Below are 62329 nucleotides of genomic sequence, written 5' to 3'. Positions count from 1 at the left end.
GACCCGTCGAGAGGCGGGGACTCGGGTGGGCGGCCGGCACCCCTGCCCGCGCGCGGCTGGGCACCCCAGCCCCAGGGGGCAAGTCCCGGACTGTGGTGCGGGCCCGGGGGTGAGTTAATCAATCACCAGGGAAGCTGGGGTAAAAGCGGAGTCTGGCAAGCAGAGGAGGAGGAAAAGGAGAGAGACAGAGACAGAGGAGAAGAAAAAGGGGCCAAGAGCCAGGCGACAGGAGAGGAAGAGTGGCCGGGGGGGGGAAAAAAAATACAGACGAAAGGAAAAAAGCGGGAGAGAGGCGGTGGGCCTCTGCGGGGGTTTGCCAGGGGCCCTGATAACCTCCCCAAGCAGCTGCTGGGAGCCCTTTCTCTTTTCTTCCAAGGCTACCGAATTCTACCCCTAGACCCTAGGCTTCCTTCCGGTAGTGGATGGAGACAGGGTCCAAAGAACTAAGAATGTGTAAACCTTGGTGTGGCTCTCAGAAGCAGGGAAGGTATGGATAATGGGGGCGACGGGGAGGCTGTAACATCTCAGGGAACAGAGAAGATGCCCGAGAGGGACCCGGCAAGCCCAAGTCCTCCAGATCAAGGCACACAGCGGCATCTGGGATTCTGGGATCACAGCAGAAGGAGGCTGGCAGGGTCCACAGCTTATGCATCTTAAGCCTCAGTGGACTTCTGGGTCAGGGATCAGTGGCCATTTCATTCTCAGAACACCTGAATAAATACTTCCCCTCAGCACACCCCGACCCACATACCTGAACTGGTGGGGAAAGGACCGCTGTGACCAACTATATAGCCTTGGCTCAAGTCATTTCCTCCACCCCTCTCCTCCTTTGTCCAAGAAGTGTCTGGGGCAGGAGTGACCAAAGTCCTTCCAGTAGAAAGATGATCAGAGCCAGGAAGGAATGGGACCAACCCAGATTTGGTGGATCAGTCAATCTCATCCCAGCCTATTTTGGACTTCATCAGTAAATACATTGTGAGGCAACCTGAGAGAAAGCGGTCAGCTGTGCGGGTAGGGAGTGAGGGATGGCTGCCTTTGTGAGAGAAACCCAGGACACGGGGAACAAGAGGGCTTCCCAGGAGGGTCCCTGCGGTGAGGTGAATAACCAGACAGGGGGCTCTGGGCAGAGGATGACGGAAAGGCTGCACAGCTTGGTGGAGGGTGCAGGGTGTTGGGAAGAGCACGGTCTGCAATAGCAGCCCCATCACTTAACTGGCCATGTGACTCTAAGCCAGTAACCTAAACTCTCGGTATCTCCCTTCTGAACAGGTAAAATGATGGAGGAAAAGCCTGCTTCCCTGGGTTGTGAACGCAAGTGAATTAATATACCCATTGTGCTGGCTAGGCCCTTCATAGATAGTCAAAAAAATAGTAGCTGTCCTCCAATTCAGGATAGTTGTGTCAACTTTTTTATTTTCATATTTCTGGGTGGGGGGTGGCCAGTGGGGGGAGTAGGGAGTGGGGTTGGGAGGTGGGGAATGTCTGGAGCTTGCTGCCTCTCCACCCTGCCTTTCTATTTTAACCAGTCTACAAATCCCTCTGTCAGCCTCAAATTACCTCAAGTAAATACATGCATAAGAGTGTTATTCTTTTAAAAAATGATACTAAAATAAAACTAAACATACCTCAATTCATTGAAATAGCCTGAAATAAAATACTGTACAAGCAGAGTTCCTCCTGCAACCTCCACCAGTCACCTGCTTTATCTCTTACAGCTAAAGTTAATACACCCAAAAGTGTTGGAATTTCTATTTGGAAGTGAGTAATTTGTGCTGCCTTTCCATCTGCCCAATCCCCAACTTTCCTTATTTATGTATTTATTTTCAAAGAATTGTGGAGAGTCTGTGCATGGAAAAAATGCATATTTTAACTGTTCATGTTTTGGTTTTTAATTCTCCAAGTTAAATCTATACATTTGATACAGTTCCAATCAGATACTATTCAAGAATAGTTGTAACAATAAACTTGTGAAAATGACTTAATGTGAACAAACAAAATGTGAAGTAGTTAAAAGGAAAATTTAGACTTATATTTTTCAACATGAATAGATCTCATAGCATAATGAAGTCACATTTCAGTCCTGCCTCTTACTGAACTAGGTGACCCTCTCTAAACCTGCTTTCCATTTTCGAAAGCCCCCCTCACACAGTTATTAGGAGATCCAAATGACATTGACATTTTGCACATCAGTTTCTTTATAAACTGTGAAGGGCTATAAGGATGCAAGATATCACTCATACTGCAAGTAACTTATATGACTCAACTTACTGTACCACACCTCATACTGAATGGGTCTCCCATATGCCCCCAACTCAGCGGCCAGATTCTCCAGATGGAGGGGATCCTGGGCCTGGGGGCACTTGGGCTCTGGGGGCTGGAGGTGAGTTAAGAGGGTGGAAGGCTGAGCAGAGTGGTTCATTATCACCTTATCTCTCCTTTCACATTTCTACCCCCTTCCCAGTCCCTCCCCCAGTTGCAGAGTGCCCATTCCTCCTCCTCCTGTCTCCCTCTCTGCCTGGCTTTCCAGGCAATGGAGTGTGGAGGGGTCCTTAGGAGCTGTAGTGTTGGGAGTGGGAAATGACGGAGGTCCCAGTGGGAGGGATATAATTTGGTTTCTAAGAATTTTCTGACCTTCCAAGGCAGGAGACCCAATATCTTTCTCTCCTCAAAGAAGGGTCCCTGAAAACCCTGGGAGGGGAAAGGGTTGGGGGCAGGGGATGGTAGTGGAGATACCCCAGCACACTCAAAAGAGAGCAAGAAGGGAAAAGGAGGAAAAAATGAGGCTATGAGAGGGCCCGGGAGAATTCTTATTTCTGTGCTCTCTCAAGAGGAGAGGGGCTTGCATTGCGCAGCTAACGAACTTGTTCCGAAATTCTCTGTGCGGGATTTCGCTGCTCCCAGAGGGGGGTCCTTTCTAACAAGGTGCCCCTGGGCCCTGCCCCTCCCTCCCCAGGAGCTGAAGCCGCCAAAGGTTCGTGGAATATAATGGATCATTTTCCAATTTACCAGGGTCTTAGAGATTACGCCGCTAATCCCATCAAAGACCATCTGCTTACATTGTCCCTCCTGAGCCAAAATAAATAGATCCTTTACTCCCTCCACTTCAACTCCTCTAGGGTATTGTAGCGGGAGAAAGTCCGACAAGGCCCATCCCATTTCCCCCTCCCTCCCGCTGTGGGCTGGACAGAAAAGGAGAAAACAAACTTAGCTTGTCTGAGGTGTGAAAGGTCACTTATGCTCCTGACCTGCATTCTTCTCAGGAGCCTGCGACGATGGGAATCAGGGAGAGGGGCGGGCCAGGGGCTCGGGGGTCTCTGAGGATCAGCCCCCTGCGGAGGTGTGGGACAGGCTGTCTCAGCTCTGAGGCCACCTTAGCCCCAGTCCATTTTGGTCTCTTTCTCTCTAGTCTTTGAGTTTCTCCCACCTGTGATTGTTGGGAAATAAATAATTTCTGAAATCTAACTTTCATCTGTCCCTTGACAGAACTTGGGAAAAAGGACAGAAAAAGCCACTAGTCATGTGATCCCAACTAAAAGACATTCTATAGGCTTTTCACATTTATCCTCTTATTTGTTATTACTCTGTCACTAAAAGGGGCTTTATAAATGGAGGAGAGAGAGGCTCAGGAGGGATCTTTCAGGAAGTATATATGGCTAGAACCAGGAGGAATGTGTATGTGAAAATCAGGCTCCAGGAATTAGATCATGCAAGTTATATATTAAAAGGTGATAACTGCCATAGAAATAAAAGAAACATAAAACAGGGTAAGGGAGTGAGGGTGGAGCCTCATCTAGAAGGTGGCATTTGAGCAAAGACAAGAGGTGACAGAGTTATTTGAGACAAATCAGGAGAGTTTCACACACAAAGAATAACCAGGATCTTCTCACTGTTTCCTCTATCTTGGTCATTTCTGTCCCATTCAGCCCCTTGACCATCATTTTTAGCTGTTTCTGAACCTGCTCAAAAACCTAAAGGGGCTCCTGGCAGCCTGTCTTATTCTCTGCAGGTCTCCCCAACTCTGCCAAAGCTGCCTGTGTGGGGTGACTGCCCTAAACACATTTGGTTTCCAGAAGGGGCACATGTTTTGCTTTAGAAAAGAAGCTTAGCGACAGAAACAACACAGCCATTGGAATCAGGAAGATCAGTTTGAATCAACGTTCTGTGCTTAACAGCGAGGTGATACTGGATCTGGGTTCTCAACTCTGACTCTCCATTTCCTCATTTGTAAAGCAGAGATAATGCCTACTGCAGAGGACTGCTGTGAAAATCCAATGAGCAGGGATGGAGCCCCAGTGTAAAGCATTTACACATCTGGGGACAAAATATTAATCTCTCAGTTATAAAATTTCTTCATTTGGCAAGTGTTTGTGGGATGCCTCTTTCAAAGCACTAAGGACACAAAGGAGAATGAGGCATATACTTCAATTAAAGAGTGAAGACAAGGACACAAATTACTGGTGTACATAACAGGACATGATATGGACTCAGAAAATGAGATAGAAATTCTATGGAGAGAGAAAGAGATAACACTCAGTTGGGATAATGTGAGATCAGGAAAGTTGCATAAAGGTGGTGTCATGAGCTGGGTGGTCCTTGAAGGAAGGACAGGATCCAAACACGCAGAACATAGGAGAAAGCAGAGACGTGAGAGGCCATGCCTGCTGACAGTGCATATCCAAAAGACCCGAACATTTAGGTAACCACAAGCTCCTTATGATCCAAGAACATCATGGAACTGCTAAAGCTAACATCGTCTTTAACTCTCTGAGGGGAAGAATCACATGCAATCAAGAAAGATAAGAATGTTACTGTACTTTGAACGGGCTCCATCTGAAGTGAGATACTGACACACAAGAGAGCAGTGAGATTAGCCAAAAACAGTGAGGGGGCGCTGACATATACAAAGGGTGTGATCTTGGGTGGATTTTTCATCTTCAGTTTCCTTATCAGTAAAGTGAAAATGAGATTTACTGCCCGGTAAGTGATGGCTAAGTGAAATTATATGAAAACACCTGCTAGAGCACTTGGCACATGGGAAATATGTAAAGTGATCCTTGAAAAATAACTCCTTAGATGAGAAGCATTGTGAAAAAACTGATGCTGAGACATAATATCTGTCTTCAACTATAGAATGGACCATTATGTAGAAGAGGGGCAGATTTATTTAATGGTGTAGAGGAAGAATAAGTAAATGAAAATAAGGAAACAGATTAGGAATGGCATGAAAAATAATGTACAAATGGTTGGAAAAGACAAAATATAGTGTTAGGTCAAGAATGGCCACCCATTAAAGATATAAAGAAGGAACTTCTGTTCTTCATAAGTGACTGAACTAGCTAGTTTCTAACATTCTGTCCAAAGCCAAGATTCTAACACAAATCAATGGATGTGTCAACTAAGTTGAAAACCATGAGCTTCCTTTAAAAGTTCCATGAAAACAGGGGTCATGCCCATTGGTTCATTTCTTTCTTTTTTTTTTTATCTTGGTATCATTAATATACAATCACATGAGCAACATTGTGGTTACTAGATTCCCCCCATTATCAAGTCCCCACCACATACCCCATTACAGTCACTGTCCATCAGTGTAGTAAGATGCTATAGAGTCACTACTTGTCTTCTCTGTGCTATACTGCCTTTCCCGTGCCTGCCCTACATTATGTGTGCTAATCGCAATGCCCCTTATTTCCCTTCTCCCTCCCTTCCCACTCACCTTCCCTAGTCCCTTTCCCTTTGGTAACTGTTAGTCCATTCTTGGGTTCTGTGAGTCTGCTGCTGTTTTGTTCCTTCAGTTTTTGCTTTGTTCTTATGGTCCACAGATGAGTGAAATCATTTGGTACTTGTCTTTCTCTGCCTGGCTTATTTCACTGAGCATAATTCCCTCCATCCATGTTGTTGCAAATGGTAGGATTTGTTTTCCATTGGTTCATTTCTATCATGTGCCCAGAAGAATGGCAGGCATATATAACAGGCATCTGATAAAGTGTTTGTTGAATGAATGAATGAGACAACACAGTGAAAGTTTTTGTAAACTAAAATACTGCAGTAGTGAGAAGTAGCAATGGTAATCATGGCATTTATTATGCTTCAAGTGCTTTTTATGCATTATTATGAAGACAGTAGTGCTACAAAAGTTCAGACAAAGGAAAAGCATGGGAAGCAATGAGTTCTGGGGAAACAAGAAGCACCAGGGAGTCATAGCTCACAGACAAGAGGAGAAAGAATAAGATGGTGCTCTTGGTTCTACTGCACTAAAGGAAACCAGGAGTGGCATCACTGGGCTGCACATCAATGGACAGCTATTAAAATAGGATGCTGAACAGAGCAATAGGCGGAATGGAAATGATAGCAAAAGGGGACTTCATCTTAGAGTTACAAAACCCAGCAAGGGAAGCTAGGGAGAAGGCAGCGTCTTTCCAGTGGAACTATGTATGACCCAGAAGACTTGTATTATGGTGGCAAAAAGCTGGCATGATTAACTCCCTGCTTTGTACCACAGTAGCATTTCAGGATGACATGGCGGCTTACTCAGTGGATCCCAGCTTTTGGCAGAGGCTTCATTCCTGTAGCAAAACCCAAATCTTGATGGGAGGATAAAATGAAGTTTCCGTGAACTACATACCTGCTTTCTTATCTTCTTAAAGATTTGAGACTCTTCAGTATCTTCCCTTTTTGTGACTCTTCAGTATCTTCCCTTAGTTTGCTGAGAAAGGCTATGGGCTCTCTATCTATGGAGAAATTGGAGGAGAGACGTCTGAGGTGTCCTGAGGCAGAAACAGATGAGCAGTAACTTCTTCAGAGTACCATTATTTGATTAAAGGTAAAAATAAAGATTCCTGCCACCAGTTCTTTCCCCAGTCAGTCCAGATTGGGGAATCCTGCCTAAATGCTTCCTTACTCTCATCCAGACTTCTCAGGCTGTGTTCCAAATTTTCCTCTTTTCCTACCTTTTGAGAGATGGGAAAATTCCAATCCCAGGGGCTAATTGAAACCAAGCCTAGGTATTATGTTTTTGGCTCCCCCTGGGTTTTCTCTTGCCTGCCTGCCTCGGTGTCTTTACCATTAGTCATCATTTGAAAGCCTGTGTAGGGAAAGGAAAGAGGAGCTTAAAGTCAGGAGAACACAGAAGAGCAGTCTTCCCGGCTGCTCTAAAACGTAATGCCCTTTAAGAGCGTCCAGAAAGAGGCTCTTGTCATTCGGTTTGTTGCCCTGTGCTGCCACCTAGTGTCCAAAATCCTTAAAACAACTTGCCTTAGGGAGGGACCCTATTTCATTCATTCATTCATTCATTCACTCATTCAGATTCATTTATACATTCATATAGAGAGAGGTTGTGAATCATCAATGTAAGGGAGATCACTGAAGCCACATAAGTAGGTGAGAAAATCCAAAGAGAGAGGAGAGAGGGGAAAAGATGAGGGTTGGAGCACACAAACATTTAGAGGGCATGAGGAATAACAGATGCTGTTATGAGAGGAGAACAGGAGAGGGCAGAAACATGCAGCCAGAAGAGGGCCTCAGGATGTATGGCATCACAAGTAAAGGAGAGGACCATTCAAGATGGCTTTGAGGTTGCTTGGGACCTTGAAGACTGCAATTTCAGGAAAGGAGCTGGAACACAGGTAAATGAGAGTCAATGGACTCTTTGGAGAAGTTTAATGGTGAAGGAAGAAGAAAAGAAGGCAGTAGTTTGAGAGGGTAAAAGGGATAAGGGAACTCTTTCTTCTTCTCCTTCTCTCCCTCCTTCTCCTTCTTGTATAGGAGAGATTTAAGTATGTTTGTTGTCAAAGAGAAGGCATTAATACTCTAATAATGGGAGACAGTGCTGACATAAGACAAAGGCTCTAGGAGAGGAGGCTGGATAGGAGTGTTTGTTGGGGGATCAGCCTTAACAAGGAGGGAGAAAAAACAACCTCTCAGAGACAAGCATTTAGGAAAAGAGGAAGTTAAGGGAAGATACTGAAGAGTGACAAAAAAGAAAGCACTGTGCACAGGAGCAGCAAAAGCAGGACTAGAAGCTTAAGGAAAACACAGACTATTGAGAATTATCCCTTTGAGAAATCTGATGTCACCTTCCCCTCTGCCTTTCAAATGAGCTGTGTATTCCAAGGGTATTGTGGCAATACTCATTAAGGGAATGATGAAGGCTTTAAGAGAAAGGCAGGGGCTGAAAGCTTGAGGGACAGATATAATTTACTAAGTCAGCAAAAATTAAAAATAATAATATCCAATGTTGGCAAAGGTACAGGCAAACTAATACTGCCATACACTACTGGTACAGTTTTTCTGGAAGGCCATTTTGGCAATATGTATTAAAAGCTTTTCAAACGTGTGTACTTCCTGGCCCTCCATTTTCAGTTTTAAGTACTCAAACAAAGGAAATAAAATATAGGCACAGATGTGTTACTGCTATTTATAATAGAAAAAAGGAAACAGAATTTTCAACAAGGTGGTAGAATATAGTACATGTGTACTATAATACTACACTACTATAATAGATATACACTATACATACTATACATAATAATACACAGCCACTAAAAAAAATGTAGATAGGTATTGACATGACAAATGACCATGACGTAAGTAATAAAAAAAGAAACCAATATAAAAAAATACGTTCTTATTCTTCTAAATACCTACCTACCCACACACATTTGGAGAGAGAGAGGGAGAGATGAAAACATGTACCTGGCTTGGAAAAGTACTGTGACCATAGCTAAGATAAAGAACTTAGGAGAAATGAACAACTTCAGTAGGAGATACTGAGTTCCTGTTCAATTTAACCTGTTAAACACACTGTGGATATGTTATGTAAGTAGCTGGATACATAGATCTGAAGCCCAAAGAGGGATTTAAGCTACAGTCATAGTTTGAGAGTCATCAGCATTTGGATGGTTACTTAAACGTCAGTAGTAGATGACACTTCCATGAAAAGGAGTAAAGAAGAGGGGGCAGGCAAAGACAGAACCCCCAGGAAACAACAGGGAGTGAGCAAAAGCAGTCTGGCCAGCAAATAACAATGTCTCTGAGATTGCCAACATCTGTAGTTCTGCTCTACCCCCCCAGAACTGAAGACATAACCTTGCTTCCATCTTACTGATAAAATGCACAGGAGCTCTCGTGTATCACCAGTCCCCACCTCAAAAGTCTGTCTATAATTGACTTCTGCCTTTTACCCATCTGCCTACTTCAGAGGAGGTGACTTCTCAATTCCTCGCAAAGGCTAACCAAACCCTTCAATTGGCTGATTCAGTTCTCTCTTGTCACTTCTGATGGTGCACTCCCAAATGTTCCCTTTCTCAAGCATTTTCAACATCTCCTATGCCACTGGTTTTGTCCCCCTTACCTACAGATATGCCAGAACTTTCTCAACCTTAAGAACTCTAATTGGCACTGTTGTCTCTTGTACCTCCTGCTTGATTTTTCTTTCCATATTGCCAGACTTCGCCAATGCATGATCTACACCCTCTGTCTTCACTTCATGACCCTCTACCTTATAAAGTACAGCAGTATGTCTTCCAACTCCCTTTGATGAAACTGTCCTCTCAAAAGTTACCAATACTCTCCTAATCTTAAAATCCAATGGGTTTAATTTGGCCAACACAGTCTTTGATCTTTCCACAAGTTTGTTGATGCTGACCATCCTTCCTTTTTGAAAACACACTTCCCATTTGGTTCAATAAACACTGATGGAACATCTCTTAGGTGATAAAATAAAAAAAAGTTTAATACTTGATCTCTGAGTGTGAGGAAGTTTAGCCTAGTTGGAGCAGTTCAATGACTTTAACAACAGATACCTTTGACCTGGTCAGAAAGGCTTCAATGTAGTGGTGGAGGCTCACCTTAAACTACAGTGAGTTGAGGAATGAAACCAACTTATAATGGGAAAAGAAAGAGTAGAAATAGCAAATTGATGCTGTCAAGAAATTTGTTGGAGAAGGGAAAAAGAGAGAAAGAACTTTCTAGAAAGTCCCTAGGAGGAATTTTTAGGAGAACAGAGCAGTATTTTCAGGATGTGGAAAGACTTCAGCATATTTTTACAGTGAAGGGAAGATGCAAATAGAAAGGGAGAAACTGAAAACAGAGGAGAATGAGGGGATAATTAATGGTACAAAGTCTTGGAAGTACCAAGAAGGGCTGTGACTGATATCGCAGAACTGCTATCAACAGAAACAGGAGACTCTTCAACCAAAATTATACTTAAGCATGTATGAACTGAGGGTGGGAAAAGAGTTCCTCCTTGGTATTACACTAGAGAGGTTAAGACTGGTAGCCCAACAAATTTGGCCTATGTATGTGGGTTTTTTGTTTATTTTCTCTTTTTTACTTACTTAGAATTTTTAAATAATCTAATTTGACTGTCAACACTTCGAGATTTTTTTTTCCAGTTGTAAAATTCCAATCCTCTGCACAGTCAAAAATCTGTGTATAACTTTGGACTTCCCAAAAACTTAATTACTAATAGCTGGAAGTCTTATCGATAACATAAACAGTTGATTAACACATATATTTATGTATATATATATTATGTACTGTGTTCTTATATTAAAGTAAGCCAGAGAAAAGAAAAAAAATCATGAGATTTCAAATAAAAGTCTGGATCTCCAGTTTCATCTTAAAAACTGGAAGACATACCAAGACAGACACTGGTAACACAAGACCCCTGACTTCTTTAGATCGTCTCCAGTCTCCACCACTCCCTAATACTTACCACAGGGTGACTTCACTCATTTACCTTATCTGCCTGGCTCCTCTAGGCATCTGAATTTGTCACCCTTGCTATTATTATCTCTCCTACTTCTCAGACTGAGCTTCTATGTCACTTTTAATGGCTTCTCTTTCTTGTATGGGATAATGGTGTTGCTTCTGGTTGCAATCTTCTTCTACATGTTTCCCTTGGGGAACTTGATCAACTATCACTTCTGTGAGATTATTTGCAACTCAATATTATAAAATCATTGAATATTGGAGTTGGAAAGGACTTTAGAAATCAGAGAGTTCAATTTTCTTGATCCATAGAACATAGTTGGATAACAGAATTCTATAACTCAGAAGAACTTAGAAGATTAACCAGCTTACTTTAGAAATAAGGAAATTTAGGTCTCAGAGGCATTAAACAATGCTTTCTACTTCGCCACACAATTCTGTGCAATTCACACATCTATTGAGCTCCTGCTTTGTACAAGGTAGTGTGGAGGAATATAAACTTGAAGACAGGAACTTCTCTCAAGGAGCTCACTTCTAGCACATGCACACAAAGTAAAATGTGGTATAAGTCCCATAACCTTGAAAAAAACATGATTTATGGGACAACAGAGGAAAGTAAAGTTCCAATGGTGGATACATGTACATTTAACTATATGAGGAGATTTAACTAGATCTTGAGAAGGGGTTAGGGCACATTCTTTTTTTAGCTCTTGGGGCATATATATGTTTCTTAATATATGAGGAAATAGAGTAAGTGACTTGACCAATTTGACAGTTACAGAAATAAGATCTCCTAGGTCAAACTCCAGAGCTCATCTGTATTCAGCCCTTATTTACCCTGAGCACTACTCTAGTGTCAACTACCTGCCAGGCATTTCTAAATGAATGCTCACTACCACCTTGTTTTACTTAAGTCAGTAGTACAATCATTCTTCTAGTCGGGATGGATCAACATCTTATAGCCACAGACAACACATCTACAACACTCCTAGCATCTATTCTTCCAGTAAAGCCTATTTACTTGTTCTTCAAAATGTCTCTTTCATCCAGGCCTTTCTTTGGTGACTACATCTACCACCCTAGTAGAGAATCTTATTAATACGGTTTTGTCTGCAGCCTCTGATAAATGAATAGAAACTTAAGAGTTGAAAAGAATCTTAGAGGTTATCTATATCGAGCACTCACCCAGAGAGAGAATCGCTTCTATAGTGTTCCTGATCCTGACAATAGTCAGCCCGCTACTGTACAGGGTACTCTACTCTGAAGGCAGCTTGTTTCACCACTAGACACTCAAGTAATTAGAAACGTCAATCACTCACCCAACTCAAGTGTTTACTGAGCATGTTCTCTGTTCCAGGTAGAGCACTTGGTGCTCTGGAGATTAAGCTGCCCAGGACTCCCCACTGGCCTTCTGCATTCCCACCTTTCCTATCTTTGTTCACTGGCCTTAAATAATTTTCAGTGGTGTTTCTTCGTCTTTAATATGGAGATAATATCTTAAAGGGCTGTTCCTTAGGATCAACTGATAAAATGTGTAGAAATGCTCTGGAAACAAATATACTACAGGTAAGGCTTTCTCCCCTCTCTCCAACCATGTAAAACTTTTTTGGGGCGAAGGGGAGAGGTGACTCCACTATCATCTTATGAATTCTATTTTATATTTACAAAAGCATCATTGCTGTATGTGTGTATTATAAAGAAAATAGAATGAAATACCCATAAATCTACCATTTAACCCAGTACCTAGAACACTACCAATAGCATCCACCTGGGTCTTCCCATCCTATTCCCAGTCTCTCTCCAAGATAAACACTAATGAATTTTGCGTGTATCACTCTTCTGCTTTTTAAAACGTTTTATCATATATACTTAAACAATACTGTTTAATTCTGTATGTTTTTGAAACTTATAAAAATAGTTTCAAATGTCTGTAGCGTTCTGGGATTTCCTTTTTCATTCTATAATATGTTCCTACCATTTATCCAATCCAATCCAGTTATACTTTGAATGTTCATCTTATTCACGCCACCTTTTCAGATCACAAGGGCACAAAGGGATCTTTCCCGCTCAGAACGCCTCTAAGCACTCATCGTCTATATAACAAAATGGGTTGAAACTGTACCTTCACTTTTCCTGTATCTTAAGTGTCATCACCTCGCCTAGACCATAAGCTCCTCGGAGAGCAGAGAGGCGCTTATCACGGTAGAAGAGCACTGAGTGGGGACTTGGGCGGCCCGGGGTCCGGTCCCGGCTTCCCCCTCACAGGCAGTGTCCTAGGTCTCGTCCCTTCGCCTCCCTGAGCCTCCGCTTCTTTAACCCAAGTGGAGAGGTATTTATGAGGAACTCGTGAGGTAATGGATATAAAGCTCAGTAAACAGCGAGGCCTCGTCCTCACATTAATATTCACGTTACCGTTGGCCTACAGCTTCCAGAGCGGCCTCTGCACACAGAGCCGGACCACCGGCTCCCTGGCTGTATTTGGGTATGGTCGTGCTGCCGCCGAAGGCAGGCACCGAGATTCTGGCTTTCTCTTGGGCTCTCACAGCCGCAGGGAGGGCGGCGGCGCTGACGGAAGAGGAGCGCTCGGGAAACGGCCAGGAGGCCAGAGGGCGCTATCGCCCCCTCACGTTGCGCTGGAAGGGAGAGGCGGTTACGTGTACGCGTGCGCACCTCCTCCTCCAGGCTCGGGTGAGACCTAGCCAAACTTGGTTCGCTCCGCTCGGTTTTATCCCATATAGGGACTCGATCTTTTCTGTACGCATGCGTATTTTCCATGCTACGGTTGGTTGATGATCCCATCTGTCATTCGAACAGCCAATGAAGTGAAGCCTCAAGGTCCACGTCCCGCCCAATGGTGGGGGTGCCCTAGGAGCGGATTTGAGTCTTCGTCCACACCCACCGCCGCGGGGACAAACTGGTTGAGGAGTGTGTTTTGCGCTATGGCAGTAGGCTCGGAAGTGTCGGCTCACCTGCTGCCGAACGACTGCTGCTTTATTTGCCATGTCATAGAGGGGAGGGTGGATGAGGGAGTAAGGAGACCGATGTAAAGGGCACTTTCTGCAGTGTCCAAGGGGCAGTTGCCAATCAGCCATTTATGGAACACCTACTGTGTGTGTCAGACACCGAGGTTTTGGAATGGACATCTCTGCCTCCATGAGAGTTTATAGTCTAAAGAGGCAGATTAACCAAGTGCCTTTATTGCTTTTGGCCTCCCTTCCTCCCCTTCGCCTTAGATGGAGATTTCTCTCCCCGAACCCTGAGCCATTCGGTCGTCCCCGCCTGGCTCTGGCGCGGAGACCGGGCGCCACGGCGTCGGCGCCAACCTCGTCTCCCAGGGCAGGGTAGTGACGGGCGCGGACCGGCGCCGCGGTCACGTGAGGGCGGAGCTTGGCGAGCGCGCGACTTCCCGGTAGGCCGGCTCTCCGCTTGCCCCCTCGGACCCGCGGCTTCGTCACCAGCTTTTATTGGGCACGTGGCGGCTGATGCGCAATAAATAGGAGTGACTCTGGGCAGCCACGCTGCTTAGGTGGGGACCACACTTCTCGAGAGACCGAACTGCCCGAAGCGAGGCTTAAGAGCTGTAAGTACGTGGGAACAAGTACAAAGCTCCCTCCCAGCCGGACTTGAGGGGGAGATAGCGCCTTCTGCAAATCAAACCAACAGGAAGCAATGAATCCTGGGCCCCCAGACTGATCTGAACTAGACCTAGCAGGGAACTCTGAGTCCCTGTGGAAAGAACCTGAGAGCCACCTCTTCCTTCTAGGGCTTGGGTTTACCAACTGTGAAATAGGGCAGCGGACTCAAAGTGCCCCTTAAGCGAGCAGGGACACAAAATGATTTAACTCTGCAAACAGAAACAAGCAGTCTGTATTGGCTCCAGTAGGAGCCACTTTGAGGCCTGGGGTGGGGTCGCCCTTTCACATCCGCTGGCTGTTCCTGAAACAAGTTTCCACAATCACAAGGCTGGAAAAGTTACTCAGCCCATGGGACTGAAGAGTGAGTCAGAAGAACATGAGCTACAGGGAACTGGCCTGGCCTCCTTGGCTGGAACAATCAGATACCACCCTTCGCTTCCTGCCTCCCAAGATCCATCTCTTGGGGAGTATGAGCCTCGTGGGTGCTAATTCTTCAGTGGACCAACAGCTAAACCTAGGAAACGAACGCGCACCGGCTTCTCAACACCACTGCATGTAGCGCTCCTTCAGGGGCTGGTCCTGGAGTTGGAAAGAAGCTGCAGAAAGGCCACCATGCCCATGAGGAAAAAAATCCTTCAGGTTTGTAGTTTATATAAAGTGCACTTTCACATGCGTTTTCTTATTTTAGTCTGACTGAACACATACTGTGTACCAGGCACTGAGCCAGACACAAAAATGGGTAAGGCAGTGCATTTTTTTAAGGCACTTAAATCCAGTGGTGTAGAGAAAATAGATACTAGGACCTACACTTTTGGTTAAAATGAGGTAGGTGCCTAAGACACCTCTTAGAGCAGGATATCACAGCCAGCTGAGTAGAACAGGGGAAATCAGGAAAAGTTTTATGAGGAGAAAGCTGTAGGAGTGAAATCTGCAATGACAGGGAAGGTTTCAAAGGTAGAAATAGGGGTATGAAGTGTTTTTTGCCCATAGGACTTACCCAAGTAAACTCATCTACTTTCATGTCTTTGAAAAGTAGCAGTAAGAAATAGTAACACTTACTGAGTGCTTATTATGGGTTGGCAATGGTTTTAAGTGACTTAATCTGTATCACGCACTTAAATCCCACAGCAAACCAGTTTACACACAAAGTCACAGGCCTGGAGAGGATGTAATTCTTTAGGCTGACGTCTTGAAAATCTACTCTTGTTCCCGCCCTAGGTCTTGCCCTGAGCCCCAGCTTCATCCAGCCAGCCATCTACCAACTGGTTCCTCCCACATATCCTTCAGGAACCTAGTAAAGAAATGTCATCTTCCCCTATCAAAATAAAACCAACAACCTCTCAGGTTGTACTGGGTGAACCTATGAAGAAGCAGTTGGGCCTTTAGAACCAGATCTTCCGGTGGCTCCCGTACTCACGCCTAACCCTGTAGTTAGTCCTGGAGAGTAAAGTACTCACACCCACTTTGATGCCCCAAAGAATGCACAAATGAACTTGCCCTTGTTCAAGGTTAAGCACAAGATTAGTGAGTCAGGGGAGACTTCAGTGAAGTTAAGAGATCACAGATAGGAATTACATCCCTGGTTCATCTGATCTCCACACCACCACTGCCCATATGCAGCTTGGCACCCTCTGAGTCTCTTCTTGCCTGGCCCACCAGCCCTCCTCTATGGTCCTCAGAGTTCCCATTGTCCTGATGACAACTTCTTCATAGGTAACCTGCACCATGAATGGTTTCTTGTCTTCAGAAAAACCTCCCTACTCACGAGGTGACTGCACCCTGCTGGTCCAAACAGGATGACCATCTATCAATACCATGTACACCTCCAACTCAGTTCGTCTGAAATGAAACTCATCTCTTCCCGACATACCTGGTGACACTGGAGCCACTGCCAGTCACTAGTCCAAGCACAAGTTTGGGGAGTCATCAACCCTCCTCCCATTCCTTCTGCTTCTACCTTCACCAGGCAATTTCCAATTTCTGTTATTCCACCCGTTAAATATCTACTAACCTCATTCTCTCATTTGTAAATGATCCCCATTGGGACTCAATTCTGCATTCTTACACCTGGTTCTCCCCATTACTGTCAGAGGGTACGGGCACTGATAGCTTTCTGAAATGCAAATCTGATCAAGTCCCTCCTCTACTTAAAATCTTTTGACAACAAAAGATCTTATGCAGAATAAAGTCCAAAGCAGCAATGCCCTTCACAATGAGGCTTCTCTGTACCTCTTCAACTTTATCTGATATTCCTTTGACCTGAACCATAGTATTAGATTTCCTAAATGCACTGTTCTCTCCACACCTTACATGCTATTCCTGATAACAGAAATGCCTTCCCTGTCCTCATTTGCCCAGGAAACTCCCATATCTTTAAATCCAGCTCAAACACCTCCTCCAAGAAGCCTCCGCTGGTCTCTACTGGCTTGGATTTGGGCGTGCCTCACCTTTGATCCCACAGCCCACTCATATCCTTTCTATGAGATATTTAACACAGGCTGCTGACTCAAGTGTTAACTGTTGGTTCACTTGGCTCCCCAACAAACTGAGTTGCCTAAAAGCAGATAGATGTACCATTCCTCTCTAAATCTCCAGTGCCTAATAAAGGGTTTCACACAAAGTAGGTGCTTAGTACATGTCCGTTGCATTTTAGACAAGAATGGCATGAAGGACCTGTTAAGGAACTGGGCTTCCTGGTCAGCCTCAGAGTCCAAGTGATGCACAGCAGGGGTGCATGGGCTAAGCCTGGAAAAGAGTGTGTTGGCTCTTTGAAGGCCCTGGGCATAAAAAGCCAAGAAGTTTGGGCTTTATACAGTGGGCAGTCCTTGAGGTGTTAAGATGACCAGAGCTGTGCCAAGGATGGGAGGGCGGACTGGAGGACAGGAGGCTGGGGTGAGGGAACAGGCAGCTCTAATCGCTCCATCACAGTTGATGAAACAGTGACTCAGCAAGATTGTGGCTCTGCAACTCCAATTCCACGGCCACACAACTGGTGTGGCAGAACTAGGAGTTGAACCAGTTCTGGACTGTGCCAAGTGCAGAGCTCTTTGTATCTCACCACAAGGAGTATGCAGTAAATGGGGCTTCAGGGTTGTCCAAGTGTGAATGGATACTCCTTCGGTCAGGATAGGATAGGTTAGATTGCAGACACAATACTGAAATCTGTGTGGCTTAACACATTTATTTTCTGTTCACACAAAGTCCACTGTGGTGCTGGACACCACCTTAAGGCAGCTGAGCAATCCAGGCTGCTCTGATGTACTTCCACAGTTCCTACAGTAGGGGAAGAGCACTTGGAAATCATGTCCCAGCTTGATATCCGAAGTCACACACATTACTTGCCATTACAGTCTCGGCCAGAACAAGTCCAGTAACCTTGGTTGACTAGAGTGACTGGAAAACAGTCTTCTGTGTGTCCAGGAAGGGGAAGAGAACGAGATATTTGTGGACAGTAGTACTGCCTGAACTCAGGACATCAGGGGGCGGTGCCTACAGAGAAGGAGGGGCAGGCCAAACAGTCTGAGGAACTGATAGGAGAGGTACAAAGAGAGAGGCTTTGCTTAGGATTTGCGTGTTAGGTCAGGGCTGTTCTGGTCACCTCATGGGCATAGGTGAGCAGAACGTACGTCACATCAGTGGGTTCTCAACTGTAGCAATGTGTCAGGAAGCTCAGAGACTCCTAAGGACAGAAGAGAGGAGGACCTCATTCAACAGGCTGATGGGAGGCCTCAGTTGTCCCAGGCCTCTCCACAGAGCTGCTTCAGTGTCTTGGCAAGGCATCTGCTTCCCCCAGGGCAAATGATGAGAGAGGTGGAAGCCAGGACTTCACCTCAGAAGTCGAATACCATCACTTTTGCCCTATTTTATTGGTCATATGTACCAAACATGACTCACCGTGACAGAGGCTTGCATAAGGGCATGAGGACCAGATTGGGTAACTGGAGACCAGCTGAGAAGCTGCTGCCCAGGCACCAGCAGGGGAGCCTCATCTGGAGGTTAGTGTCTTCTTAAACCCTTGCTGCCAAGCTCATCTTTAATCTGTGAGGTGAAGTCTGCAATGAGCCTAGGAAGGAGGCAGGACTGGTCCTGATCACATTTTACAGATGAGGAACCCAAGACATGAAGACATTCTATGGCGCCTGACTCCCAAGCGCCCTTGCTGCAGCCTGCATGTGCCGGGACCACAGCATTCGCCATGCAGCGAAGGCCTCTGTGGCACATGCATGTGAGCCTGCTTCACTCCATCTTTGCCTCCACAGCACCCGGCATGGGCTGGAGACAGGAGTGGCTGAAACCCTGTTAGTGGTGAGCCAGGCCCTATGCACTTCGTCCACAGTCCCTGCATTGGCCCAGCGTACAGGTGTGAGGGTGTGGGGAGGTGGGAGTAAGAGCCGAAGGGACAAGGTTGGGGGGCCCTTTCGAATAAGTGAGGAGAGCAGGAGGAGGCTCCCTGGCACTGTTACAGCACTTCAAGGGGGAGGGGAGGGCAGCCGCCCCTGCTGGAGTAAACTGCGGGGCTATGAAGGCGGAATCCATCTGTGCCTAATAGGGCCTGAGGAGATTGGCCGTGGAAGTTTCCCGCAGCAGAAGGCCCTGTACCACGCTGCTCCCACCACCACACACCATCCTATTCCTGACTTGGCAGGTATGTTTTTCTTATGTCCTAGGATCCCTCCTATGGCTTCTAGCCCGATAGCCCTCCCTGATCCTGGGGCTGCCCCTGCTTCCGATTGTGCACCTGGAGGAAATTTTCACCTGGTAACTCCACCTCAGACACCTTTAAGTGCCCACCCCACAGGCTAACCGCCATTCCTTCCTGTTGAGGCGACACTCTGGCCTCTGGCCCCGGCAGGGCCACATAATCCTTCCATCCCGTCCTCAGCCGACCGCACCAAAGAAACCAGAACCCAAGCCAAAGTATCAGAAACGTGTATTCTTTTTCTTTTAATAGTAAACCTCTTTACAACAAATATAGTGAAAGAGTTTTCAAACAAAACTCATAAGAATCTCGAGGACTTTGTCTTTTCTTATTGTGTAGAATACTAAGAAAGCATCACCATACAGCACGAAAAGAAATATTGAAAACAAATCAACTGCCACACACTTGGACTCGCCCTGCCCAGGACCCAGGAGGAGCCCCAGGAGTGTGGGTGATTGTCAGGTTTGGGGGTGGGGCACCTCTATGGCCTACCCCCCCCCGCCCTGCTCCCCCTGTCTGGGACTTGAATGGGGAAGACAGAGAATCCAGATTCTCCATGTAACAGTCCAAACCCCCTCCCCCCATACAAATCCCACTCCTTCTACCAACTGCTTAGCGGGCCAAGAGAGGTGGTGGAGGGGAGGGTGAGGAGTTCCCAGGCTCTGGCCTCCTCCCCTCCGTGAAAGCCTAAATTCGCCCCTACCCTACCCCAGGGGATTCCAGAGTCAGTTAAAAATATATAGATATAGATATTTCTAGATACACTTTTACATCATTTCTGTCTCTCCAAACAAATAAATAATCAGCAAGAGAAGGTGCATTACTTCCTTCCTGTCCAAGATGGGGAGGGCTGGGTAAGGGTCAGGGGTCTGTCTGGCTGCACTGAGTGCACTGCTGGGGAGAGGGGAAACGGTGTGTTCCACTGGGGCATGGGAGGGGGTCCTCTCGCCCCCTGTCCCTGAAAGCTGTGGGAAACCTGGGGAGGGGAGGGGCAGTGGATGACTCCAGTGATTACTTTGGCAAATGCCCAGTTCTTCTGAGGAAGGAGTGGGTGGAGGCAAATTTGGCTTGTGAAAGGAAGAAGAAAAGAAGTCCCCACTCAAGGTCTGGGTTCCCAGGGACCCATCCGTCTGGCCAGCCAGGAACCCCTACCCCCAGGAGAAACCTTGGGATACTGAATTGCAGAAGTATCACATATTCATTCAGAGACCAGCCCCTGCCCCCAGGGATGGAGAAGAAAGGACACACACATCCGCACATGGTAATCAAAAGCCAGGTTTGCCATTACAAGGCAGAGGGCAAAACTGGTGAATATTGCACCGTGAACTGCATGGGGCCCTCACCCCCACCCCATGTTTAATGGTGGCCAAGCCCAGCCTGGAAAGGTGGGCAGACTGATGGCAGGAATAGCCTGAGAAGGGAAGGCCAGTCGTTCCACATTTATTGAGCACCTGTCATTCACCCATTCAACATTTACTGAGCGCCAACTATGTGCCAGGCACTGGGCAAGGCTCTGGGGCTGCACACATGCTCAAGACTACACCCTGGCTGCTTTCAAGGCCCTGATCAAGTCTCATGGATTCCTGAAACCCCTCTAGGAACCTGCAGGAACACGACATGCTATGTGCCCAGTCAGCGGGAGGGGCAAAGCTGTAAGGACTGCTGCCCAGGCAAGGCAAAGGTTCAGAGAGGAAGAGGGGGTTGAGTGTCACCCTGAAAGCAGGACTGGTTGGGGAGGAAGAGGGTACCCCATGAAAGGGAGCTGTGTGGGAAGTGTTAAGACTGGGTGGACAATTGTGCCTGGAGCCCCAAGAGAGGTAGGGCTGTGGGTAGAAGCAAAGATGGACAACTGCCAGAGCCCCAGCTGCGGTGTTACAAACATCCCCGAGCTGGGGTGAGAAAAGGTGAAGGAGCAGGGAAGGAGGGTCACAGAGCTGGAAGCCAAGGCTGCGTGGCAGCAAGAGCCACCTATTCCTCTGTAAACACACACCCCCAGGCACACTCGCCCGTGTGCACAGGGGTGCACGCACATGCGCATGCACACACACACACATGCCCTCAGAGCTCCAGTCACAGATTCACGGGTATGCCCAGATGGGCTTCAGAGATGCCCAAAGGTACGCCCAGGCAACCACACACACGCACATAAATATAAGGTACACTCAGACACATGAATACCAGATGCCCTGGTAAGCACATACACCACACCTGTGCTCACATGTACCCCTGCTTTTGGTTCCTTCCCTGCGTTGTGTCAGAATACTGCATGCGGCTGGGTCATAGAGGCGGGCAAAGACAGTCACCTACTACCAAACTGGGCCTTGTCTAACTCCACGTTCCCACCAGGACGAAACTCCAAGGGAGCACTGCGCACCTGGGCAGAGGAGCTGGGCTTCTGTGAAGGTTGGGGGGACCCCAGTCTGCCTGCCCACAGCGCCCCAGGCCGGGCCCTTAGGGTGGGGGCGGTGGGGGATCACGGGCCGGGGGCCTGCCCCCTCCAGTTTGTCAGTGATCCAGCCTGAGGTCTCAGAACCTCTTGCCTCGCCTGCCCCCAAGGTGGGGGTCAGCAGAGAGGGACAGACTAGGGGGCGGGGCGGGATCAAGAACAACAGCAGAAGAATCTTGTCTGTACAGTACGGGCCGTTTGAGTCATTATTATTACAATATACTTTGACAAAAATAGAATCTCATTTCATATCAATACAACAACAACAAAAAGAACAGTTTCCTGGACTGTTACACTGCTAACGTTTTCCAAAGGTTGCTATTTACAATTACAGTAGCCAAGAGGGAAAGTGGGATTCGGCCTGGAGGTGGTGGGGCAGGAGGTAGCAAGACAATGAGGGCGCCAAGAGCAGGGAGGTGGGGTCAAGATGGGAAGGAGCTGGGAGGAGGCGTGGAGAGGGGCCAAGGAGGAAGGGAGGGAGGCAGGCCCTCTGCGGACCCCTCAGTCCCCTCTCTCTCACATGCCATCCCAATGTCCACTCCTCTGCGGATGTGTACGTGCAAGGAAGAGCAAGTCCCCGCTCCCACCCCCACCCCCGGTGCCAAAGTTGGGGCCCTCAGGCACCCCTGGGTGCCCCACGGCCATCTCCTGCTGAGCCACCTCACTCAAGTCCCTCTCCCCAGTTCTCCCTGCACTTTGTGGCCAGCTTTGCAGGGCTGGTGTCAACTGAGGGGTGGTGAGCTATTGCACTGTATATCTTAGAGAAAATGCTGGGGAAGGGAGGGGGCCCCAATTCGCCCCTCACCCCAGCCCTTCTGCCCCTCCTCATGGCTCTGTCCTTCTCTCCAAATGTGCTTCAGAGGGGCCCCTGCCTCAAACCCTATCCCCAGCTCAGATTCCCAGGCAGCCTTCCCAGCCCAAAAGCTCGGCCAGCCTCCCATCTCCTTGGGGGTGCAGCTCACATAAGAATCAGTGAGAATGTGTTGTGTGCATGCAGGGGCATTTGGGGGCCAGGCTTGGGTATTCTGCCCTGTGTGCCTGCAGCCACAGGAACAGTCCAGAAGCAGAGATCCGTTTCAGAACCTCTGCCTCACTTTCCCCTGAAACACAACCCTACCCATCAAGCTGACTTTGGGGTTTCAGTCTTTGTAAGGGGTTTTGTTGTTTGGTAGTTTTTTTGGTTGTTTCCCTCTATCTGGGGGATGGGGTGGGAGGGCTCCGCATGCAGGGCTCGGCACCTGTCCTTTCCCAAAGGCCTATCGGGCCCCCCACCCCCTCCTGCAGCATATGTGTACAACGTGCAAAGTGTCCCCCCCTTCCCGCAAAAAAGAGCCCCCCCCCCCAGCCAGTGAAAATGGCGGGGGGGTGCAGAAAGAGGGGATGGGAGCATCCCTCTCTCCAAAGCGAGAATCCAAATTAAAAAAAATATAATAATAATAATAATATAATAATAATTATACACAATGTAACCGTCAACAGGACATGGAGCACAAGAAAGGAAGTGGGGGTCGAGCGGGAGGAGCCCAGGACAGGGAGGGGTGGGCGGTGTGAGATTGTCAACTCTTCATCAGGGAGGCTGAGAGGAGGGGAGTGGGAATCGTCACTTTAATGTCTGTGAAGAGAGGAGATGGAGAAGGGGGTGAGGGGGTGGCCCAGGCTATGGGGTGTGTGCCCCTCACTCCCCTCTTCCCGTAGTGGCAGGGCCAGCTCCGAGGGGAGGAGGGTCTGACGCTGAGGGCAGGCAGAGAGGGACCTCTGGGGGGATCAAAGCGGGCCGGTGCTGCCCGAAATGGGCTGGTGGGAGGGCTCGCTGGCCAAAGGCCTCTGAGGTTACAGATAAGACAGGTCTGGGGGGGCAGGGTAGGGGGCATACAGGGCAGTCCCTGGGTGTAGCCGACACTGGCAGACAGAGGGGGCGATGCTACAGTACCCAGGTGTCGAGCCTCATCCTCTTCACGGCTGAGCCCTCAGCCTCAGGCTCTGGGGCTGGGCGCAGCAGGCCCAGCGTGGGCCCGAAGTCCCCCCGTCCGTCATCCCGGTCCCCCGACTCATAGGAGCCCCCAGCTGGGCTGCTGAGACCGTCACCAGGCTCAGGGCGGGCAGCTGGGAACACAGCTGGAGGGGGAGGCGCAGGGCTGCGCTCACGGCTCGGGGAGACTGGTTCCGACTTGATGCTGATGTGTGGGTGGGTGGTGACCGTGAGGGCGGCACCCACGTGGGGCAGGGGGCTGCCCGGGCTGGAGACAGGTGATGGGGTCCGGGGAACAGACACAGCGGTGGTGAGTGGCCAAAAAGGTGATGGGAAGTCACAAGACAGAGAGTGAGAGAGAACAGAGAATGAGAAGATGGGGGTGGGGGGAAGGCGAGACAAGTGGGCAGCCAGAGAGGCAGGGCCACGTGAAGGGGAAAGAAGGGAAACAAGTCACGTTAGTTCGATCGCACATCCCGCTCTGCAGTCCGGGCCCCGCCTCCACCCCGGGGCTGGCTGGGGAGGGCTCAGGGTAGGTCTCCGGGGCTGTCACTCAGTGCCTCCCAGGCTCTCCACCGACAGACGATCCCAGCTCTCTAGAGGACCCTCCTCTTCCTGCCCACCCCCCTGCCCTTCCTAGGCACGCCCACGGCATCCCGGGAGGACTCACATTAGATTGCTGAGAGGGACGGGGACCAGGTGAGGCTGCTGCTGAGGCGGCTGGGGCTGCTGCTGGGGCGGCTGGGGCTGCGGCTGGGGCTGCGGCTGGGGCTGGGGCTGCGGAGGCTGCGGCTGGGGCGGCTGCTGCGGCTGCTGCCAGGCGCTGACGTTGCCTAGCGACAGCCCCCCAGGTGAACTGAAGGCTGGCAAGGAGGAGAGCTCTGCACTGGTCAACTGGTACTCTGCAGGGGGTGGGGGAAAGCGAGGATGAGAGCCTGCAGTAGACAGCAGTCCCCAGGAGGACGGGCACGGCGGGAGGGGAGTCGTTACTGACAGATGTGGGCATCACTACACCCATACAAATCCGTGAGGACAGCATTCATAGCGAAGAAACGCAAATCGTAATCATTTTTTTTTATCACGTGTAGGTATCACTCTTAGGATGTCAATTTAAAAAAAGAAAGGGAAAAAAGTAAGGAGGGAAGGTCTAATAAATGTCTAGTTGTCATCTCTTCAACTACGGAGTCTTCAAATGCCTTTCTGGGATAGAGGGAAGGCAGGGAAAATGCTGGGTGAATGGCCCATCGGGGCAAATTACTAACTACCACTCCACCTGCTGCAAAGTCCCCATCTCCTAAAGACTCCACATAAAATAAGTCACAGCAAGGCTTCAAGCTGCTGTGCCCACACATGGAAACACAGAGGACACATGCCTGCCACCCGCAAGGACCTGCAGAGGACCCTCGAGGGAAACGTGTCTGTGGCACAACTGGCCAAGGTCCTGGCAGATTTCCCTGTGAAGTGGTGCTTAATGGTTGCTAAAATGTCTATCTTCACGAGGAAACTGTGATATTTGCATTGTCACAGAACAAACAGAACCATGAAACATTTCACAATTTATACAGCCCTGTTATGTTTCAGGTTGCATCCTATTTAGGACAGATTAGAAAATGTCTTCCCTGAGGAACAACTGCACTGTGGTAGTGGGAGGTCACAAGAACACCCAGTCACCCCAACACTACACCTCATGCTCTTGCCCAAGGGGTCACCTGCTCCAGTCAGCTGTCTTCATGCACGGAAGACGGTATTATCTCTGCAACAGAACAGTAAGGCCAAACTTCCTGGCTACCTCCACTTATAGGTCAAGTCACCTTGGGCACACTGCTTACTCGTTTACCTATAAACTGAAGGCAATAACCTGGCCTGTATCATGCAGCTGCTGTGAGGACTGAGTGAATTAACACACAGAAGGCACGTAGAACAATGTCTGGCAGGTAGTAAATATTCAAAAGATTTACCTGTTGTTACTACTAATTTACAAATAAGGCAACTGCAACCTCAAGTTTAAGGAACTTGCCCCAGGTCACAGAGAAAGTGAATGGCAGAGCAAGATCTCAGGCCTCAGGTATCTTTAAATGTCACCCTAGATACGGCCCATGCTTGCCTCTGGTCTCAAAACGTTAGCCAGGGCACTGAGATGCTCATACTTACAAAGCACAGCAAGGGCACAAAGGGATCCTTAGTACCAACTAATTCCAGCCCTCATTTTACAAAGAAGTCAGCCTCAGCAGTGCAGGGCCGTGGCCAGCCTCCCTCAGCCAGCGACTGGGACAGGCTCGGCTCCCAGCCCCACACTTGGTCCCCACACCCCTGGTCTATCTATCTGGAGGCTTGGCTCCCAGCAGGCTTGATTCCTCCTAGACAGGAGCACAGCCCACAGGCCACCTGGTAACCCGCTCTGCTCCTAGAATGACCACAGTCAGACCTGTGCAGCCAGTGTCAACAGGGGGCCCGGCCTGCCCTCACCTTTGACATTACCATGCCAGATCACCCCCCAGCCAAACTTGAGCTGGGACCAAGGACTGTAAACAGTGAACAACTAAACAGCAGTGTGCTTGTGGGGTTTGTTTATATACCGAGGGTCGCCTGAAAGCACCTGCTGTTTAAACTGAGGTCTACTTAATTACTCCTGCAGTAAGTGGGACTAGAGCCCCTGGTTTCTGAGAAGATGAGAAAAGCTCACCCACTTTCCAGCAGGGCTCCAAGGGCAGGCCCGGCATCAGAATCTGCTTCATACCAGACTGACAAATAGAGCCTAAAGTCTGGTCTTGCTCAGCAACTGTCCCGGTTCACTGATACCCATTAATCTCCCTCCTGCTTCACAAAGACTGGTGGAGGACCAGAAGGTGGCAGAAAACCACCACCATGGGATTCCCCCAAAACACCGACTCCTGAAAAGGGCTCAGCGCTGCCCTCTGCCAACCACCCCTGCCCACCCTCAGGGGACCAGCTTTGCTAGTCAGGCCCCAGAGAGCCCTGGCTGCCTGTCCACCCACAGCTTTTACAGGTGAGGAGCCCGGCCCCAGGGCCCCAGGTCTTCTCTGAAGCTGCCTGAGGACATAATAACCTGGAAGTGGGCACACGCATGGGAGAACACAGGGGCTTTATGATACCTGGATGATAAATCTGGACCCAGACACACATGCCACCAGAGTCTGGCCCCTCAACCTGAGGCAGCTCTCTTACCTGCCCCAAGGGGCTTTCCTACATACAGGGCTGGAGTCTGGATTTCCACACAGGTGGGATTTTGTGGGTATTTGTTCTGGTGTCTGAGACCTAGCATGGTTCAACTCTGGAATGGGGGGTGTGGGAAGGGGGAAAGTTTTTGGTCTACTCTCATCTCATCATAGAAGAGCTCTAACACAGCGACTCATAGGTGACAGAACCTGGGAGATGGCAGGTCTCCTAGGTGGGAAACAGACTTCCTTCCCAGCCACACAAATGCTCTGAAACAAGGTGACAAGGTATTTCCTCACTGGAAAATCCTTCCTCACACAGCTGACTGGAGAGCAGGCAAGGGTGGCTGAGAGTGTCCCAGACTGCTTCTGGGAAGGTGTGAGTGGGTGACACAGGCCAGGACAGCCCTGGGGACCCAGGACGGGAGGGCACGGGGTGTCCTGTCTGAATTCTTCTACTTAGAGACCTCTCCCCAACCCTCCCCCTCCCCCTTCCTCGCTCCTGCCACTCTAATCCCAAGCCGAAGTCAGGGCGAGGGACCCTCCTCTTCCTCCTCTTCCCTGCTCCGGAACCCCCGCCTCATTCTCCCAGGACGCTGGATGACTCTTTGTGACCATGTCTCCTCTCTGGGCTCCTCTGCCTCCCTGTCTCTTCCCTCCCTCACTCCTTCGTTCTTTTCCTCCAAGAAGCCTTGCTGAACTGACCTTGTCCCCTTCCCCACTCCCCCACCACGGTCAGCCTGAATCAGCTGCTCAACCCGCCTCTGGCCTGACCCCTCCTCAGACAGAGGCTCCCTAAGGACAGGGCCTCCCTCTTCCATTAGGTTTTATATTAAAAATAAGGAATACCCAGTTCAATCTGAATTTCAGACAGAACAATGAATAACTGTTTAGCATATGTTCTTTGGGACATACTTTAGCAGAAAAATGTCTTTGAGACATACTGAAAAACTATTCATTGTTTTATCTGGAATGTAAATTTAAGTGGGCATTCTGCGTTTCTATTTGCTAAATCTGGCCACCTTAATCAAGTAGGGGATTGTGCAAATCAACGGCCTGCCTCAGATTGGGGCATACCCCAGGGAGCATTTCATGTTCCCTCCCTTGCCCCAAAGCCAAATGCACCCAGCTACATGTCACATGAACACTCACCTGTGTTGTAGGCGGTGGGCATGGAAGAGAAGGGGAGGCCCTGGCTGAGTAAACTCGGCGTTGCCACAGAAACCACTGGGGTGGTGAGTGAGTGGGTAGACTGGGAGACCCCCAGGCGCTGGGCATTGTTCTGCAGGAAAAAACTGTCTGTCAAGAGGTGGCAAACAGTTGGGCTACTTTGCCCTAGCCTTTCATTCAAGGCCCAGCTACGGTCCCTGCATTGCAGGGCTCAGGTGGGGATGCCTCAGCATGGAGGCCCCTACATATACACAAACATATGCTGGGGCCTTCACAGAGACACTGAGATCCAGGGGCAGAAACATGCACACTCAAATCCATTCGCACCTACACACATGCAAAGAGTAAGGCGTGTATGCTGGCTCTGTAGCCCCAACAACGCGCAGCCTCCTCAGGCAGGCTGGGAGGAGGGAGAGACACTCCTCTCCTGGCTGGTCCCTTTGGGGCTGCTCTCCCGGTCCATCCCTCTGCAGCACACACCCTGTAGAAGCGTGCTGGCATCTATGAGGGGAACGTGGGGCCTGGTGTGGCATGTGCCTGCGTGTATGCACACACGTGTGTGGGGCTGTCAGCTCCATCTGCCGCTGACTCACTTGTTTATTCCAACTCCACGCTGGGGCCGAAACTGCTGCGGTGTTGGCCGCCAAAGTCTGCCTGCCTTTTCCAGCCTCTCTGGCCTCCCGTCAGGGAGCTGGGAAGGGAGGAGCCCCTGCCCAACTCATGGCTCAGGTTGAGCATGTAAGTGTGAGCACGCAAGAGCGGCTGCGCATGCCTCTGAGTGCCTGTGAGGCGGGCCGTGTGCAGGACTGAGCACAAGGGGACAGAGGGGAGAGGGGATGGTTCCCACCAAGGACAAGTCCGGGCTTGCCTTGGGTCTCAGCTTCCCTTGGGAAACCGAAGTTATTGTCTGGCTGGCACCTCTCCTAAAGAGGTCCTTATCCTGGGTCCTGAGAATGCTCAATGGGACTGAGTAGGGTCAGAGGGCAAGTGTGGGCCAGCCTGTGGTCCAACGGCCTAATCCAGGCATCCTGGAGCACATCCAGATGGGCCCTTAAGGCCTGGGGCTGGCCCACACCATGGCATGTGTGTGCATGAATGCAACATCACATAAAGACGGCTATGTACACACAGGTTCACACACATGCAAGTCTAACCCGTCATAGCCCTGCCCCATTCATTTCTGCATCCCGCTTGGCACTAAGCACAGCTCCTAGCAAATAACCAAACAAAGAACACGCACTACACACACAGATGAAAGGGCGAGGGCACACACACTCCATGCCAGCCCACCCAGAAGTCAAAGCCACAGCAAAAAAATCTCATTGCCTCACTTACCAGATCTAAATGGTCCTCAGTCTGGGAGCAGAAATAAAACCAAGGGGAAGATTCAGTCTCTGGCCTCTGGCCTCCTCCCCATCATTCCCCTGCCCCCACAGCCAGCCCATCTACCTCTTTGCATAGAGGCAGGATGGCTCTCCATCCTAGAAGGACAGAGCTCTCCACTGTCCTGATTTCCAGAAGGTACTAGACCCCAATGTCCACCAGTTAGGAAATCCTCACAACCTAGTCCTCCCATCTGTAACGGCAAATCTCTCCCATCCTCTTCCTCATCACAGAACCTTCTCTCCCACCTCCTACCCGTTTTTTACTGCCCTCTAGGCTGATATTTCTGTGTTTCAACCTTTTGTAAGGCTCTCTGGGAAGAAGGAACTCATGAGAAGACATGCTTCCATGATCTCTCTAGGCAAGTCCTAACTACTGGCTGACCGTCATCTCTCCTACTAGAGGTCAGCTCTTTTCTCCTTCCTCACTCACCCATTCCCCAGCCCCTGCCCCTTGGCCCAGATGCTCACTCACCAAGTGATGCATTAACCCCTTTCCTCCCTGGGAAGTAATGACCCTCAGGTCGGGCTTGCGGCTGGGGGCTCCAAGCTGGGCGCTGTGGGTGGGCGGGGGCGGAGACTTGGCAGGGATGACCTTGTTTAGGCTGTTGCCATTGGCCACGGGGAGGAGGCCAGGGGAAGCCCGAGCACTGACATAGCCATTCCCTGGAGAAGAGATGAGGGTAAGAGGAAAAACATGGGCCCACCCCCAGCCCTGTTAACTGTCCCCGGCCAGGACTCCTGCCACCTAGAACCTCACAAAGCTAAGCTGAGGCTTTGAGTGGGTGCTGAGCTCTCTGATTTTCCCTAAAACCACCCTATCTTGGGAGTAAAGGGAGAATACCCCCTACTCCTAAATCACTGGGCTCATCCCTGGGCCTCTAAGTTACGCGTGATGGACTGGGTGGGAGGAGCCCTGTGGTTGGTGGGAAGAACAGGAAATGGAAACCACAATGGCCACGAAGTTCTTCTACAGCCCAGTCTCTCCTGCCTTTTCTCCTTTTGGTCTCCAAAAAGGAAATCCAGTACCTTCTGGGCCCCCAACAACCCAGGTTAGAGACAGGCTGGAAGGCTGGAATGTGGGCCCCTGTGAGGCTTCTGGGCACCAAGGCAAAACAAGCACTCAGACCGCTCCTTTGCCACACGAGTGGAAGATGCTGTGACTTGGATGAGCACAAGATTTGGATGACAAGATCCCTGCGGCTCTGGGGAAGATGAGCTGGTCACTAGTGGTGGTGCTGTTACTGGCACTGGGGGACTGATAACACAGTCACCACCATAGTTAGACAGATAATAACAAACACAATAACTATTTGCTACTTCTGCTCAACACTCCTCAACCTACATAGGGCTTTTACATGCATATTACCTCATTTAATCCCCACACTAACCCTGCAAGACAGACAGGACATGTATCATTAGCCCCGTTTACAAAAGAGGAAACTTGAGGCCTGGTTGGCACAGGTGTAATGACTTGTCCAGGGCCACACAGCTGGCTGGAGGCCATGCTGGGCTCTCACCAGCTATCTACATGCTGGCCTTGTGAGCCAGCAAGTATCACTGTTTCCTTAAGGTCTGCAGGCATTTCTTGGGCCCTTTCCTTGGAGAGCGAGGAGTATTCACCCATTCTGCCAATTTCCTGACCCCAGTACACAGTTACTGCTAAGAAGATATTCTGTCGTGCCTGGGATAGACTGGGGGACTCTAAAGCCCAGAGATGTGGGGGTGATCTCAGTCAGAATGTCACCTTGCTCTGTCCCTTGAGAACACACTGTTGCCCAGGAAGTGTGTGGCTGCCTCCATCCCAATTCGTGGATCACTCTGGGAATGGCAGGAATGTCAGGGTGACGTCAATGGTGACATTCGAAGTCATAGTCACCAGTTGGACAACAGCACAGGGTAGGAGGGGCTGTCGGCTGCAGGACTGGGGGTGTAGGAGAGCAGCCTTTCTTCTGTGGCTTTTAGATGTGTGCTCATAAGTGTACATCTTATGTTGGGATATTTCCATAAGCATGAGAATGTCTGTGTGTATGTGTGTATGAGTGCATGCCTAGTGTCTGTAGGCAACGCTAGATATTCACACTCTCCAGATCACAGCCAGATGCCCCCAACTCAACTGAAAAGACTTGGATCTTCTCCTCCAACTAGAAATGTCGGTCCCTTCTCAGTTTTTCCAGATTCCCTGAGCCTTCATCTCTGCTGACTCATCCACATCAGTTTACCACTACAGACAAAAAAATTCCAGGGCTTAAAAATCCTCAGACTGTACATTCGATTCAGGCCCTGGGATCCTCCTCTTTTCTAATCTAGCCATTCCTGGTCTGTGGACCTGGAGCTGCTGAGCAGACAGGCCCTACCCCAAGCAGAAGGGCAGCCACACTCACCGACAGGGCTGGGGCAGGCTCCATTAGCACTGCTGAGATCTCCCCCCAGCATGGCCCCTGGGGGAAAAACAGAACCACGATGAGCTGACAGGACACCCCTTCCCAGAGCGAGTCCCTTCTCAGGAGCCACATAACCAGGAGAGTGCTGTGGTGGGTGAAGGAAGTATTCACAATTGAAAATGGAATCTCTTAAGTCCCCACCACACCTTGCCCACCCACTTACAGGCCACTCACCGGCACTGGCTGGCCGCTGGGGCAGGCCAGGAGACACACTGTTCCTCTGTAGTGCTGGCTGCTGAGGGGACAGGAGCCGTGGGTCGGTGAGGGATGACGTCACCAGGGAAGGGGTGACCAGGGAGCCGCTGGGATTGCTGAACTGCAGTGAGCTCTGATTGGACACGGGCACCGTGACAGGCATGGCAAAGTTGGGGGCCGGGACAGCTGACTAGACAGAAAATGGAAAGGCAGGGTCAGGCCAGGATGCCGCCTTACCTTGGTCCTACTCTGCCAGAGAGTCCAGGCAAGGGCTCTAGTCTCTGGGCTGTGCGTCCTAGGGCCAGCAGCTCAATCTCTGCCTTGGGCCCTCTCAGAGTCCTGCCTGCCATTCCCACCAAGGAAGCACTTTGGTGGGAATGCTTTGGGATCATCTCTGGCCTAGAGAATGAGAACAAGGCTCTGCCCACTGCAAACAGGACCAGGGACACCTGGAAGCTCCTAGTAGAGGTGGGTTAGTCCTCAGCCAGGCAGGACACACAGGGAGCAGGTTAGAGGCCCCTCGTACAGACCCGCACTCACACACACAGCTGTTAAAGGCCTGTGCCGTGGACAGGACCTTGTTCCACTTGCAGTCTCCTGTCCGTCCGGCCTGCAGCAGCAGGTGTTCACCCCACCTCACTGCCTTCCTCTCTAGCAGTCTCCGTCTCCACTAAACAATGCTACTGAGTATCTCTGGCTGGGTGTCAGCAGGCCCATGGGGGCCTCTCCCCAAGAGATCTGGACAAAGAGGCCATTCTCTAGTTTCCTGTTATATAAGGATCTCACAACATCTACACACTTCTTGCTGGGGAGTGGGACACTCCAGGTCTGTCCCAGCTTATGCTCCATCCAAGATGAGTCTCAGCAAGGGTCACAGGTTTATCACAGCCAAGGTCAGAGGTTCCTCAGTGGTCACTAATAGCCCAGCATGGCTCAGAGCGGAACATCCATCAGAGGCAGCGGAGGGCCGGGGCGGGGCGCGAAGCCACACCATGCACCACAGGGAGCCTCTCCTCCATGCGACTACTCACGGCCAGTCTATAACTCTGCATCATTTTATCAAATTCCTCGTCTATCTTTTTATATTTCTCCTCCGTCTGGGGGGTCAGGGCAAACACCTCGTCCACCTCAGGGCTCTCACATTCCCTGTGCTTCTTGTGCAGCGCCTGGGGGGAAGGGGCCGGAAGGGGGGGGCCAACAGAGAGAGAGTGAGTGGGGCTCACCCCATAGCGCCGGAAGAGCCCGTCCAGCTCCTCGCTGGCGCGCCGGTACTTGTCCTCCAGCAGGGGGCTCTGTTCCAGAGAATCCTCCCCGTCGGGCTCCGGGCTGTCGCAGCCGTTGAAGCCCTTCTTCCTCAGGGTCTGTAACCGCACCACTGCCGTCAGTGGGGAGAGGGGCCTCCCCGACCCACTGCCCCTGAGGTCCTTCCAGCCCTTCCCTGAGACCCCCGACGTTTCCCCAACTTCTTTCCTCAAGGTTCCCTGCATCTCACCAGTCCTCTCCATCAGTGTCACCTTCGCCCCTCCTAGAGCACTGTGTGACTGACTATGCAGTTGATGAGGGAGGTCACATGGAAGGTGGTACTAACTCAGGGAAAGAACTCAGTGCAGACATGTGCTTCCAAGTGATAGGTGGGAAGGGGGCTCTCTGGGGGATAGGCTGAGGGGCTGGTGCTCTGGGCCAGCCCCTGCCTGACCACCCTTTGGCAAGCCCTGGCCAGAAGGCACGGAGCACCCCCACGGGGAAGGTGTCAGGGTTGGCTTTGCCCAACTCAGTCCCTAGGCTCTGTGTATGAGAGGTGGGAGAGAGAAATAGAGACGGAGACAAGAGAGGGAGAGGAGTAAGGGGGAGAAAGGCAAAGAGGAACTAGCAGTTACGAAGCTCCTATGTACCACGCCATACGCTCTCCTTGCTCAGAGGCCAGGCTTCTCACATGCCCAAACAGAAGAGAGGCACACGTGGTAGGTCTGGAGAACACCCCACAACTGCCCTCTCCATGCTCAAAACACCTTCAAAGATACTTATTTTGTCTTAAAAATTAATGCCAATTTTATATTCTGCTCTACAGAAAATTTGTTTTCTTTAATATAAAAATAAGGGAATTTCCTCCAAATCTTTAAGTGTCACTCCCGGGCACCTTCTCCACTGGCAAAAGTTCTGTACCCCCAAGGCATGCATACCTCAGTGTGAGAAGCAAATCGGGCTATCTCGTTCAATTCAAACACTGCCCTTCAAAGCAGGCACCGGCCCCATTCTTTGGAGGTGGGCTCCAGGGCTCGGGCAAGCTAAACCATCTGCCCAAGGCCACGTGGCCAATAAAGGCCAGAGCTGGACTCCAAATCCGTGTGCAACAGTTCACAACGCCCCCTCTCTTTGAAACAGAAACTGAGCCAGAGGGAAAGAGAAAGAGCAGGGAAGACAGCAACCGAGAGAGGGACAAAGGAAGGAAGAGTCAGATGCAAGAGCAGACCAAAAGCTGCAACGCGAGGAGGGGAGACAGAATTCAAGAGGACAGAGCAGAGAGATGTCGTGTCATGCCTGACAGGCATGAAGAAAGACTCTCAGAGGGGGCTAGAGTGGGAGCGGGCTGGCAGGCAGGCCCACTGACATCCACCTTGCTGCCCCATCTTCCTCCTCAGACACAGAGCTTGCATGAGAGGACGTGGGTCTATATGTGTGTGCACACAGGTGAGTGGCTGCGAGGGGCAGGCGTACACCTGTGTGTGCACAGGCAGGTCTGCGCGTGTGCTGCACGGGCACTTCACGAGCAGCTGCAGCAGGGGCAGGGGCCGTGCGTGGGCGCCCACCTCAATGATGTCAGCGTTGGTGCGGCTCTCATGCGGCTCGTTGTACTCCGTGTACTTGAGCAGCACCTTGTCCATGTCGGTGCTGGCGTACTGGAACAGCTTGTTGGAGTGGTTAAAGATGATGAGCGCGATCTCGCAGTCGCAGAGCACACTCAGCTCGTATGCCTTCTTCATCAGCCCGAACTTCCGCTTGGTGAATGTCACCTGCAGGTGGGCGGGTGGGTGGCCAGGTCTGGCTCAGTCCAGGCCTGCCCAGGAGTCCCAGCCTATAGGTAGCTGGTCACAGACCCTGCCTCGGGAGCCCCCATTCTCAGGGTGACACAGCCCTGTTGTTAGGAGCCCCTGGTCTGGGGAAAGAATAGGTCCATACCTCTCTGCTAACACCTGGGCGAGACACAGCCCAGAGCCAATGCACTGAAGGGAGAGGATTTAGATGGACAGAACTCCACAACTCTGTGCTGGGGGCTCTAAAGAGGTCAGGAAGGAGAAGAGAGGGGCTTCCGGGCTCTCCCATGGGGGTAGGAAGAGGGGAACATCATCAGGAAAGGGGGCCTGTCTGGGCGTGGCCTGGGGCTCGCACATGGCTCCTGGGTTGAAGCACAGGCCCGTCTGGTTGCAGCTGCAGATGAGCCTCCTGGTTCTGGGACACAGGGTTCTAAGAGCCATAGGGAGGTGGGGCTCCTCTTCTCCCAACCCAGCCCTTCACCTTCTGTGATAGCCTCCAGAGCCCCCACTCCCAGTGGCTTCAGTGGAGGCAGAGGCCAGCTCCTTCACCTCACCCACTCTCTGTGGCTCCCCGACCTCCTCACCTGTCGGTTCCGCTCATCAGTGATTCGCTGGATCTGAATCTTTTTCCTCCCCATCTTCTCCGGGGATCCTCAGTGCTAAGCAGGGGAGGGGATCGCTGGGTGGTGGTGTAGGCACACCTTAAACTCTGCTCATGAACAGTCTGGGACCAGTGTTCAGTTCATGGTCTGCAGGACACGTCCTGTACAGCCTCCTGGGAGGGGAGGGTCACAGGAGGACTGTTAGCCCTGGCAACCCTCTGCCTTGCTCCTTGGGCACACATGCCAGGCTCACAGCACCCCTGTAAGAGGCCGGCAGGGTCTGAGCACCATCCTCAAAATGCAGAAATGTTGCGACCTGAGGTGATGGCATGTCATAGCCAGGCACAAGCTGGAACTCACACTCAGGACACAGGACTGTGGTCCAGCTGCTTTCCACACTATCATTGTTGCCCTCAGATTCTAGGTCACACAGAATATGGGAACCTGCTGGCTTCTAAGGGTCTGGGTCGTAAAGAACACCCCACCCCCTATCTTCTCCCCAGAGCCCACTCCAAGCAGAGGTAACTGGGTTCACCAGCAGCCCCTCTGGCCTAGAACAGTGCTTCTAGTTCAAGAGCTTCCTGCAGAGAATGAGCTGAGTGCATGCCTGTCACAGCCACAAAGAGCTAGCACCGTGCGTGCATCTGGTGCCAGGATGGGAGTATCTGGGTCCCCTGGCTCAAGAACATACCAGAGCAGGTCTAGAGCAGCAGCCCTCACACCCAGCTCATGGAACCCTAGAGTCTGGGGTCCCAGAGTGGGGCTGGGGCTACAGAGTCCCTGTCTTCCTTCAACCAATTGTTTTTACAACTCTATCAGTGGGCCTTGGCCTAAAATTTCTATTTGAAGAAAGGGTTCTGTTGCTTAAAATAAATAAATATACAAATATATAAATAAACCACTCCTCTAGACCAGAGGTCTACCAATTTTTTCTGTAAACGACCAAATAACTATTTTAGGCTTTGCAGGCCATACAGTCTCTGTTTTAACTACTAGACTCTGCCATTGTAGCATGAAAGAAGCTGTAGATGACACATAAATGAACGAGGGTGGCTGTGCTCCAATGACAATTAGATTTATAAGAACAGGCCTGGGCCAGATTTGGCCCATGGGTCAAAGTTTGCTGACTCCTGCTCTAGAGGAACTGCACCAAGTCTAGAACCCAAGTTCACTGTCAGTAACGCTTCCCAACCTTATTCACCCTGAAGCACACAGAGAAAATAGAGAGCCTACTGACATACACAGAGGAGGCTGCTGGCAGCCGGGGGATGCAGAAACCAGGTAGAGAGATCCCCATCTCAGTACCTCTATAAGCCAGCCACGGCCCACCAGGATTGGAAGGCTCCAAGCCCAGAACCAGGATGGGAGGAAGCATGGGGATGGCAGTCCAGCCTGACCCAGAAAAAGTACATGCTCTCAGATGTGGACAGTGCCAAGCAGGCTGCAGTAGCTCTTGGGTACTGGAAGGGCCTGGGGTGGGATGAAGGCATGAGATGACCCTCCAGCTCTGTGATTCCAGCAGGCTCAGAGGTGGGGCCTTCCTGGTGGAAGGGAGCAGAGAGCATGGGCCATGCTTCCTAACCCACTCTGACGGGGTCCTGAGAGGAAGACAGCCGACGAAGTCCAGCCCTCCCCTCCACAGCTCCCCTTCTGTGGAGCCAGAGACTCCACATTGCACAGTCTTGGTGGGCTTTCACCTGCCCCAGCCTTGGCAGAGGTGGCCAGGGAACCTCTGTCTGACATCCTCCACAGCCTGGGCAGAGGGGTCCCTTGAGTGCTTATTGACAGACACACCTGTGATCAGGAAGCCCCTGCCCAGCCTTCTTCTCTAATAGCTGCCAAGTTTCCCTGGGCCCCTTGCAGTTCCAGTCAACCATGGCACCCGGGTTCATGCGTTGGCATCTTCGCCATGGAGGGAAAGAAGGCAGAGAATTCTATGACCTTGGGAGGAGCCAGGAATACCGCTCCCTACCCTTCCCGATTACCAGGACTGTCCCGCAGGCTTTCCCTAGTCTAGCTGGAAAAAGAGCTTCTGCTCTGTCCAGCTATCTTCAGAAAATAATGTAGCTCCCTGTCCACTCCTAGAAGAACCCTACAAGCCCTCTCTCTCTCCCCAGAGAGGAATCCTAGAACCCTCCTCCTCTTCCTCAGGTGCTCAATGGGCCCTAGACCTACTGTCCCCCACACACACACCCCCTAGGATAACACCAACACCAATGCCCAGCCAGCCCTGGGTGGCCCAGCAGTCACCCCACTCCTTGCCTATGATCCCCATCTCTGACAACCACCAGACTATACCCCACCACTGCAAACGCCCAGCCCAAGGGTTTTGGCTCTCGTTTCCCAGCACAACCCAAAGACTGTATTTTCTAGAGCTGAAATGGGCTTGACAGGGCAGGTGGTGAGGCCACCTTGAGGGCACGGAGATGCTAAGAAGAGGTCTTTTTAAATGAGCTTCTCTAGCCTGGCCCTGAAAACCCCGATCCAGTGTGGTAAAGGCAGTCACTGTGGCACACCTCTGGCTTACGACGCCTGCCTTCCCTCTCTCTTCCAGTTTACTATCTTCCTCTCACCACCTTTTGTTCATAGCAAAATCTTGCTGAAATGTAACCTCCGCCAGGTTATGGCCAATCCCATCCCTTCTCCAAGTTGGGAGAGAACCTCTCCTGCAATCTAACCTCATTGCTTTGGTTCCCCCAATTATTTACTCTCAGGGTGTCCTGTTCTTTTCTTCCTAGCACTTAACACAACTGTAATTACATTTCTGTGTTTCACTTTAATGCCTGGCTCTGCATGAGACGGAAGCTCCATGAGGGCAGGAACCCCCCTCTGTCCTTTTCTCCACTCTATGCCCTGGAAGGAGGAGCTCCGGAACTATCTGTTGAAAGGAAGGATTATTTTGTTGTTGTGACTATGAGAAGTCCTTCTTGTGGTTTAACTTCTGTCAGGCCTGCTGCAGGACCAGCTCCTCTCACTGTCCTCGGTGGAGAAAGAACTCCCCTCCCACCTGTCCCTGACGCTTGTCCGTTTGGGCACCACCTACCCTCCAACTACCCCTGCCACTCCAGTCCTTGACCTCCCCCCACACTCCCAGGCTGGCTGATGCAGAGGGTGAGACTCTAAAGTCTTCTAAGGAGCAGCCTGAGCACATGGAAATAGAGAGGATGGGGTTGCTTAGGCAACTGTCGCCTGGCAACCAGCTCCCTGGCTGATCTCCTACACCCCCCCCACCCCCGCCTCATGCTGGGGGAGCTGGGATGCAAGAGGGATCAGGGCTGAGAAGACAGGGAAGCCACAGAGACCTACTGAACATCCTCTGACAGAGAGAAGTCAGGGTTGGGAAGACGGGGCCCGCTCTAACCCGTGTCTGCCAGTAGCCCAAAGCACTTTTTTATAACTGCATGTTCTCAGGGCCCCTTCCCATTGCTGCTCCCACCTCTATGCCAACACTGCCAGAGAAGGATTGGCCCTGCCTAAGGCAGTCCTTCCTCCTATCTGACCAGGAGCGCTCCTATAAAGCAGGCTCAGTCTTCACTAATCTTTCTCCTCCTGTTCTCTACTCCACATTGTTACAGTCACCGAAAGCCCTGGGGCAAGAACAGGGACTCAGCCCTGACTTGCAAGAAGGGGTGGCTGAGGCTTGGGTGGGCACAAAGGACCCTAAGTGGACCCTATCCAAGGTATGGAGGCTTATCCTGCTCACACTTCCCTCCTACTCAATTAGGAAGATTTTAATGAACACCTGGACCTCCTTCATTAGCCCTCTGCCTAATTACCCAGCAAATGCCATGAGCCAGAGGCCTGGGCATGTTCTCCAGATGTGAGTCTTTTCTCCCTAGCCTGGCCTGTCCCTACTTCTCACCTCCCTTTCAGCCTGCTCCTCCTTCAGGAAGCCTTCCCAGATGACCTGGCTTTTGGCTGCTTCTCCTGATGCCCAGGGCTTGGATAGGCTTAGGGCTGCCATGGAAACAAGGGCTCGGTCAGGATGGAGTTCCTATTATGACAGCCCCAGGGCCTACCCAATCCTGACCTCAGGCCACAGCTATAGCTCCTGGGGCTGGCAGCATCTGTGTCACTGAAAGTACCCCTCGAAGGCTCCTGCTTGCTTCTGATTCCGATTCACCCACTGGGGCAGTACTGGCAGGACAGGGTTGGACAGAGTGGACCTTCTGCAGGGTGGGAAGTGGGGGCAGGTGGAGGCAGGAACCTCCCCTTTGGAGACAGAAGGAGCAAAGAGGGAGGGAGGATGGCAGTTGGGCCGAGCCCCAGGGACAACGTCTGCGGAGAAGGGTGGTTACTGAGAAGCCTTGGCAAACGGAGAGCAGAGAGGGCACAGGACAGGAGGCTCCTCTGACAACACCCCTGACGAGGAGGTGGGCCTGAGGGAACTAGAGATGGTAGGGGATCCAGAAGGACCTCAAGGAGGACAGGCATTTTTCCAAGCAAGGCTACAGACCCAAAAGGAAGCTATGGGTTGTTATTTACATGCAAATGAGGTACAAATAATATGCAAAATGTACCCTAAAGGGGGTCTTGGTTTGGAGGGGCATGTGAAAAGAAATAGGTCCCTGCCTCCCCCAATGTTAACACATCTTGGTACCTGAGCAATATTCAAACCATTCTCAGGTTTCAGAATGATGCTATCTCAGTTCCTGTGTGAGGGTGGCCTGGGGCCAGTGAGGAGGGGGGAGCGGTCAGGGCAGCCTCGGAGCTGCAGCTGCAGCAGGGCCCTTCCTGGGGAGCTGCAGAGGTGCCTCCCAGCAGCTGACCCCTTCCCTCTCTCCTGCTGTAGTCAGGGGAGTACCTGCCTTGCCTTTGCCCCAATCTGCCCACTGTGCCAGTGGCCCAGAGGCTTAAAGACCTGCAGGGCATCTGCTTCCTAAGCTGCCATAGCAGTGCAGGTCAAAATGGAGGAGATGCCCAGAGAGGCTGAGTGAGCAGATCCCCATCACAGAGCAATGGGTTTCAATCTTGCTCTTCCACACAGCAAGAGAGGCAGCTCTTATTAAGCAGGCCCTTTATCCCTCCCTCCCAGGCTGCTCAGGGCTGCAGGCTGTGGACTGCAGGGGAAGGCAGGAGGTGCTGGAGACAGCTGTCATCCCTCCTCCCGCCCCTTCCCGGTGGCTGGGCTGCAGGGCATGAAATAAGCAGCAGGCGCGGGGGGAGGGGGTGACAATCCAATCCACCTGTCACCCCCACATTCAGGCGGCCTCAAGCAGCCGGCTCACTAACAAGGGAGGAGGCGTGGGTGAGGCAGACAGAGGGGGGTGGCAGAAGGGGACAGACACACAGATACAGGAAAGGAGATAGGGAAAAAGAAAAAGGGATAGAGAGGCCAAAAGGGAGGCAGAGTCGGGGGCAGCAGCAGACAGACTCAAGGAGAGAGCAGAGGAGAGGGAAAGAGGCGGGAGAGCAGAGGCAAAGGTTCCAAGAGAAGCAGGTAGAGAACATGAGAGGTTCAACAACTGCTCGAAGGGCTCCGACGCTAGGCCAGGCATGGGGCCATAACTTGACAAACACAACCATCCCTGCCCTCTGAAAACTTGTAGTCCAGCCAAGAGACAGATGAGGGAAGGGCAGGTCCCACCTAGGGCCAGGGCAGGGAGAGGCAAAGGGGCCCTGGGGGGCCTGGCCTGGGCCCACAGTTCAGCTCTTGAGACTCTGGGCTATGCCCAGCCTTGAGAGTGGGCAGAGGTGGGCACGAGGGCCCTCTTGATCCCCTGGGCACTGCCTCCATTCCCACCGCACTCCAGGGCTCACAGGGCTCTAGTCACTCTCTAAACAGCAGCCTGGGGACCTCATTCCTCTAAGCAGAGACATCTACTGAGGAACTCTGGAAAATGGGGTGGGAAGGTGAACTCCGATGGCCTCCAAATACCAGGAGTCGGGGCCCAGGCAAGAGAACCCAGGGCTTTACAGCCCCAGGAGCATACACAGGAGGTCCTCCTCCACAAACACTGTACTAGCTGGGAAGTGGGGGGCATCACCCCTCTGGGACAGAGCAAAGGTGGGGGGGCGCTCACACTGCCCTGCTCCCTGAGCCCCTCAGCCCAGTTCTCACACCCGCACCGCCCCCGACCGGCCGCACCCTGGCTCCTCTCTGGATTCCTTCGGGCGCTCCACTCTCTCTGCCCCTCTCCAACCCCGACCCCTCTCCCCCAGCACTGGCAGCCTCTCTCATTCACCCCAGAGTTCTAGGGTCTGCTCTCAAAGGCACAAGCACGGCCCCATCCCTGCTCCTCCTCTCTTCAAAGTTCCGTTTGGCAGGCTTACTACCCAACCCCCTGGTTCCCACCGTCTTCCCCTCCCTCAGGGACTCCCCTCCCCCAGTCCAGCAGGCTCAGGGTTGGGCAGGGGCTATTTTTAGCCTGGGCACTGAGCTAATTTTAACTCACTGACAAGAGACCTGGGGGAGGACTGCCGGGCTGGGGGAGGGGGGAAGGACGAGTCCAGGAAAGCTGGACCTGGGACAGGGGCAGTCTCAGGTCCCAGGTGTCCTAGGAATGCAAGTGGAGGCAGGCACTGCAGCTAAGGAGACACGAATCAACTGGCCAAGAGGAGCGCCCGGTGTGAGGAGCAGGCTGGGAGCCCCCCCCAGCTCCCGCTGGACAACTCCCCCGCACCCCACCCTCTTCTCCCTGGCACATCTCCGGGGATGGGTCATCCTGTTCTCTGCCCAGGAGATGTCTCTCCAGTGAGGGTCTGTCTCCTGAGCCTCCTGCACTGCTTCCCACCCCAGCCTGTCCTTCCTGCAGTCTAGCTCTCATCCTTCCTGTAGCAGCTGTGAGGTTGTACAGCTCCCAACAGAGGCAGCACCCAGCCCCCAGCCCCAGGCTCACCCCAGTGGGGCCTTCTCATGGTAGGGCAATGAACAGCCCAGGGAAACTTGGGGTCTCTGGGCAGGGATTCTGGATGGCTGGGTTCTAGTCCTGCTCTGGTCGTTGCTCACTGTGTGACCTTGAGTAAGCATTGCTCCCTGCAGTCTTCATCCCACTGGCCAGGATGACAGGCGGGTCCAGTGGCCTAGTACCCAAGTGCCCTTCCAGCCCAGACAACTGATTCCTGTGCTCTCTAGAGAGGCCCAAAGGAAGGGTGGTCGCGACTGGCTGACTCCATGGGGAGGTAACAGAAGAGGTGGCCTGGTTGAGTCCACTGTCCTGCAGCTTAGGTCAGGGGAGGGCAGTGTGGAGGCCCGAAGAGTACAGGGATGGGGCTGACAAACAGGGAAGTACTTTCTGAACAGTAACCCCCAAAACAGAAGGCCAAGGATTGACAGAGGCTCACGGTCAGCTAGGGCAGGTGCCAGGTGGGGCACACAAGGCCCTGACAGCAGAGGTTCAACTACCACAAACCCCTCACATGCCTGTAATGCCTGCGAGACCCAGGGCCTGCTGTCCTGCTCCTGGTTACTGAGTACAGACTGAACCAAGGTCACTGTCACAGTCATCAGTGGGGCCAGTTCTGGAGCCCAAGCCTGAGCCTTGCGGCAAGCTCCACACCAGGTCAGTGGTGACTCACTACCACTCATTTGCATGGCGATTTGCATACTGTCTCAGACCTCCTTCCATCAGGCTCAACTTCCCCTTCCAGGACCTGCCTCACCCCCAGCATCCCTAGGCACTTAGGGACCCTTAGAGTTCTTGGCACCTCAGGCTTCCAGTCCCATCCTTCTCCTCAGGAAAGCATTCCTGAATTGATAAATACCCACAGTGATACTGTCTAGAGCTTGCAATCCATGCATGCCCTCCACTCTTACCTCGGTCCCTGTCCAGGCCGGGATGAGGAATACATTAACACCGCACACAGCTAGAGGAATTTGGTAAGATTCATGGGGTGAAGTGTGATGACTCCGCAACTGCCAGGGGCTCCCCAGGAGTTCCCCTCCTTAGTGCCCAGGTTGCGCAGCAGTAGGATGGGGTGGGTCATCTTTTATTTCTACCTCTATCCCCATTTCTAAAATCCACTCCCAAGAGTGTAAAATGAGAGGAAATGGCCTAGCGGAGCAGGCAAGACAGATGCAAGATTACAGAGAGGACTTCCCGAGGCTGAGTTTTTGGACTTAATGTGCTCTCTGGGGCTCAAATTTGCTTTGTTAGAAATCACTCAGCCAAGCCTAGGCATCTGGTAACATCTAGAAGGCACGGAGGCACTAGCATTACACTGCAACCAGTGGGAGCTAACCTCTGCCTGTCCAGTTATGACATCTATACTTTGGCCATACCCTCTGAAATAATGAAGCCCAGCAGTGGGAAGACCTTCCTGCTATCTAACCACCACCCCCTCACTGTAGCCAACCTTCCACTGCACCCATTTCAGTCATCTCAGTGAGAGTGGTGGACAGGGGCCCCTGGCCATCCACAGCGGTTGGGACGGTTAGTGTGTCACCTTCCACCTCCCCACCCAACTTCCCCCTGGGGTCTTGGGAGACAGAAGTGAAAGTGGCAGCTGGGGCCCTGGGGGCGGGTCAGCTTGAGAGCCGTTGGGGTGAGTATAATGCCACCAGAGCTGGGTCTGGGCTGCCTACTGCAGCGGGTGGGCTGATGGATAGATCAGAGGAGGGACTTCTCATGGAAATGAGGGCATGGCGTAACTGGAGTGTGGACCCCTGGCCAAAGCAAGAACAAGATGAAGCGGAAAGAGTGGAGACAAGCAGAAAGAGTGGAGGCAGTTTCAGAAGGGCCCTCTCTTCCAGAGCAGTGGTTTGTTCCCTTGTATAAGCAGCAGGATCCTTTCTTTCCATCCACAGAACAGGGTCACGGCTGCTCTGGCTGAAGCAGATGAAGGGGGTCTAGGCCCTGATGCTCAGATGTGAAGGTAAAGACAAGAGATTGGCCGTCTGAGGCCTGGGACTCCAATCTGATGGAAGGAAGGTGGGGGATCAGAATGTGAAATGTCTACCCACAATTACAGATGGGGGGCCTGAAAGAGGCCAATCCAATCAGAGAAAGCAAATCCTCCTAGAGACATCATGACCTCGGGAAGCCAGTGAGGACTTAAAGGGGCCGCTCAGGGCTGTGGCTGGGTCTCCTTCTGACTGGAAGGACAGTCCTCTAAGCCCCTGGCAGGAGCGGGCGGGCAGTGCGGCTGCGTGGGCCTGCTGAGGCAGCCAGCCAGGCGGCTCTTACAGGATTAGCTTGCTGCTGTCAGGAAAGGTGCCAGGTGAGGCTAAGATGCCCAGCCAGATGGAGGGGGGCCCCGGACAGGCAGTGAGGATGGGGAGTACTTACACAAGGGTATGCAAATACTTGCCCCCAGATTTGATTCATGCCCCTCATCAACACCCAGCTTCTCACCCCTTCATGGACACACTTTGCAAAACCTCTTGGATGCCTGCAGCTCCCCTGCTAGGACCCAAGCCTTCTCTGCCATTCCTATGATCACAGCTAGCCTTCCTCTGAGCAGGAAGTCCTGCCGATTCTTAATCTTTCTGCTGTACTTTACAACTAGGGCCCCACCCCAAGGAACAGGTGAGGGGGCTGAGGGGTTCCTCCTCTCCCCTCCCTGTCAGCTTTCCCCCACACCCCCGGGCTGACAGGTGGGGGAGACAAGAGGGAGCAGCTGGGCCAGGACACCTGTCCCCACCGTCAGCCTGGGCCCCACAAGCCTGCCATGGGGTATGCATCCGAGAGTCAGCAGAGAGGCAGGCAGCTGTGGGGGCTGGAGGAAAGGGGCTCAGAGGTCAAGGAGAAACATGACTGGGAAGGCCTGAATCACCCCTTTCAAGATCAGCCCTTCCTCCTGGTCTATCCCCAACCATTATCCCTCACCAAACACAAAACACACGCATGCTTTAAGGGGAAAACTCAAGGTTCGAGGTCACCTGCTCCATCCCCTTGTCTTCATGTTACTCGATCCAACTGGAGTGGGAAGATTCCATGAAAAAAGACAGAACCCTTCTCTCCCCACCCCCACCCACTCCCACTGTATGTTTTCTCCTGAGGTTTGGGGATGAGGTCTCTCATTCCTTGTTCTCCCAATGCTCAAGCCCAAGTATTTGCAGGCAGCGGCAGGGCAGGGAAACCATGAGGAGTAAGAGTGCAGCCAGAGGGATTTGGTAAGACTCGAGGGGAGAAGTGTGGAGGGGGTAGGGTTGGGGGTGCAGGGCTGGATCAGACTGAGCCCTAGAACTAAAGATCCCCTCAGGGCCTCCTCAGGAGATCAGGTCTACCCAGGACCCTGCCTGCTCCCACCCCACCTTCTGGGTGGCTGCCTTGGCAGACAAGTCCTGAGCCAGGCTGGAGCTGTCTAGATGCCTAGAAATGTCTAGAAAAAGGGTGCATGCACCTCCTTACTAAGCTCCAACTCTGTGCTGACTACCACACATTTTCCACTGAATCTCCTTCCTTTCACAGATGAGGCATCTCTCTTTCACAGACATGGAAACCAACTCAGAGATGGGCAGGAACTTGCCCAAGGTCACAAGGAGTAAGTGGCAGAGGTGGGCTAACTGCTGAGCAATGCTTCCCCACACAACCAGGACTGAGAGTAAGCAGGGTCTCCCTCCACCTAGGCGGTACAGCACATCCTTCCTGGGCGAATTCCCTCACTTCTGAGCCAGGGAAATCATGTCAGCCATGTGTCTTGCCTTTAGACAAGCCCAGGACTCCTGGAGCTTCTGTCTTCTGGCTCCGGTCTCACTCCTCATTCAGCTCACGTCGCACCAGGGGGTACTAACAAGTGCGGGTGGGCGGTGGTGGTGGTGGTGGTGTGTATGTCTCAGTGTCATTCATTCCGCCTCCATACCCCTTCGGGGGCTTTCTCCCACAGCACTCAATCAGAAGACAGTACCTTCTCGGGGAACCAAAGCAACATCGCACCTAAACTTGCCCCCAAACCCTAATCCTCTGCCCTCTGCCAGGAAAGCCTATTGGGGTCACTCTTCCCTTCACTGAAGCCGCCTCCTTTCCCCAGGTCTCCCTGGGCCTCCTTTCCCATTCCTTTCCCCTTTATTCCCTTCAGGGCAAGATCCTTACCTTGACCTCAGACAAAAGCCTGAAGACCTCCTAACTGGGAAAGTTTGAGCAAGTCACACAAATCTCTGACTCAGTTTCCCTAATAATAAAAAACAGTTGTAGAGAGAAATAAATGAACTTCATGTTACCATGCCCAGCACAGAGCTTGGCATACAGGCACATGACCAAATGGAAGCTTCCTTCCTCCGGTCCCCAGAGATGTCAAAATTTCAGTTTTGGGTCTCCAAAGTATATTGGAAAATAGGGTGAGTGGGGTACTGCCTGAGGGTAAAGCTCTCTTGACCAGAGGGCAAAAAAGCTCCTCCTCTATATGCTACCCTGGTCAGCCCAATGCCTAGAGGAGTGGCCAGAGCACCCAGCCAGAGGCATCAAGCCAAGGTCAGTGACCAGGCCTAGAGCCCAGAGCCCCCTGGGAGGGTGAGCTTAAATGAGTAAATACAGTCCCGCCTGGGTGTGGCCAGCAACAGGCCAGAGCTCCAGACAAGTCCCTCTTCTCCCAGTCAACAGCAAAGGGGAGAGATCTGACTGCAGGCACAACCTCCAAACCCCCAAAGGCTACCAGGGTCCTGGGCAGAAACCGTGAACACTTGCCCTGTCTCTATGCCAGCCAGGACTGACCAGAAGCACAGCCAGGCTCCCAAAAAGGGGAGGTTGTGGCTGCAGCCTCAGGCAGAGGAAAAATCAAATGCAAAGGGCCTTGGGGCTTGCCCAGGCCAGGAATCTGCCCCCAAATGCCTGAGGGCTCAGATGCAGCCCTGACACCTCAGAGTGGTCTCACTCATCAGGCTGAGTGGGGAGAGCAACAGAGATGAGTGCCAAACCACCAAAACACCCAGGTGTTCTGATCACAAGGCTAGGTGAAACTCCTGTCCATCTGGAAAGCTAACTTACCCAATGACACACAGTCTGTGAGGGGCAGAGGCAGGCTGAGCCAGGGCCACAGAGGGGATAAATGGGGGTGGGGAGGGCTGTCAGGGGCAATGACAGAAGTCAACCAGGGCTCCTCAACTCACAAGTCATGCTGTCTGCTCATCTGTGGTCTAACCTCAATCCCTCCTGCTCCAACCAACCCTTCTTCTCTCTTTAGATGCCTTCACCTTCTTGCCTCCAGTTCCCCCACCCTATACCCAGGCTCCAATCCTTTAATCATCTTTGCCATTTGCTAGCCCCCCCAACCCCCGCAGGGCGGCAGCTGCTCTGTGGGTGTCTACACACCCATATGTATGCACTGCACTGCACACCTTCATGCATGTATGCCATTAAATGCTGTGAACCTGCCAGGTGCATATGGGCGTGCCAGTCTGCACGAGACACCCAGCCAGCCCCCCAAAGGCTAGCCATCTCACAGCTCCCTGACAAACTCTCCTCAGAATACTTGCAGCCCCAAGCAGGGGGAGAGAAGAGAAAATAAATATTCCAGGAACCAACAGCACCCTCCCCACTAGGCCAAAGTTCAAGGCCTTTCAGCAGAGCTACCAAGAGCCACTAGAAAGAGAGTGATTTGAGATCCCCAGCTTTCCCCAAGTTAGAGCCATCTCTCTGTCCCTGATCTAGCACCACTGGTAAGTTCTTCCTGAAGTCTAAACTCCATTCTGCCTGATGCAATTGTGGACAGAGAGGACAGTGTCAGCCACAACACAGCAAGTGTCTAGCTTCCAGAACAGAACTACTAGGACCTAACCCCTCCTCCTCCCCCATGAGTAAGTCACCAAACTGGGACAGAAGGACAGACGGTTGGCCGGACTCCGGCCCCATGACTGGCTCATAAAAGCCACCAGCAATTACAGTGATGCTGAGGCTATGTCAGCCCCGCCACCATCTCCTCCTTCCCTGTAAAAGGGAGATAATTGCCTCAAAACAGTTGGCCTCGGAGAGCCTGGAGAGTCCCAGCCACGGTCATAAGGTGTGGGGAGAACCCGCCACCACACTGCCTGCCACAAGACCCAGAATCTGACTCTTTATTATGATGGGTTCCAGGCCCATGTCTAATCCTTAAATCCACTTACAGAACCTGGGTGAACACCAATTATGACTTGTGCCCAAGAGGTCAAAGCCTCTCTTTACCCATCCCCACCACTCATCTTCTCTAGTAAAGCCACCACCTTCTGGACTGGAGGGGTAGAGAAGAAGGAAGCCTGGCTCCAAATACAACTAGGAAAACGCTGGACCCACCCATTTGTGCTCAACTCCCATTGACCCCACAGAGGTACAGAGTTGGATGGCATAGTGTCCAACACAAGGCCAGGGTTCAGCACTGAGATTCTGGATCCAGGTGGGGCAGGAGGGGCAGGGGGGGCCAGCTGGCCTGAAGGAGAGAAGGGAGGTAGGATGAGCAGAGGGCCAGGGATGCCCACTACAGAGAGACCTTCCCAGGGCAGGGTCAGAGGAGAAGGGTGGGAAGGCCTAGTTCACAATCAATGACGGTATGACCCCAAGGCCTCCTCTCCATAGAGACCAGGGAGCATCCCCCAGCTTCCTTGCCACTGGTTCTCCAGCCCCTGACCTGGGGAGTCTACTCTCTGTCTTTTGCCACTATCATACCTCCTTAGAATGATTGGGGAAGATTTCCAAAAAAAAAAACCTGCTGGAGAAAGATTATATAACAGCAGCCAGAAAGAGTATTCCCAGTCCATGAGAAGAGCCAGGAGCCAAGAGGGGCAGAGATGGGAAGCCCAGAAGCAGCAGGTACAGAGTCGGGTGGACACCAGGCAGCACCCGCCACCCTTCCAAGTCCTTCACCACCCTGTCCCAGGCATTGGGTACAGGAGACAGACCCATGCCCATCCCCCAACACAAGGGTTATAACGCTCTCGGACTGGGTCCTGCTTCTCCCCTCGGACCAGTGCCTCCACACAACAGCAAGGTCGTGTCTTCCTTCCTATGGCCTCCCCCTACTATGAAGCCATACCCAAAAGAGTGGTGGTTGGAGTAAAGCTTTGACACAGATTTGCTGTGGTCTCAGGTGAAAAACTCAACCTCTCTGGTCTCTAAAGGAGTGTGAGTGAGAGGTCTTCTTTCCCCCAGAGAAACCAGAGACCCCTTTCCTTACAAAGGTATATGCACACACACATACAAACACAGGGTGTGTTGAGAGGCCAGAGGAGTTACAACAAAGAGAAAATGACCAGAGAACCAAGGATCCAAATGCCTGTGCCGGGGCAAATGGGGAAACAGCTATATATAACTTTCAGTGGCCCCCAATCACCCCATATAAACAGGTCCTCAGCTACCCTCATACTGATCCCACCCCACCCCCATCTTCTGCCCAATACACTGGGAAACCACAGGAAGGAAATTCATTCCCAGGCAGGCCGTGGGAGCGGGGACAGCCAGGCTAAGTCCAGGGGAGGGTGTGATCCGGCGGCCGCCGGGTGGGCACCTGTGAACACTGACGTGTGCCTTTCCAATGGTCTCCTTGGCTACTAAGACTTCCCTGTTGGGGGTCTGGAGGGGAGTGGGAGGTGGACAGCTCCCTAACTTCAAAACACCCAATCTCCAGCTGGCCTGGGCTCCCCTCCTATCTGGAGACCAGAGCTGCCCAAGGTCACCGCCCCAGACGGCAAACTTCCCATAGTCCAGGCTGGCCCGTGAATTGCCGAGGAGACCCAATGAAAAGACAGGGGGGAGGGGCAGAGGAGGTCCGCTGTCCCCCGCAAACCAAAGAAACCAGGCCTACAAGGAGACCTCAAAAGCAGGGGCTAGGCAGGAGAATGGGGATGCACGATCCACCACTGTACCTTCCCCCAAAGCATCAACAATGAACTACTTAAGGGGAGGCAGAAAGAACCTCCCACTCAGAAGGACAAACCTGGGATAACCTAGTCAGAGGCTCCAAGCCCGTGTACATCCAGAAACCCTCCTTTCATGGGGAGAGACCTCAGGAACCTGGTGAGAGGTTAGCCTGAACACTAGGGTGTCGGGAGCCCCTTTCCCTCATCCCTGTAAGACCCAAACCTGGTAGGAAGGGGACTGGCACTGGGGTGAGGGACTAGATGTATCTTAGTCCCCTTGGCCCTCCCTTCCTCAAAGCCTCGCCAACACTCCCTAGACCCCCACTAATCAGACCAGTTCAGTCTGCCATAAGTGGAGAGGAAAGGAGAACTCTTGCCCAGATGTTGAACAGCTGCAAACTTATGGCCAGGGATTCTCTAAATGGGGCTGCTGACAAGCCAGATCAGGGGTCTCCGAATCGGCCAGAGAGATCCCAAAGAAGGGTCCTGCGCGCCCACCTCTACGGTGACTACGCGTCCCAACTCCACAAGCACCGGCGAGCCCGGGCCCCGGAGACACACACGCTCCCACACCCCAACCCACCACCCCGGTGTCATCTGAACAACATCCCCCCTCCCTCCCCCGCTTCCCAAACAGCTGCGGCTCCCCCCGCCCCCACCCTCCCGCCGCCCTCCCAGGCCCCCTTCTGCACCATTTCGGGCCAAGGCGGAGTGAACAGGCGGCGCGAGGAAGGAGAGGGAGGGAGGGACGGCTGTTAAAATGTCAGTGGTTCATGGCTGTCACCGGAGACCCCCTCTGAGGATGACGCCCCTTCCCAGACCACTCGGAGGCTGTCGTAACCCTAGGGTACCAACGTCCAGACCGAAGCGCCGCCAAGCCGCCGACCCCAACACCCAAGGGAATTACAGCCACTCCACTTGTCCCCCGCAGGCGACTCCTTAACACAAACAGCCCCCCATGTAACCTCCCACCAACGCCACACGAAAACAGCCCGCTCCGCGAGTTCCTCCCACCCCAGGAGGCCACCCCAACCCACCCCTCGGGGGGAAGGTCTAGACCACCCTCTACCCCAACCAGGACGGGGTGGGGGAGGGGGCCTCTTAAAGCGGCAGGCGCATTATTTTTCTCTACTCACCGGCCCTTCTGGAAGAAGGTGGGTGTCACGGCCGAGAGGGGGTAGCCCGCGACACTAGTCCGGAGGATCTTCAACACCGGGAGGCCTCAGCTCCGAGCGGGGGGAATAATAAATGAGGCCGGCGTCCGCGCGGGCCCTGGGCGGCGCCGGGGGGCCTGGGCCCCCGTCGAGGACGCGGGGGCGGGCAGGGGGAAGGCGGGCGGAGAGGACCGGGGCCGAGCGCCCGAGCTGCCTCGGCTGTTGTTGATATTTTGCTTCCTTCCTCCTTTAGGGCTCCAAAGGTAACTCCTCCAGCCCCCGGGAGTCGAGTCCGACGTAGGCACAGCTCAGCCTAGCTTGAGGGGTGGGGAAACAGGAGTGATGGACAGCCGGGGGGGCCAACGGGAGGAAACCGTGGGGGCGGGGGGCGGGTCCTAGGCTGGGGCGGTCCCGGAGACGCAGCCCCGCCCTCGGCTCGCTCTGGCAGTCCAGCCCGGGCGGGTCGGCCTCCACCCTGCTGCCCTCCCAAGCTAGGCTGCAGCGCCGGGAGCAGCGGATCCCTCCGCCAGCCGGGAGGGAGGGAGGAAGGGACGAGTGAGGCAAAGTAGAGAAGCGAGACCCGAAGGCCTTTAAAGGGATGGGCCCGCGCTTGTGGTGCGCTTTCTGAGCTTGCAGGACGGCCGCCCAGCAATGCTGCCACCATGCGCTCAAGAAGGTTCTTTCCGGGGATGCTCTGCGGACTGCGCGCACACCCTCACACACAACGCGCGATATACCTCGACGTCTCCCCGTTCTCTGCCCCAAGCCCCAGGGGAGTTGGGAGGTGGGAGTCTAAGTAGATAAATTAAGGGTAGAAGCTAAATGGTGAAAAAATTCTGTCTTCCCCACTTGGGGTGTGCCAAAGCCCCACTTACGGGAACACGTTCTTTCGGGGAGGGCGCTACCTGGGGAGCACGGTTACTCGCTCTACCTGTGAAGGGCCCCGACTCCTCCCTGGGCCTGGCTCGGCAGACGCCCAGCAATTTAAAGCGACAGCGCATAGTTCTCGGGTGACCTAATCCCCAGTGCCTGCGGGGCCCCAGAGCATTTACAGCCAAGGGGGGCAATTTAAAGGGGCGGGACTCTAATTTCCCCCCAGCTCAGGAAACGCCCCAAAGCATCTTATTAAAGAAGCAGTAGTAGCTCTTTAAAAAAATTAAGATAAAAAATTCCTGGTTGCCCCAAGGTGCTGCGAATCTTTACAATGTCCTACAACAGGAGTGTGGGTGCCATGCCTACTGGACCATTGGCCCATCAGATTTCGTCTCTAGCAACCCTGTTACCTCTATTTCTACCTGAGATTGAGGAAATTACAGAATCTGGCTTAGATCTCAAAGAACCTTACAGAACAGAAGGGCACTCAGTTCTTCACACACCCTGATTTCCATCTGGCTAGGTCTAATTTACTGGACAAAGACGGATGGATTCTGGGTTAAGTGCTGAATAGACTAATATATACAGAGAGAGGCAGCATGTCACCGTGATTAGAAATATCAACATTGGAGTAGTCAAGCTGTCTTGGTTCAAATCCTTATTCCACCTGTGAACATAGGCACATTGTTTAACTTCCCTATACCTCAAGATTCTCGTGGGTAAAATGAAGATGATGATCATAGTGCCTAACTCATAAATTTGGTGTGAAGATTAAATTAGTTCATATAAGTAGATTGCTTGGAAGTGCCTCATACTGCATTATAATAACTCAAGGGTTGGACTGCTAAGAACTCTTTAGTCCTATTATCCCAGGCAAGCCTCAAAGGAGGTAGGTTCACTGGAATTGCTTTGCAAATAGGTTGGAGGCTTATCTTGCCTGTCCTAAGACAGGAAGTCAGAAGGCTATTTCCTTGGCCCTCCACCTGACCCCTCCTTCAGGAAACCTGATTTAAACAGTGTCCCACTTTGTCCCCAAATGTTGCTTCTCAGTTCCCCATCAAGTCTGGCAGATGGGGCCGCATCACCAAAAGATGTCAGTCTTCTCTGCCAAGCAGGGCTAGCTTGCCCAAAAGACCTCAGGGTAAGCAGAGGTAGCCTGGCTGCCCTGTCCCCAAGGACTCTGAGAAGAACGGAGCCTTATGCCAGGCCTGGGGCAGTGGCAGTAGCAGGATGGGAAAGTGCCCCCCCTCCCTCAACTGGGGAACCTCCCCTCACTTGTGGCCTCTATTTTTAGTGCTTCCCCAGGCTCTAGCTGGAGAAACCGTTTAGTCATCAGGGTGTTTATTTTCCGGCTGTTTCCGACGTCGGGAAAGCAGAATGTTGAGACTGGAGAGAACCAGGGCTGCTGGAAAAGACTTCTTAGGAACAGGCCTGGGAACTCAGCTTTCAGACCATTGGGTCCTATTGTAGGAAAAAACCAAAGTGGGCAGGGGGCAGCCAGGCCCCCAGGCCCCCAGGAGACCAAGAGAGCTGGGTTCTCAGTCTGCCTCCAGTTTGAGGGTCTCCAAACCAGAGATCCCTCTGGCCCCAGCTCTATTTTAAGGGTTCTCTCCAAAAACACAAGCAGCCCCAGAACAAATTCCTTCTCAGGACTGAATTCCAGAAACCCCCTCCCCAACTTCCTACAGATTTGCGCAGGGAGCCTTCCCGCCAACCACAGCTTCAGTCAATCTAAAGCCTGAGGCAGTCTAGTCAGGGCTATAATTGGCCGGCTAGTGCCCCCTGCCTTGGAATGTTGGGTCCTTAACAAAGGAATGAGGAAGGAAGGTGAGTCACCTGGGAGGGTGTTAAAGGGCCAGGAGCAAGAGGGAAAAAGAAAGAGAGGGAAGGCTCAGAGTGGGAGATGGAGTGTCCTGGACCCTTAGAATAATAATTCACTGGAGAAGAGAGTAGGAGAGACTGACATTACAAGCGGGATAGAATTAATATGTGTATATTTATAGAGAAAACTTCATTGGAAAGCAAAAGTAACAAACATGAGTTCTTGATTTCCGTGGAGAACTAAGACAGGATCTAGAGAATAATGTTGCTGTACTTAGATTATAATGAAGACTTCCTGAAAGTGACTCACTACATCTTTTTCTTATAGACCCTGGACTACCCACCCCAGAATCCTCTAGGTGGGTAATGCCTGGGCAGGTTCAGATGCCTACATCTCATTTTTTCTTCTTCCCCTCTGGTTACTAACCCATCTTTCTTAGAGAAATGTCTTCTAACAGCCCTAAATTGCAATAAAATCTCATAGGAGTTAGATGCCCACCAAATCCTAAAAACTATGTAAATTCCTCTGTACAATATCATTTTCTTAAGTTTATATGACGAAGTAACATCAACGGCTCCTTTTATTCATGCCTCTCTAAGCATCCCTAATCCAACTTAATTTGAAAGAGTGTTCCTCGTCGTCCCCAACGGCTGCTTCTCTTTCTGCCTGTTGTTCCACAACGCTGGAAAGCCACTACCACTGTTCTAGCCTCTGTCGAGCTGCTTGGTTGACCCCTCTCATCTTCCCCGTCTTCTGGGCAATCCCCAATACCCCATCTCCATCCACCTCACCTCTTCTATTGAGCTCATCATTCCTCCTAGATTTCCAGTAACCCCAGAAAAGGCGCCCAGTCTCTCCCATCTTCCACCTTGCTTGTGAGAAGAACCATCATGTGCATGTCTACTGGTGGTCTTTCTGTGTATACATTCTCCACGTGGACTTGTGTATCATTCTGTGCCTCTACTTGTAATATAGCGCTCTCTACGCTGTGCATTTACTTCATCAATACACCATATTGTACTGACATTTTTAGTGCCCAATTTATTCTTCTTCACCAGTCCTCAGATCCTTGATGATCAGCAGCAGTTTAACTCAACTTTGGGTCTTCAGAGCCTTGCAGGGCCTGACATGAAATGAACTCAGCAAATATCTGTTACATGAATCTGTGTGTATGTGTGTGTGTGTGTGTGTGTAGCTGTGTATGGAGTCAAGATTATAAAAATTTATTGAACACCTCTATTTGTCCATTGATAATTGTGCTAGCCTAGGGATGGGGCTCTGATCTGTGGTCCACACAAGTCCCACTCTGGGCTAGAGGTTGGGGGGGATGGCAGAGTGGGACAGAGAGGTGTCCAAGGCTGTGCTGGCAGAGCTGTGTCCCAGGCTTAGTGCAGGGTGTCTGGGGCCAGGCCCGGGGCAAAGGGCAGAAGCCCCACCCTGGAACTAAACGGGGCAGGGTACTAAGGGCTTTGATGCCAAAGCCGGCCCGGTCCTAGGTCAGTGCCCCCTCCACTCGAGTTCCCTGCCCCAGGCTAGGCAGGATGTGGTGGCAGCTGCAGGAGGGTGGGCAGGATGTGGGGGTGGGGGCAGCTGAAACGATGCCTGACAGTCGTCTCCCCAGCTCCTCCCGCCTTCCCTCTCCCCACCCCATCCGCTCCCTCCAGGTCACGTGCTTCCAGCCTGGGCACCGAAGGACTATTTCCCCCTTTCCGCGGAAGGACATAATTGACATCGCAAAACCGCATCACTACCGACTTCAGCCATATCACGCCTTTTTCTTGCCCCGTACCCCGGAACAGAAAGTTTGCCAGATACACATTTCTTTAAAGCCCTGATCATTAAACCGCGAGTGGCCCCTTTAAATGCAAATGAATCGACTTCTAGCTTTCTCCCCCCACCCCCATCCCAACTTCGTTCCTCGTGCCCAGACTCCGCCAGCTGCCATTGACGTCACGTGTGCGTCAGCGTCGCCAGCCCAACCAGACAGCACGTGGGGGAAAGAGGGTGGCCTTAAAGGGCCCTGCTTTCTGCCTCCCCGGTTACTGCTGCGAGTTTGGCCTTGAAAAAGAGGAGTGAAGCAGGAGGTGAGGAAGTCTATTGGGTCCGGAAGAAAGGCAGGATGACATTAGGGAGGACTTCCCAGAGTGAGGACCAGGTCTCTTCTCTAGATTACCCAGACTTTTGGATATTTGCACCTGGGAGAAAACCCAGGAGAAGCAGAACTCTGAGGAAAAAGGAGACTTGGCATTCAAGATTTGCCCAATTAGAATTCCAGTCTTTCGTCTATCCCTCCCCAGCAAGTCCGTAATGCAAGGACTTCGTTCACTTCGGTATCCCCAGCACCAAGAACAAAACACACAGTAGATACTCAATTTAAGTATTTGTAGAATGGACGGAGTCCAGTGCAAAGCCACCTCCCTTAGGAGGATTTCCCTGATTACACCCCCAGCGCTCATAACACATACCAGCAGCTAAAGGCAATCTCACTATTTTGAACACCCACAGCATTTAATAAACCTGCATCTTCCTTCCATGCATTAACAACCACAGGGCAGTGGTTAAGAGTACAGAACTTGGAGTCATGTAAACATGGGTTCCAGTTCCATTTATACTATTTACTAACTGACTTTGGACAAGTCTCTTCATCTTAGTTTTAATAAGTGTCAAATGAAGCTGATGCTACTTAGACCATAGACTTGCTATGAGGATTAAACGGGACAATTTCTGAAGCTCTTCCATGGTAGCTATTGCACAGTAAGCACTCAATAATGGTGGAGGGTAGGTTTTAAGATGACCACCATCTCCCCCACTAAACTGAGCTTCTCGAGAGCAAGGACTTTGTCATGCTAATTTATAGCACGAATACCCTGGGAGGCCTGTAGCTGGTGCTTTTAAAATCTTTGTTGAATGAATAAACATGAATGAATGAATTATTTCAGTATTTCCTGAAATCTGACCTCCAAACCCACCCCTGAAGTTGTTACCCAAAGGGAGGAAACATTACAAATGCCCCTTCTGTGCCCCAGGTTTTAAGCTCTGTGGTAGAGCCTCAAGGCAGAGTTGGGGTGAGGCCCTAATCTCTGCGGTTGAACCAAAAGTATTATGCAAACAAGCCACAAATGATTGGTCTACAGTGGAGACCTGAGGGGGGCCCCCCACCCTGCCCCATCCCTAGCTCAGCTGCTAAAACCCTGCCCAGGGAAACCGAGACTGGGCTTCTGTCAGAACAGAGGGACACTAAAGCGGAGCTGCAAGAGTGGAGCTTCTTGCCCCTTCAGAGTTTCTCACCCCAAGCACTGATCCGTCTTTTGCCTTTACTTTTCTGGAACCTAGTGTGTCCCCCGCCACCAATTCCTCTGCCCATCTCTGCTTACCCCCACCGACCTTCATTCCCTGCATAGTTTCCCAATAGTTATAATGGAGGGAAGCATGGGGGCACAAGACCTCCTATCGCCTGATTCCAGCTCCTTGACCAGAGGAACAGTAGCCACCTCCTCCTGGTTTAGCCGGTCTTGCAGCTGCTTATTGATCTGATTTTCAATGTCACCATCTCTGAAGTAGAAGGGCTGACAGACAACAGAAGGGACTTCCTGCCAGGGAAGGAGCTATGAGCAGAAGGCAGTGAGAGCCCTCTCCTTCCATGAAGACCGGTAAGAAGCGGTGAGACCCTCCTCTGGCCAAGAGCAACTCTGCCTACCCCAGGAATGCTGGGGGGTGGGGTGGGAATCTCCCATGGCCTTGATGCCGGCTCTGCCCCTGCAGGGGTGGAGTGCCACCCAGGAGCACTCTGTGTTCCAGAAAACCCCAAAATAGCCCACCACCACTGTCCAGCTGCTATTTCTGTCCATCTTGTTTAATTATTCAAACCCAAGTTGGGGAATGAACTATAAAAAGCTTGGGGACCCAGGAGAGCTGGGAGACTCGCCAGGTTGCACTAGCAGCAGACCACATGGGTTGGGTGAGGTCACTTGGTCCACCCTTCTGCCTGAAAGTTCCAACTTCTGTTTGCCTGCTTCCTTAGCTAGAAGGCAGAATACAGGCCTCTCTCTCCATAAACCTCCCTTAAGCCCTCATTTCAGCTCCCCTCCAGCCCTCTCCTGCCTGGGAGCTGGGCTCCAGATCTCCCTTTACCCTGGAAATGTTTTCTGTCAGCTGTCTCTTTATTGACTGCTCCCTAGTCTCGGTTCTTAGCCCACAGATAGTATTGTCAGACCCCAGCATCAGAGCTGAGGGAGATGGGGCACAGGGAGTGTAGGTAAAGAGCTTGAATCAGGCGGGCACAGACAGGAAGGTGGACACCATGCCCTTGGAAGGCTCTCCGTAACATGCTTACTGAGTGACTAGAACATCCCTCCTCTGAAACTATCACAAGGAGGATGAGAGAGTGGGGCACAGGTTCTGGGTGGGGCAAGTTCCCAACCATCACAGGTGCTGAGCCTCTTCAGGGGCTTCTCTTGGGGAGTCTGACATTGTAGCTGAAGGGATGGAGGGAAGTCAACAGGAAGGACTTTCTTTCCTGATCCTAGCCGTCTTCAAGTTGGCCAGAAGTCCATGATTGAAACTGAAGCCCAGGGCAGGCTAAGTGAGGAAAGCAGGATTCTCATGGGGCCTCTTCTGTGACCCCCTCTTCCCACCACAGGCCTTTCCTAGAAAGATGATAACAAGAGGTGTGGTCCTGGTTGCTGTGGCAACATGGGGTCATCAAAGTGTCTGACCCTTGGAGGTGGGGAGTGAGGGGATTGGTATTAGTGTGGGGGAGAATGGCAGTGACACAGTCTGAGCAGGAGGGGCCAAAAGAGACGCTGAGACATTCCCAGAGACCCCCACCCCACCTCAGATGTGGAGTTACAGCATGTACAAAAGGACACAGGGCCTTGAGTTCCAAGAGAGGAAGAGACCACAGGAGCTGATCCAGAGATTCGGAGCAGGGCAGAGAGAAGGCAGACACGTGAGCACACAGAAGTGGGGAGAGGGGCCCAGGGTGAGAGGGGCAACCAGCATGCAGGCAGAAGCTGGGGACAGAGGAGCATGGCAGGACTTCCCACGAGTCAGTGTGGGAGCAGAGCACCTTGGATCTCACACTCGGGCCTGTTTGGGGGCTTGTTCCCACACACCCCTGTCAGCAGCAGCAGCTCCTGTAAGCTACTACAGCTACACGGGGAGCTTGCCCAGGCAGGGGGAAGAGGCATGCCATTGCTAGGCAACCAGAGGCTGTGTACCTGGCGGGCATTGGAGGGGGCCCTGGCTCTGTTTGTAAGGGGTGGGGAGGCAGGAAGACAGTAGAGAAGCAGTGTGGACAAAGCTCAAGACTCCCTGCCCCTCCTCCTGGTGCCAGTTTCAGAGGAGAGATGTACTCGCCACTCAGTAGGAGTGCTGATGAGTGTGTAAGTGTGTGGTCCTTCCCCGGGTTGCTGTGACTGTGTGTGTGCATGCCCATGTGACACTCATCAGACAATGTCTGAGGGTTGGCAAGGCAGGGGTGGGGGCCAGGGGAAAGACCAGGTTAGGCAGCTTTCACAGGGTGACAGGAGGGGTCGGGGACTTGCCCTGTCAGGCACAAGGGTAGGAGCCTCTGAAGAGATGCGAAGGCTGGAGGGTGTAAGCTGGGTGGAGAGCCAGGGTGGGAGGAGAAGGTGGTTGGAACCTGGGCTGGCCCTCACCCCCGCCCCCGCCCCCGTCAGACAGAGGCTACGCGGAGAGACAGCCTGCGGGGGCCCTCACCTGTCCTGGAGGTCTCAGTGTTTTCAAGGCTAAAGTTCTCCACTGTATTTCATTATTTTTATTCTTCTATCTTAAATTTGTTTTTAGGTTGGCTGGAGTGTGATGACGGAGGTAAACCAACCACAGGAGAGACCCTGTTCTTTCTCCTTTGGGCCCTGTCGCCTGTCCAACGGCACCTCTCACAGGCCTGCGGGCCTGGAGCGTTAGGCGGCAGCCCAGGCCTTCGCGCAGGGCTGACACGGGGCCCTCCCCACTCTTCTCCCATCACTTCCCTCACTGGCTCAGCCCTTGTCTGGAAAAGGCACCTTCATTCCACAAGCATGTGTTGAGCACCTCTGACTGGGTACCGAGGGGTGAACGCTGAGGTGGTGGCGCCCGTCTGCCCGCTGGCCTCTCGGCAGGCCCTGGTTCTCCCGTCAGACGCCCGCACAGGTTGCACATACCGGGTAATAACTTCTTGCTGTCTCTCCTGGCCTGGCCCTTACATTCCACAGGGAACAGGGTGTGCTTCAGTGCCCTTCTTCCCTCAGTGAGGGCTGGGAAGTTGCGAGCCTTCCATCTCGCGCTCCAGACCTGCCCCCAGATGGCTGTGTTGCTGGGAACACACAGGGGCCAATGAGAGGCCATCTAACTCCTGACCCACGAGAAAGATAAAAAATTGGGGATAAAAAGGGTAGAAGCTCGTTTTGTTTTCATTCCTCTTTAATGCCAGATGCTCTGACAGGCATTAGCCGCACTATTTTCATCATTGTACAATAGCTCATCTGACACAGAATTATCATCCTCATTTTACAGATGATGAAACAGAAGCTCGGGGGGTTAAGAAGCATGTTCACATTCATGCAGCAAGAAGTGGCAGTAGGACTCCCCCGCTGAAATTGCTCAGATCAGAGAAAACCAGGGGAGAAGGCTGGGTCAGGCAGACCTGAGATCCAATCCCAGCTCAGTCATTTCTAGCTGTATGACCTTAGGTGAGTCACTGGCCCACTCTGAGCCTCAGTTTCCTCAGTGATAATGTGAGGGTGATACTCATACATTACTGCAAAGATTACAATAGATAACATAAATTCTGAGGGTGCTTCCATCTCCCACAGAAGGAGAGGATCACATGGAACCGAGGGCAAATTCCAGAGTGGTGCATATCTGTTGATACAGTGCCAGGGTGTCCAAAGCCTGGCAGCAGTTGGCAGAACATCTTAGACATTTCTCTCTTTCTCAGAGTAGCGGGCAGAGGGGAGGTCATGTTTGGAGAGTAGCAAGAAAGGGCTGGGAAAGTTTGCTCTGCTGGAGCAGGTGGAAAGTGGCAGTAGATGACAGAGGAACACAATCCCCAGCTCCCATTTTCTTCCTGTTTCTCTCCCAAGACGGATATGTAAAGGGGAAGTGAGAGAGTTGAAGCTCTGGGAAGGCGAGAACCCGCTCCACAGCCTACTCGTTCCATGGCTTCCTATCTCCACCCCGTGAAGTCCAGCAGCGGCACGGAGGGGACGGGCACAGATGGCTGTGGTGGCATTGTCCCCAGTCTGTGAGGGATTTTGGAGAAGGAAGAGGTGCCAAAGGACTGGAGGCGAAATGGGAAGTTCCAGTCTTTCAGAGGGGGGGGAGATGGATTTTCAAATCTCCAGGCTTGAACACCCACCGCAATTTTGGAAGGTTGGAGAAGAACGTGGGGGCCATCAGGAGCTGGCTGGGGTTCACTAACCCTGGATAATTCAAGCAAGCATGGGCATCGCCTGGGAGATGGTCAGAACTGCATGGACTCTTGGTCCGCTCCAGACCTACTAACATGTCTGGCACCTGGGCTGGGAACACTCAAGCAGGTGGGGTTCAGAAAAGCTATGATCCTTTTCTCGCTTCAGTCTCTCTTTGTGGTCTCTCCAGCATGGAGGTGTCAGGGTAGCCAGATTTCTTACAAGGTGGCTTAGGGCTTCAGAAGTATGTGTCCCAACAGAGAAAGCCAAGGAAATTCAAGATTGCTTCTTAGGACCTAGCCGTGGGAGTTACCTAGCGTCACTTCTGCCACATGTTAGTGAGGCAGTCCCAGAAGCCTGCCCAGGTTGTAGGGTAGCAAACAGAACCTCTACCTGATGGGATGTAGCAGGGTTTTGGAAGAGCATGTGGCATGAGAAATGTTGTTATTGCCATTTTGGGAAAATACACTCTGCCACAATATGTTTATATACATGAATACATATATATATACACAAAGAAGGCCTGGAAAGATCTGTACCAAACTGTCAGCATGGCTTAGCTCTGGGGAAAAAGGGGTACTGATATGTTTTCCCACACCTACATACGTATTGCTTGAGTCTCACATTGAGATGGCTATAAACATTATTTTATTTGTTTAATGGAAAGGAAACTGAAGAGAAAATAAGAGAAAACAAATAAAACTTTGCTGCAAGCTTTTTTTTATTAAGGTATCATTGATATACACTCTTATGAAGGTTTCACATGAGAAACAATGTGGTTACTACATTCACCCATATTATCAAGTCCCCCACACAACCCCCATTTATCACTGTCCATCAGTATAGTAAAATGCCACAGTCACTACTTGTCTTCTCTGTCCAACACTGTCTTCCCCATGATCCC

The 62329-nt window shown here is 51.8% G+C and overlaps 1 protein-coding gene and 1 long non-coding RNA gene across 8 annotated transcripts; one reads left to right on the top strand and one right to left on the bottom strand.

Moving 5' to 3' along the window:
- The first annotated feature begins 13619 nt into the window (after positions 1 to 13619).
- Positions 13620 to 19113, top strand: LOC130681694 (uncharacterized). 2 transcript variants are annotated; one of them, XR_008994942.1, is made up of 3 exons: positions 13620 to 14984; positions 16059 to 18650; positions 18895 to 19113. It is a non-coding gene; the product is annotated as an uncharacterized LOC130681694 (long non-coding RNA). The 2 variants fall into 2 exon arrangements; XR_008994941.1 differs by lacking the exon at positions 18895 to 19113 and having other exon boundaries at positions 16093 to 16984.
- A 150-nt stretch (positions 19114 to 19263) lies between these two features.
- On the bottom strand, positions 19264 to 51639 carry MEF2D (myocyte enhancer factor 2D). Of its 6 annotated transcripts, XM_036922536.2 has the most exons (13): positions 51301 to 51636; positions 48644 to 48738; positions 35443 to 35633; positions 34634 to 34837; positions 33050 to 33187; positions 31806 to 32016; positions 31572 to 31628; positions 29663 to 29853; positions 29141 to 29161; positions 27788 to 27917; positions 24130 to 24361; positions 23421 to 23727; positions 19264 to 23102 (listed from the first exon to the last, which is right to left on the bottom strand). In XM_036922536.2, the coding sequence occupies exons 3-13, from the start codon at positions 35494 to 35496 to the stop codon at positions 23091 to 23093; spliced, it is 1557 nt and encodes a 518-aa protein (XP_036778431.1). In that variant the 5' UTR covers positions 35497 to 35633; positions 48644 to 48738; positions 51301 to 51636; the 3' UTR covers positions 19264 to 23090. The 6 variants fall into 6 exon arrangements, with proteins under 6 accessions (XP_036778431.1, XP_036778434.1, XP_036778430.1 ...); XM_036922539.2 differs by lacking the exons at positions 33050 to 33187; positions 48644 to 48738 and adding an exon at positions 32858 to 32992 and having other exon boundaries at positions 51301 to 51639; XM_036922535.2 differs by lacking the exon at positions 48644 to 48738.
- Between the last annotated feature and the right edge of the window lie 10690 nt (positions 51640 to 62329).

Source organism: Manis pentadactyla, chromosome 19, assembly GCF_030020395.1.
Source record: "Manis pentadactyla isolate mManPen7 chromosome 19, mManPen7.hap1, whole genome shotgun sequence".
Taxonomy (NCBI): Eukaryota; Metazoa; Chordata; class Mammalia; order Pholidota; family Manidae; genus Manis; species Manis pentadactyla.
Note: the sequence above shows the minus strand (reverse complement) of the source record. Positions and strands in the feature narration are given on the sequence as shown.

Bases quoted from the DNA above. Each gene is read 5' to 3' on its own strand.
- MEF2D (XM_036922536.2), bottom strand. From the start codon at position 35,496: ATGGGGAGGAAAAAGATTCAGATCCAGCGAATCACTGATGAGCGGAAC. The intron at 31,629-31,805 runs GTGAGTGGCCTG...TTTTTCCCCCAG, and splicing joins CCAGCGGCCAGCCAGTGCCG to GGGCCATGCTGGGGGGAGAT. The intron at 27,918-29,140 runs GTAAGTGAGGCA...TTTTTCCTGCAG, and splicing joins CTGAGGACCATTTAGATCTG to AACAATGCCCAGCGCCTGGG.